Source organism: Xiphias gladius, chromosome 1, assembly GCF_016859285.1.
Source record: "Xiphias gladius isolate SHS-SW01 ecotype Sanya breed wild chromosome 1, ASM1685928v1, whole genome shotgun sequence".
NCBI lineage: Eukaryota > Metazoa > Chordata > Actinopteri > Istiophoriformes > Xiphiidae > Xiphias > Xiphias gladius.
Window position 1 is genome coordinate 12,587,612 of NC_053400.1, and position 51,934 is coordinate 12,639,545.

The 51,934-nt window shown below is 39.3% G+C and overlaps 1 protein-coding gene across 1 annotated transcript; it reads right to left on the reverse strand.

Annotated features, from left to right (window-relative positions):
* Positions 1-9,306: 9,306 nt before the first annotated feature.
* On the reverse strand, positions 9,307-37,133 carry LOC120795415 (RNA polymerase II elongation factor ELL-like). Its single transcript, XM_040137335.1, has 12 exons — positions 36,909-37,133; positions 36,243-36,290; positions 23,780-23,907; positions 21,008-21,171; positions 19,042-19,286; positions 17,123-17,247; positions 16,432-16,546; positions 15,564-16,047; positions 14,880-14,931; positions 14,229-14,400; positions 14,052-14,096; positions 9,307-12,489 (listed from the first exon to the last, which is right to left on the reverse strand). The coding sequence occupies exons 1-12, from the start codon at positions 37,044-37,046 to the stop codon at positions 12,379-12,381; spliced, it is 1,827 nt and encodes a 608-aa protein (XP_039993269.1). The 5' UTR covers positions 37,047-37,133; the 3' UTR covers positions 9,307-12,378.
* Positions 37,134-51,934: the final 14,801 nt, after the last annotated feature.

Below are 51,934 nucleotides of genomic sequence, written 5' to 3' on the forward strand. Positions count from 1 at the left end.
AGTTTAATACTTAGTTGTTGTTCAGTATAGAACAGACTGTAATCATCTGAATCGCTGTAAGGCTTATTAACAGTTTTAACCACATGTTTTTCATACCTACCAAACCTCATCATGTGATTCCATCCATTAACAATCCCCCAGGCTGAGAGGACAAACAAATCGGTCAATTAGGAAACACTCACAGAGTCATTATGCACAATGCGCTCACAATCACTGCTCAAGAGTGTGAGAGCTACTCTCTGCTGTCTTTGCATCCATTCAGCGCGAAACTGCTAAATATGCAGATGCACAGAAAACAATATTCAACATTTTAATATTAAGAAACTCTGACATTTCCAGGCTATTCTAGTCTACTTGCAAGGGAGTGGCAAAGCAATACTTGGTCCCCATCCTTTGTGATGTCCTTGTATGCATGTTGCAGGATCTGCTGTGATTTATTGCCATGGATTAATTTCCCTGGTTCCAGTTTAGGATAGATAGTTATGTGGTGTTCAAGTTACGGCCAGGAGGGAAGGGAACGTGCTGACCCAAAACACATTGTTATTTGTCAGCCTAGTCTTCCAGCTTCATTCATCACGAGCTCCTGAAGGGAAGTCGTGTCACTGCACAACTCAGTGCTCTCAATTCACACTCAATTGTGTTTTTAAGCTTGAAAAAAAAAAAAAAAAGAGAGCCATATAAGTATCTGTTAATTAAAGTAGATGGAAGAAAAGCAAATAAGCATTTAATAAAGTTGTGTTCAATGGCTGTTTGTTAGGGAGAGGTGTGTATTTTAAGATGTGATCATATTACACTAATACTGTTGTTCCTAATGGTAAAATGACCACAATATATCCACATATCTATATTTCCAACCATCTGCTGACGAGCTACAGTTGTGTACATGCTTTTGTACTCAAACCCATGAATGACACACCTATTTACAGTTTTTCTTAACAGTAGCAGATAGAGACAGTATGTTGACAAAGGATCACACTTTTTTTTTTTTTTTTTACTTGAGGGGATGTACTCTTTTTTCAGGTTACAGTAACTGAAATGGGACATGAGATATGCCTTTTCAAACTGAAGCCACATTTAATTATGTTAGCCAGTTAATCTGTCTATGTGGTTACTGTATTTGCTGTATAGCAATTTGGTCTGGACTTGCACAACTGCACCAAAGTTTTGTGGTAATGAAATTCAGTCACAAGTGGACAAGTACTCCCAGACTCAAATGCCCTGATGTTGGTTGATTAGGCATGTGATGGAAGGTTTCTTTCTACTTGTGTATAGTGGTGTGTATCTGCTGGGAGTTTTCTTTTAAAGGTCTCTTTATCAAAGCTGCCAAACAAACAGATAGTTAACAATTTCATAGGAGATTTTCAGGCCAACATTATCCTGCTTGAAAACCCATGTTCTGATCAACTGCACTGGCACAGTGGGGGTCCTAAGATAGAGGTATTCTGCCTAGAAAGCATTGGTCACCCAGCAAAACAAGCCAACTTTTACAGCAACACAAAACACCATAGTCCAACAAAGGACTGCCTCCGCCAATCAAATGCATACAACATGAAAAGGGTCATTTTTAACCTCACAACCGTTGAGCGAGATGGAGACAGGCTTTCCAAAAATTGTAAAATCCTGTCTCATTCATATTTATATTAAAAAAGTACACAAGTATTATTTAAGTTCTGTTTTTCCCATGCAAGCCTCTCTTGGTTTTTAGATTTGGAAACTTGTATGTTAGGAGATGAGAATATAGACACCAAAATTGTTCAATTGACCCTGCTAAAATATTAAATGTTGATGAGCCATACTAAGACTTTGCCAGCTGGTCACTAACTTTGTCCAGCTGCTGTTTGGTGCTGGTCAGGTAGCTTACAGTTGGTTTTTATAGCATGTTCTTTGAAAAGAGCTTGTTGCATCTATATGATGTAGATGAGAGCGGTGAGAGTGAACCAAAACAGGAAAGTTGCGGGCTCTTAAACCAAAACAATGAGCTTAAACATGCTAAAAAACTCTGTAATGCTGAGGGGACCTGCAGAGTCAGGTGAAAATTCTCTTCGGGTTTCACAAAGAGAGACACCTTATACATATATAGAGTTCATTGGTCTAGTCACATGGCCTTAACAATACAGTAAACTTGATGATGTTCACTGTGATGGATTGACCAGTTCAAAGTAAGTTTCGAGTCTCTCCACACTCATTTTTATACAGTATCATCAATCATTTCAAGATATTTTAGTCTATTTTACACTTTAGATATGAATCTCAGCATTGACAAGACTGTCAAAAGGTTTGGAAAGTAACAGGGAACCAGCGGAAATATCATGGACCAGTGTCAGTGGTTCATGATAGAGAAAAATAGACTGATCTTCCTTTTATCCCATGAAGGAAGTGAATATGATAATATATTCAATTATGCAAAATGACAATGGAAATAGAGCCTTCTCTGATGCATGTAAACAGCTTGAATGAACTAATTTCAGAATCAATGAAAAGCTAATCAGTAGACTACAGCAGAGAAAGGTTCTACCATTAGTCTGAAAAGGAACATTTTTCTATTTTCTCAAAGCGGAGAGTTGACGCAGTGGAGAAGGCTCTTTCAGGCGCTGATTCCTGGCCAGCAGGGGCTTAATTTTCCTTGTATGTTTTGTAAGAGGCTGCAGACTTCATCACTCTAGACTATTTCTAGTACTATTTTTTTCCATTTTCACTTATTCTGGTACTACCATGCCATAAAGCTCAGAACCAAAAATTAAACCTGATGACCATAACATTTTTTCTCTCTCAAACTGTCATAAATTCAGTGTTTTCTAACGTGTCTCTGAGCTTTAAAGTTGCTGGTAGGCAAATTTTGTTTCCTATGGACAGGGCCAGGCAGGCATACTGGCCACTAGCTCATTTCATATTTACCGTACAGTCATGAGACTGGTATCACCCTTTTCATCTACCTCTCAGTAAGATAACGAATAAGCATATTTCCCAAGTTATGCCTTTGATGTGCCAGTAAATCTCCTTTTTTATTATACGTTTTCACTGATGAACTTGAAGCAGCAGACTTTCCTCCCTGTTTGCTTTCATTTTGTGTGTGTGTGTGTGTGTGTGTGTGTGTGTGTGTGTGTGTGTGTGTGTGTGTGTGTGTGTGTGTGTGTGCATGGTTGTGCGGGCGTGTGTAGTTCAGCAGTCTATGCCTGGTTTGGTTAAGCAATCTATAAAGTATATGAATTCCTGTTCTGAAAGTGAGCACCAACATTTGTGGAACATAGATTTGCATACAAATAGACTTATACGAATGGACAACGTAAAATTCACTGCAAATTTACATCAGACCTGTCCTGGAACAGATTCCGGGGAAATATCTATGCATAGATCTATAGATATAATTATGTTGTTACTGCTTAAATCTGAAATATTCCACACCTTGAATGCATGGCAAACAACATGACAGTTATTATCAAAACAGTGCAGTACCCATGCAGTTTGAGGGTGCTTCAGTGAGACGGCAGATTTGAAAGTGTCACATTTAAAGCAAAAAACCCCAAGCTGCCTACAGCTGAAGCAGCCGGGTAAGCAGGTCAGGGTCAAACGAGGCGAGGCAGCTGCTGTGTTTATCTCAAGTTTTTGGTGCTGCTTAGCTTCAGGGGTTAGCCGGGAAGTCTCCATGTACATTTGAAAATCCATCACCATATGGTTAATATTGGCTTTCTATGCCTTGCTGTGAAGATCACATTTATCCATTACAGAGTTGCAGATATTCCTTCCTAAATCATATAAAGAAATGGGAAAATTGAAAAAGGCACTGATTATAATCAAATCAGTCTGCATTAGTGAGAGGAAACGAAATCACTTCTGATAATTAATGTGGATAATCCACACTGAATACATTTTTTGAGCTGTGCACATTTCTCCTTGACATAATGATGCTATATTTAACCCACTGACTCCTACTAAACCCCACCATAATGTATGTATCCTCAGCCAAATATTGCAGCACTGCCAGTAATTGTCAAAATGATCTGCACTTGAGCTCATTGTCCATCTGTCTTTCGTGTTTTTTGATTTTCAACATTTACAGCTGTCTGTGGAATGTGAAACTGATGAATTTGAAATATCAGGTTCAATAACCATCTGATTACATCTCGGTCAAGCAGGCAGACAGGCTATTAGCTAATTGGTGCTGAGGACTATACTGGATGTCATCACAGAGTAAATCTCGATTAAAAAGATGACCACATGTATCTTCACCCTTGGTCGCCTTACACTGAATGGGTGATTTGCTCGAGTCATACATTCATAAGGCCACTCAAGCAAAACTAAAGGGACCAAGGGCAGAATGTGGAATATTCAGTGAGAGGTCATGAGTAGTGACAAGGGTGTGTAGTATGAAAAACAAGTTATACAAATAGAAAAATACTCAACACTGCAGACATACAATGTGTAATGATGTGATTCATAATATAATGTCATACTACATGCTATCAGAGCCCCTGTGACATGAACAAAAATAATTCAGATTGAAATGTTATTCTTTTTTTTCCTTCTTTTTTTCCTTTTTTTCCTTTTTTTTCTTTTTTTTCCTTTTTTTTGTTCTATTAGAAAGACAGACACAGGAAATATTTTATGGAAATAAACATTGGTAATCTATTACAGAAAAATTAAATGAACCAACAGAGAAATTATGTTAATGATTTCTTGTGAAATATAGGTTCAACATCTGTATTCAGGAGCGGTTATGGGATCAGGCTATAAAGGCCAAACATGCCGGTTAGTTGGTTGCTTAGCAATGTCTTGCAAGAGGAGTCACTTTGCTATGTGTGTGTGTGTGTGTATGTGTGTGTGTGTGTGTGTGTGTGTGTGTGTGTGTGTGTGTGTGTCTGTGTGTGCAGGTAAGGGTGGGGAGGGGGGTGGTTCTGGGTCGCTGGGACACACTGTTCTTTGCCCTCTTGGTGTCATGGGCCCATACCTACAATAGGGCCTAATAATAGATTAAGAATAATTAGAATTAATATATATAATTATATGTATATAAGTAATAATTATAGTACTGCCCACACAACCTTTGGCACATTTCACCTTGTGAAATGGTAACAGTAAACTGCATCAAAACCACCTAAAGCAACATATTAACAAAACATTTTAAAATGTTTCAGAATACATAATGTTTTTAAAATATATTTAGTGATTTTAAAATATCTTTTAAACTTCATCAATTGAGTATTATTTTTTTTACCTCTTGGTGGCAACTCAAAAAGCTGTAAACACAACATTACCATATAGAGTTGATGGCAAACATGTTAGCAAACAGTTTCCACCGGAGATATGATATGGAGCAACATTAAGAATTAATTGGAGTTGTGCTTCTGTCCAACCTGATGACTGTAGGTCCAATATTCCCTCTTGTAGCTCTGTTTTGGCCTCCACCAGCTCTTGAAGGAAATATCTGGCTCTTTAGCTGCTACATATTCTGCTAACCACCTAGTGTCTTACTGTGTCTGTCTGCCGTTTGGTACTGGAAGGTAGCAATTTTTAGAGTTTTGTTTGTTGAAAACAGTTACTGTGACTGAAAGAGATACCGATGAGAGTGGTGAGAGTGAACCAAAAAAATGACTGTGCAGCTTCAAATTTCTACTGTGTAAACAATTAATAAATGTAATGGTTCAACTGGAAATGGATATGTGTATTTTGTCATACACTCAGTACCTGAAGTGAGACTAAAACAAATTCTGGTGAAGGTGAAATATAGATGTAGACCAACTCTTACCGATAAATAGTCAAACATATAAGTAAACTAAAGTGATGACAGGTTATACATTTCACTAGTTTTCAATCATTCAGTATCCATGGCAACATTTATTAAAATGTCATATAAGTAGGGTTACAAAAAATAATCACTAGTATTTTGTAGCTCTTCAATTACTGTTTCAAAGGCTTTTATAAAGGTATTTAACTTTAGTGTGTTTAAAATATGCACAGCAGAAACTGAAGAAATCAAGGCCTTCAGCTGATATGTATTTTTTTGACGATAAACTAAAAAGACAGAAATCACACAGGCTAGGAAGGAATTTTTCCCAAGTCTAAAAAGTTCAGTGTCTCAGGCTATGGGTCAGTTTTTATCTGGCTCTCGGGAGCTACACAGACTTCTTGGAAACACAGCAGGTCAAACAGTCTTTACATTTTCTGGTGCTCATATATTTGTTCTTGTGTAATTCAGTGGAGCTTGTTAAAGGGAGAGGCAGAGCTGTATGGTTTCATACACTGTGTGCACACAGCTGTAGCGCACCATCCACCAAATGGCATTTTGCTTTGGTAACACTCCGTTTGCTATGTATTCAGAACTTCCATAAAGAGCCACTGCATTACTGGCAGCGGCAACGACAATGGTAGAGGTTAATATAAAAAAAAGTGCCTGCAAAGAGATCAATCTGTCTGAATAACTGAGCAGTGAACTGCCAAAACCCGCTAATGCCCTTTAGAGTGAAGATGGGATTGACCTCTGGTTGAAAAAGTATTGACTTTGTCTCTGTCCTTGTTGATGTAAACTCATACTGAAATAATACAAGCAGGAGAGAAAGAAAGAGGCTACATTAATACTGTGTTCACGCAGAGTTCAGTCTGATTAAATGTTGACCATGACAGTACCATAACATACGGTAAATCCCGCTCCACCTGCCAACCCCCTGGTATCATGGTTACAGGTTTTTAGGTCGCAGGAAATTTGAAAATATTTGATAAGTTAAGGGATATCAAGTGATTACATTTCTTACAGAGGCCTAGTGAGGCTAAAAAGATGAATGCCCTACAAGACAAGAGAGAAGCTTTATAGCAGGTTCAGCTACTAGTTTCTTTCTTTCTGCAGTCCCTGGGCAGGTAAAATACTAAACATTTCTCAGTAGCAGAGTATGGAGGTGACTCTAACCATACAAAATATGCCAGTTTCTGCTTTCTGCAATGCCCCCCCACCAAAAAAATGGCTCAAAATTACCAGCATTTACTGTCTCTTACAAAATAAGATTGAAAATGAAGGGAGAATATGTAAATGTATCAACCCATCCAATAATGTGTTATCTATAATATATAATATACAGTATAATACCATGTCAGGCACATGTAAAATGGTGTAAAATATAAATTATTAATGACTTAACAATTAGGATAGTAGGAACATTTCCTATGGTTTTTCTTTTTTACTTTTTTGGTGCTAATGTATTTGGTCTTGTTTAATTCGTTGGAGCATGGTAAGGGGACAGGCAGGTCTCATACAGTTTGTGCACTGCTGTAGTGCGCCTCAGCCACTACAGCAGTGGTGCGCCATGACCTTTTGCTTCTGCCATGTTCTCATTCGTATGTATTACGCTCTTCACGCAGCTGGAGTTGCTTTGGAGGCCCTGTACTGAGCTCTTTATGAAATACATTCATCTTGTGGGTCTCTGTGTGGGTTTATGTACTATTTTGTACTCAGTATTCTTCCACGACATAGTCCGAAAGTTTTAGGGTGCACACCGATGGAGAAAAACTTTAGTTACTTTAAAAAATGATCATACTAGCAATATTTAGTCAAATGTGGGCTGTTATCAGGTTCATCATGACCACTCAATTGCATATTTTATCTTGGTCTGAAAACTGTTAATCACTCTGCACATATTGGTTCATTTGTATTAAGCTGCTCTTTAAAAAAATGTATTTTTATTATATTTGCTAAAGGGCTCATTAAATGGTATTTTACAAGAAAATATTTTTTTCTGAATCATAACCATTTAGTTTGTCTTGTGATGGTCTCAGGGTTGGCCATATCTTCTCTTCTCTGATTGGGCTTTTTCCTTTTGTTCCTGGAAGTCAGAGGGTGGCGCTCAGTCCTTGTCAGAGACGCAGCACACCTGAGTACGCTGGGCTCAGGAGTCCATAAATCAGACCTGCAAGATCCTCTCACTCTCATCTCTTTGCCTGCCATTATTCTCTGGTGCCATTATTCTTTGTTTTCTGGTTTATCTTTCACACCGCTGCACACAGACATCACACGCACAACAGACCTGCTCATATACTTTTGTATTTCATATATTTAATTTATACATTTTCCATCATTTAGGAGCTACGTGTTTTCCCCCTAATTTGTCATACACTTTAGAGCCAGGTTTTGACCCTTTTTTCTGGTGAGTTTTCTAAGGCTGAGTCAGAAACATACAGTATTTGTAACCTGCCTATAGACTTTTACTAGTACTTTTTCGTGTCACTTCTATCTTATTTTAGTCTTCAGTGTTAAAGGTCTTTGGCTTACCTTTGGAAGATAGTGAATTAATCTTGACCGATCAGCCAAAATTTGAAAACGTGGAAGCTCCAGTATTACCCTGTCAAATGTTGTGGGCTGTGAGTATAAACTAACATAAAATGGAAAGTACAATAAGTACAAGTGCATCAAAATTGAGTAAACATACTTCCGCTGGGCTAGTATGCATGATAAAAAATTCAGTATCTTAATTTGCTGATTCCAGTTTCATCCCAGTTAGTGCACAAGATCTTGGGCCAATTATCATTAGTTCACTTGGTTCAATTTCAGTCTATACACATGAAAATGTATGCTAAAAAAAATCTGTTTTTCATCTTTCTAAATAACATGCATGATTAAGATGTTAGGAACCTTAATGTGGTAAACTTTAGCAAGTTTACCACATTGAAACCTGCTGGTTCCTCATCTAGTTGGGATGGTTCGGTGTCAAACTGTGACTGGCCACAAGAGGGCAGCATTTCAATGCAAAATGGGACAAACATATCTGTATCCTGTTGACAGTCGTAAACATCTGTATGAGCTCAACAAACATTTCGGAAAAAGTAAGTCTTTGCTTTTTTTTAGACAAAGATTGTAAAAAACAGAAAATGCAGCCATGTGCTCGCTTCATAAAAGCATGCGCGTCTGGATGGAAACAGGTTCTTTATTTCAAGTGTCAGAGTCTTATAGACGAATGACTGCACTTTTGTCCTTCTCCATTGGAACACATGGCCTCACAGGTATGTGTGTGACTGAGGAAAAAGAGCAGGCCTAATGATATGTATGGTCCACCTGGAGCTTTAAAGTGAGACACAGTGATTTGGAATAAAATAAGAAAAAAATTCCAGATACCAAAAAAAAATAGCAAAGAGTTAGTTGTTGACAACAACCATATGAAGCCTTCGCAGTAACATTATTTTCATTTGTGTGAATCGTTCAGTTGATTTGAAGAGGTCTGCACGGCTGAACAATGTTGTGATTAAAGAACACACAAATGATGATGATCAATGAATGATACAGATTACCTGTATATAAAAGTCGAAGAGCAAATCTCAAAGCAAAAATAACTTTGATGTTTTTATTCTTTTGAACTTTGCACAACAGGAGAAGAGAAAGTATACATTTGTAAAATGCAGTTCATAATGCTCTGACTTCCTTTCAGCAGGTACGCAGTACATAAAAACACATACTGTGCAGTTCACACTGGTGCCTTGTGAACGCTCAGCACCAGTCCAAAAAACAAAACACCTTATGAACCTTCTATTGTAGCTGAGGCTGGCACAGATAAATAGAATTAATTTAGTGACTTTGTAAGAAATATTCTGTCTTCAAGACCAGTGAGTCTTTCATCATAGTCAAATACCCACAGATAATTATGGTCTTCAATCAACCAATTGACACATCATATCATTTTCCCCCTGAAACATTTTCATAATTACCACCCCCTACTTGAAAGTGATTGACAATTGTTATTTTAAGAATTTGATTTTTTTGAAATGTATACAGCAGAAATCACTGAAGAGAGTCTTCCAATCAACCATATACTCAGAGCTTGGTCAGATGGGATGCAAACAGGAATATCAGTGATATTACAAACCACAGTTATATTCCTAATGATAAATACCTGACCATAGGCCTCAGTGATGATTTAAAAAAAGTACCAGAGGGATTGCAAATGCATCTTCTGAGTAAGACTTGCCATCATAGCGAATCAAAGTGTGCACTAAGCAATTTTTTAAATACATTATGAAATATTTTGCCTCCAGAAAGTAATATTCAAACGTGTGAGAAAGCCACCGTTGGCATCCATTTGAACAGTGAAATGGCCGAGACAGGTTTAATAGCTAACAGTAATATAAGGCAGATATCAGATGAGTGTGTTGATATTGGCAGTTTGAAGGTTTTTGTCCTATAAAAGGGTAATCTTAAGGCTTCTACGTACGTCATTGACTTTGTGATAACATTCAGTACAAAACCACGATGAACAATTACAATCTGAATGGATATTTCACGAGCCTGCCCCCCCCCCCACACACACCTTTAAAAAAACAAAAAAAAACAAAACTGGGTTTAGTGCAAAAAACCTGCATGGGTACTGATTGTTAAGGATTAGGATATAAAAACCTCCGTCCTAGTATTTAAAATACTCAAGTACCAAAACTGGTTATGATGTAGCAAATGGACATTTTTTACTAATATGGCTCCTTATTTCCATGAGGACCAACAATGTAGGGATGATACTGAAATCGTTCACTGTACGCTATCAAAGCCCACAATTTAGTGTGTCGTCTCCCATTTTTGTCGTGCTGTCTGAATTCTCAAATGGCTCAAGTAATCCAACCATGCAGTACAATATGAACAAATACGTAATGTACCTCCATGCTTTGCACCTTACTCTCGTAGTGTGTGATAAGAGTTTTTTTTCTTTATAGTGTATAAGCGAACCATTGTCAGACAAGTTTTAAGTATTGGGTGAAGTGGCCACCAACCCTCTCATCTGAAGCTTTTCTTTGCCATTTCAACATTAATATTTAAAAGACTTTGGGGCAGCTTCAACCCAGTGACTCTCCACAACTGTGTCAGGTCAGACAGAGACAAAACATACAACATATTATGATAGCCGAGCCTTTCATCCACTCACAACCTCTCCCAACTTACTCCCCCCCAAGCCGCTTGGATACAAACACTTTGATCTAACAAGGTCTGAGGAGACCAACAACACAGGACAGAGGAAGCTGGCTTAAAATAAATACATCAGTAGTTTTAAGCAAAAGAGAGAAACACGTTTCTCTCTAGTGGGTTGAAATACTTCAAAACGAGACTGGCCGCCTGATTAACCATGTTAGTAAATGTTTTGCGGAGGAAAATCATCTTTCCTCACCAAGCTATTGCAAAGCCATTAAGGCCAAGCATTTTGGTCCCTTTACCAATCATTCAAAAGAAAGAGGTGTGGTGAATCAATACTTTAGGTAGACACGAGTGCTCCTGGGAGACAGCATATACGTCATTGTGCTGTGCTGCATCGGGTTCTATTAACATATCCATCCATTTTAATATTTTCCAATTCTTTATCATAATAGTCATCTGCTTTCAAAATGTTATAAAGTGTTTTAAGAATTTGAATTTACTGTGCAATACACCACATGCTCCATTCACAAGACAAGCTAACCAGAAGAATCCAAGTGAACAGTAGAAACCCCTTAATGGCTATAATGCAAAAATATCTTCATTTTAATGCACCACTTTGTATATTATTGAGTCCTAACAACCTTACCTTCTCCCAGAGGATGAGATTATTTCACCTATTTCCAATACAAAATCAACTTCTTTTAAGACTTTGTTAAAAAAAAAAATCAGGTGTCAGTGTCTTGATGCTGATGCAGTGATTGCTTTAAACATGCCTGAAACATTACGGGGAACTACAATGGAAGCAAGTGGAGTTATCTTGTCCCATCTGCATAAAGAGATGTAAAGGCTGAATCTGAGATGAAATGACTTAAACTATGACTTTTTTGCAATGGGCTGCTTCAATCATGTATCACGCATGAGGCAACTTTGATATGGATATTTTTTAGACGACACTCTCTTTGACTGCATATTGAAATCTATAAATTTTTAAAAAAGGAAAGTGAAAACTTGCCTGGAGCAATGATTGACTTAATGTGTCAAAACCAAAGTGAGTGAGTCAAAGTCATATTTGCTACCTTTTACATATTTCCAACAAAGTGGCTTACACTGACACTGGTTTTAACAGGGCTGGCAAAAACTATTAGGGAAACTGTCTGTCATGGCATCGGGACATGCACAGACGCGCAAATCTCATAATCCCCAGACTATCATTGCTTCTCCCTTGAACTTTTCCCATGAACATAACATTAGAAAGAAATAATAGCTTCAATACAAATAGACTTACAAATACCAGAGTGAAATCAGTTCTTGACTTATAATCATTAGTGCTCACAGCGTCATCCATAGTCCCAGCGGAAGCAGTCTGTGTTGACGCCTGCAGTTTCATCCGAAACCTTCTATATCACTCTCAGGTAACAACGCCTTGTTTGACACCTGTGCTGTTTCTGCAAAGAATGGAGCTTCCATATAAAAAATCTGATGTCAACGTGTGAGGGGAGGAGCCTCTGCTATGAAGAAGCCTGAGAGACATCATAGTCTATGATGAGCTGTTTGATGAAGGACAGTTTCTCATGGAGATACTCGCAGCGTTTCTTTTCCTCCCGGTAGCCTGGGAACTTCTGTGGAGAGGGGTGAAAGCGTTTTAATGAAAAGGTTTTCACATTCGTTTTCACATTCCCACATTCTCCCCCAGCAAACAAGCAGTTAGTCTTCTGCCAAGTGACCAGATGATGTGAAATATCTGAACTGATGATGCAGAGGTCGGAAACCACATGGAGCCCAGTGCTGAACCATTGCACGGACCCTTTTAAATCTAATGACACTGAACGTAAAACCTGAAGCCCAGCAACTTCTGGTTCAAAGCTGATTTTATAGACATATCTCTGCAACTTCCAGCTGTTTAGCACTGGGGAATGAAAACTATCACACTATGATAGTACAACTATTTTCACTCCACAGGTTTGACACATTGAAAAAATTAATACATTACACTACTAGAGACAAACAAGTGAACAAAGAAAATAAAATGGTGCACTGACCACTCACAGTTTGAAACATTTAACGTTTGGTAAAAGAAAAAATGGCATACATCAAATGTTTTTTTTCCCCAGAGCAATTTGTCTGGAATTTCGAGCACTCATTAAAGAGAGGAGCTGTGGTTACACAGTGCTGAGGCTCAAAAGATGATTGGAGCCACATATGCTTTGGCTTATAATTAGGGTGCTGATGCTAGTACCTTTCCCTGTAAAACATCCTATATTTCAACATTTGTCTTACTTACTACAATAGTAAAATCAATTCATATTTTTTGCATGTGAATGTTACAGATTTAGTTACAGTATTTATTGAAAGGAAATAATGACCTTTTCCCCATAGCTGGTTTTCCGTCCAAAGGTTGTGCAAAATTTAACCGAATTCCGAGAAAATCAGCAAAAGGAAATGTGAATTAATGTGCTTTTCCATCTACTACCATTAAGCGAAAATTAGGAGTCGATTCATCAAGATAAACAGTTGGTGGTGCTAATTCTCCACTCGGATGCCCTTAAAATGTTGCCGAAAAAGAGGGTGCAACAAAATGAAGAGCGGCAGGCAATCTTTAAACTGTGGAAAACAATGTAGAAAACATGATGGAAATATGGATTTTATGTTTGTTTCATCTATTAATGTGAGGAATGTTACAGTCTCCTCATCACTCCACACAGATCTGCTGCTATTTTTAATCTCTTCAGTGGGCGTTTAAGTCAACACGCTTCATGCACGTCACAATTTATTTGCCAAGTCTGTTTCCATTGCACTTTGTCATAATTTGCCTTTAGCAATTCATCAACTTTTCCACCTCAGCCAGGCATAAAAAAAACTTTCTTGTGATAGATGGAGTTTTCTACAAATTTTGACGTTTCACCTCAGTTACTTTCATGCGCAAATTGAAATGCGCATGGAAACAGGTGGATGGAGACTCCTTATCTGTTTAATTTATATGTTGTAGGCATGGTCAATATAAACATTTAGGTGTAAGTTTTTCAAATCCCATAATCAGTCAAGGAAGGTTCTTAATTAAACTTGAGGTCTCCTACTGCATAAAAAAGATTGCCATCTGATTAGTTTAAGAAGATCAAAAGTAAAATCCAATACAAGAAAAAACAGCTTTAACCATTTAAATGGCAACAAGAATTTGACTTACCTTCCGATACTTGTTGTACTTTTCTAGTATTTGGTCTTCCATTATCTACATGGCATAAAAAACAAAAAATGATTAAATTGTAAATATTAATTCTGCTGCGGAAAATACCTGTGTGTTTGTGTTTGTGTGTGTGTGTGCATGTCAAAAACAGCTCAGATGAGTTGTAGTTGTGTGTACCTTATAGTCTTGTGTGCCAGGGGACAGGCTCTTGATCTTGGATCCTAGCTGAACAAACATGTGAGTTATGGTGGCGATCCGTGAGTGGAGGTCTTTGTACTCGTCATACTCTGCGCAGAAATCTTCCTGGTACCTCTGACGTTGCTCCAAACTCCTTATGGTGCCGTAGGTGCTACAAGGAGACACACGCGTACAAACACTCATACAGTTAGTGATGAAGTACATGTGATGTTATGCTGATGTTATGCTGGTTAACATCACAGACGGTATTCACCGTGGCCAATCTAACTGATCATATACAACAGATTAAGGCATGCAAAGGACACACTCCTCCATCTGAATTTTATGGGGCATATCCTCAAATCCTAATTTTCTTTTCTTTCTGTGAGGTACCTCTTTTTGACACAAGATGACAGCATATGGCCGCATTATTATGCTGCTGTGACACAGGTGTACCCCCATTCATTGCCATTGGAGACAATTCTTCATCAAATCTTTCAGTAGAACAAGTTGTATGGATGTAAACAATACCAATAAATATGGAAAACAAGTAATGTCTGTCTACTATCCTGTACCAGGGCCAATCACTGCAAGTTCTGACAACTGAATAGCGATCACAATAAAATGAATTGAAATCATGTTTATACTCACAGCACATAATCCGGCTTCTCCTCAGAGGCCACAGCATTTGTGATGTCAGGATCTGGGAAAAAAAAAAAATTTTTTTTAGAAGATAAAGAAATCGAGTTGAGTCAAAACACGCATCTACATGACACTTTGTCACTGACTGAATGTTAAGCAATTTGTTTTTGTTTTGAAAAAGCCACAGTGTGAGTGTGTGTGTGTGTGTGTGCGCGCGCGCGCGCGTTTATAGGTATCAGGAGACATCTCAGCTTAGAGACCCAAAGCACTGCTTGAGCTGTTGTTGAGTCAGTCGGCCACATAACACACTGAGGACTCAAGAGAGTGAGCTTAAGGGAGCAAACACAGACATGCTCAAAAGATAATACTGTATATGTGCACCAGTGAGCTGAGACCAAAGGCGGCTCATAGAGACCTCACACACCATTACCAGCGGTCAAGTATGTGTGGGTAACGTATTATTATGCAGGCAAGTGCAGAGAAAAAACAACAGTTCAGACACATGACAACAAAATGGTGTGTCGGAGATGTCACCTTTGCAATGTGTCTTCAAACAAAGCCTGTACTATGAAATTAGGTTTAAAAAAAATGATCAAGACTCTCCCCCTGCATCACTGTGTTGGTTTCAGCTCTGCGATCAAACAGTATAAGAGGAATGGAGGCTAGTGAGAGTAAAAGAAAAAGGGGCCTTACTGTCAAATTTGTCCGGGTGCTTCAGGTCAGGATTTGTCTCCAACCAATCGCTGCCCTGGCTGTCTTTTAACCTCTCCCGCTCCTTGTCTTTGTGCTTTTTAGATTTCTTCTTTCTGTGCTGGCTGGTTGTGAGCTGCTGGTGAGTGCAGTTAGAGCCACCCTGCGGTGGCTGATGGCGGCTTACTTTGGGCTCTTGCTCCTTGCTCTCTGGCACAGTTGCGTCAGAGGTGCTGGACAGTTTGTGCATGAGAGGAAGGCCACTGTGGCCTCCTGGTGAGCCATTCTGGTTACCAGTATGGTTAGTTGTTCTTTGAAACTCAGTCTTTGTGTGGAAGCTGGGGTTGAGGGTCGGAGCTGCATTGTCATGTCCTCCTCTATTGTTAAAGAGTCCGTTTACAGTGGGCTGCTGTTGTGACCTCTGCTCTATAAGTTTTTGTCTCTTAACGGCTAGCCTTTCCAGTGAGTCAAAAGGCACGGGGCGTTTCTGGAAAAGAGAGAAGAAAAAGAGAGAAATCAACCTTTATCGCTCAAATCACAAATGACTATTTCCTTACGAACAACCTGCAACTTGTCGATCTGGTCTCAAACTCTGACCGTCAAACTACATACACGATTAACACCATTCACAAGCTCACATCACCTCTGCAAAGTAAAAGCCAGCACTCATCAAAAACCAGTAAGCCAAAGACAAAGTCAAAGACTAAGAGGCAACAATTCAAACGCTACATGTGTAATATATTTGGTAAATATATACTAATTTACATTTCCATATGGAGAAACAAGTACAGAAAAGAAGCGCCATTTTAAAAACACATTAGTCACTTCCACACATTTTATAAGGTTAATGAAAAACAATATGGCCACTTACCACTGCAGGATTTTTCCCTGTGCTGTGATGTAGTGTCGTATCCTCTGAGGTCTTTAGTATCGACACATTTGCATGAAGATTTCTTGATTGGGTGCTAATCTGCGGCTGCATCTTCCTGTTAAACAGAGAGAAAAACATGGTAATTTGACAATTAGACAAAAAGATATCAACTATGTGGAGTTTGGAAACATTCAATTTTAACTGGCGTCACTGCAGTTATGTGGATTTACAGGAAAACTAATAAAGCTGAGCATGAAAATGAAACAGAGCTTCTTTGTGCAGCAGGTACAGACAAGCTCTGTTTCTGAGTGTTGATTAGCTCACGCAGAGAGATGTGTGGGAATGAGAGAAGAAGATGTGGAGAACAGTAGGAGAGACAACAGATAAAGATGGAAGCCACTTTCTGCCCAGAGCTGTGAGAAACAATCGCTCTGCTAAAAATGAAGAGTCGTCATGTCCAATTGCTGTTACCTATTTCTTTTTAGAGTTATGCTACAGGTTTGTTTTGTCAGTCATGATAACGATTGTGTCACCACCACTAAGGAATAGTTAGTGTTGATTCCCGACATACTGAAAAGTGAAGAGACACTTGCATAAACACACCAAGTCACAAAGAAACAGGCTTTCTAATGACAGAGGGGAGTGTAACAGCAGAGATGGCATCCCTATTTTGCCCATGCCTCCGGCCCACCTGGCCAGCAGCCTGCTGATCAGCTGCCTCTCCTCCTCGCTGTAGCCTGGCCAGTCCCTCTGCACGTGCTTGTAGAAGTCATCCTTTAGCAGGTAGCTGCTGTCTTTGGGATTCACTTTTGCCACCTGAAATGCAGGACGCCACATGATGTTACTTTAAACTCCCATGGAAGTCTTTCACTTCTGATTTAATTCACACCTGAGCACACAGCTTAACCGCGTGACAAAATACTTAGAATCTAATGCTTGGATTTTATGTTAGATTATGTGAAATCGGACATGTCAGCATCTACCAGAATAAAAACTCCAGTCACACACACAAACTAAGGAACAGACAACATTTATTTTCCTAACAGGGAATGCATTGTGCAACACCACCACCGTTATCACCGCATGTGTTTCCTGCTGTACTGCAGCCTAAAACATTTTCTCATATTTGACAAAAAGTACATTTCATATGACCATTATCTGTAGTGTGTCTTTGATATTGCTAGATACCATTATGTGAAACTATTCCTCAACATACAATGCATATCACAGACTTTTGGTCCCTCAGGTCAGTCTGACGAGTATTAATTTAACTGATGACTTATATAGAACATTCACATATATTATGCCGATAATTTATCTACTTTTCTTACTAACTGATATAGTTTTTATTTTGTTACTCTAGCAAATCAAAACTGCAACCTTTTTTTTTTGTCCATGTGGATTATCACTTGCCAAATATTCATGAGCCAGTATAAATTAACTCAAAATATCCAAAATGGCAACACACCATTAATCAAATCAATTTAAAAAACAAAAAAGAAAAATTTAATAACATATTAAATCCCTTTCTTGATTTAAAATTAAACCTCCATGAAAAATAAAACCCACACTATTCTAGCTTTTATTTTGTTAACCTTTACAATTGGACTTCTAGCGAACTTGTGTTATCAGGATAAATTGACCACTGCAGTTGTAGAAATTATAGTTGTCTTTTTGTAATGAAGAAACAACATTATTTGTGGTAAGTGGGTCAAATAGTAAAACCATCACTAACTGTAGTCCAGGATGTGAAAGTGGCACATCCACATTCCTGAACAGTAAAACTCTTTTTCTCTGATTATCTTCCCAACTTCTCAGGCTCTCTTTCTCACTGTGACTTTACCCTCCTCTCTAATCTCGTCAGACCGCCTTTCTCGGAGGACATCTATCTTTCTGGGGCCTCCTGACAGAGCGCCCCACCCCGCTGCAAACGCAATCTCTGCAGAGACAATTACAGCGCCAACCAAATTACACACACGCACAGGCACAAAAGCCACATGCGTGCACACACATCAACTAGCACACATGCACACGCACACAGGCACACGCACACAAACACACACACATATGCACACCAATGATGAAAGTACAAACACGCAAACATCATTTAGGAATTACTCAAAAATGTATACAGGAAAGTCACGTAAGTAAACGTTTCTAAATTAGATCACAAGTTCAATTAAAGCAGCTGGCTGTGGGTTTCTTTCAGCACAAGATTATATGTTTGCTCGATGGAATGTACTGTAGATCTCTACTTTTCAGATCCTGGGTCACATACGCTTCAAAATTGTCATATTCCACCCTGCCACAACGCCAAAGTGTAGCATTGTTACTGCTATATTAGGAATGATTGCAGTTCTTTAAGTCTCCTCTGAGAAAAATGAACGCAGTGTTTTCCTGTATATTTTAATGGTATTAAATGCATTTCAGACATGCAACACACGCCACAATGTGTTTTTTTTTTAAAGACGTGTACAAGTGTGTTTAGGATTGTACAGGTCATATAAATATAAAAAACATATGTGTGCAGTCCATTTGTGCGTGATGTGATGTGTGTTATAGACACTATGTGTATGCATGGACACATACATGCACATTATTTCTGCATACCTCCTCCAGTATAGGGCTCAGCTCGGCCTTGTCCTTGGGGCCAGCTCTTTCTCTTTCGAGCCACAGCAGCAGCTCTGGTTTCCTGTAGGGTTTGAGAGCCAGCAGGTGGATAATGCGTTCCCTCAGGGGCTTCTGGGTCGTCGTGGCCATACAGCCATTCCTCCGGCTGTTGGCAGACTGCTTATAGAAGCTGCTGTCCGACGCAGGAGGAGGAGCTGGCCTCTTGTGCAGCTTGACACATTTACCTGAATGCAGAACAAGAACAGGATTTATAGTGATCTAAGTGATCAGACATACGGTGTAATTCTTGTTGGAGATATAGTTGTACTGTAAACAGCCACTTGATCATTGCTTACAACCCTGCTGCAAACAGATGATGCATGTTAGAGCAGTGAAAGCTACCCTTTCTGTGCTAATCCCATTACGGGTTAATCTGTGCTTTGAAGGTCAGAGAGGGGCCAAGGTACAGGTAAAGAAGGCTTTCCTTTTGAGCACAAAAGTATGTCCTGCCAAGACATAATAACTCTATGCATTATCATTACCTCATTACCAGCCAGTAATCGTGACAAAAAATACTCTGAATTATGTAATAATTATGGTGTGGGATTTATGGAGTGTCAGATGCATGATCTATAGATTTTGGCATGCCTGATAATATGCACTCTGTTCATGGACACCTCCTGAGGCTGAAAGGGGAATGTAGTGTGCAGTTATTAAATGTTTCCCTCTGGCCATAAATGTTGCCAAGTCATCTTCACCTTAAGACCTGATGTTGCACAATCCAAAAAGTCTAAATTTGGTCTAAACCACCCAGAGTTTCAGCTTTCCTGGAGCTCCAGCACTGACATGGGGGTCTAGAATCATGCCAAGAAACAATATTGCATAACCACAGCAAAGGTTGGGAGGAGAGAAAAAAAGAGAAAAGAAGAGAGGAGATAGCCCGCCAGTTCATGTTGTCATATGTTTCATATGCTGTAAAGTATCCTTGGTGATTAAGATCATAAAAACACACACACACACACACACACACACACACACACACACACACACACACACACACACACACACACACACACACACACACACACACACACACACACACACACACACACACACACACACACACACACACACAAACAACTCTGGCAAATGTGGCAAGAAATGTATTTATAAAGTAACAACTTATCATATATCTGTGAATTTATGCTTTTCAGTTTCATGGCAAACATCAGGTTAACTTGTTGTAATTATCAGAGGTTTGAGTTATTCCTGGACCAACAGTGAGCCATTTCTGTACAAGCATTTGGCATCACCTTGCAGCAAATTAAGCTGTTTGCTACAAAAATGAAACTATTTACTGCCCTATGCAGTTAACAATTAATTTCAGCAGCTACGTTTTGGAGCTATGCCCCCATCACTTCTTAAAAAAATATTCCCTTCAGTAGCATAAATGGTAAGAACCTGGATTTGAATCTCCTCCTGGCCTTCCACCGCTGAAATGAAAGTTCAAAGACAGATGTTGCTTGGCAAACACTCTTTTCAAAGCCAGATGTATGAAGAGAGACAAAATGGGGCTTAATAACACACTGACAACCAAAAGTTAAAAAACTATAAGAAAATAATTAATATTTATATATTTCGACAAGACTAAGGTGTTGTACTTGTTTGTTTACCCAAAAATGTGGCCTTCCCGTCTGGTTTCATTCCACATCACAACAGGAAAATATCTGGTTTATAGCTTTGAACAATGAATAGAACGATATTTTTCAAGCAAGGCAAATCCTCTTATTACTTTAATTGGTGCCATTATATTTCTATTTTTATTTTTATATGCAATCAGTGTATGCCACTGTACTAATCCCTCTCTAAGATTAAAGCTGTTTGGCCCTTCCCCATGAAAATCTGCAGATGTATCATCCTCTGATCCTCTGTTTTTGCACCACAGAGGCCTCCAGTCTATTCTTACTTGGATGTGTGGCTCCCGGTTTGATCTCAATGGCAGAACGGCTCCAGCTGTCCTTCTCCACCTGAGACATTCTCTCACGGGTCATCTGGTAGGATTCGTCGGTGGCACACACGGTGATCTTGTCCTGGATTATGCCCTGACCTTCCAGCTGCTCACGGCCGTCACTGCAAGACAAAAACACAGAGCCATTGAACTGCAGGATTCTCTCCTGGCTCTACAGTAAACACTGTAAAAACCCAGTCCCATAAGTTATCTTAGAGCAGCATACCAAAATGGACTCCATGCAGCGTAAAGTGGCTTTGTGGCAGAAGCTGGCTAAGACAGGTCTATGGTTACTGTATGTTATGTCACAGGCTAGATATAGCCCCTCAGTCTGCTACATGTGAGAAAGCCAGATATCCTGGTTCAAAGCAGGATAGAGCCTGTGGAAAACCACCAGGATTAACGTGGCTCCTGCCAGCACACTTGCAAAACAAGAATCATCTTGGACAAAAGTAAAAAGTTTAATACACGAACATGGGCTGCATTAGTGCTTTAAATAAATCAAGGATTTACTGTGCTGCCAAATGCAGTTTTTTTTTTTTTTTTTTTTTTTTAAATAGAGGAGTCCTTTTCCCTGATCCAATTTTTATTTTTCACAACACAATTATATACTTGACAATTTATCATATCTCCTCTTTATCTTCTAAATATCAAAACAAATGTGAGGGCAGAGAGAGCAAAACCTTGCCCTCACACTGTTATGCTGTTGCTCTTGGCTCCAGCAGTTGACTGGAACCAGACTGACTCTCAGTTCAGACCACAGCTAGTCGTCTGGCAGCAGGAGGCAGCAATAGAGCGTAACCCTCACTTTCCAAGCATATCCAGTCCATAAACAAGGCATCACGGGTCTCAGTAATGAGAGGGTCAGCCCAGAAATATACAGGAAATTACATTTGCCCCATCCTGAGCAGAACTGTTTCTCACGATGGACTCAGAGGCGTGGGCACAGAGAGAGCCGATGAATCATGAAAAAAAATGCGGTGCAAGTCTGCTGACCTCTGAAGATGACAAAAAGCTATCGTCTGGGGTCCCGTGCCACAGCCGGTAGCTCACCTCAAACAGTTGAACCTTCAATTTTTGTGACAGACATCGGGAAACTTTGCATTGAATCCATTTTCGGGGTGAATATTTGCCATAATTCTTTGCTGACTTAAAGGGAAAAAATTATTTATAGGTACTTTTTCCATGGAGCTCGAGTCAGGATCTAGAATCAGGAAAATATCACTTTGCTGAGTTTGGTGAAAAATTTTAAGAAGAAATAAATTGAATAGTACTTTATGTGCTCTTTCATGCATGACATACATTATACCGAAGTTCCTTTTTTTGTAATTCTTCATTTAGAGGATAGATGAGAACATTTCAACAAAGACCAAGCCTTGCAGTCACAGAGAGCACTAGAAGTCTGCAACAAACGAACAGCATGACTTAAAACCCTTCCCTTCTCATTCGACTGCTTTCACCCTTGTGAGTCTCTGTGTGTCTGTCCTGGGGACACCTGCTGTAGCAGGAATTAGCACATAGGCAGTTTTGAGTACTTTGGCAGGTGTCTGTCTGTCTGTTGACAGATTTTGTCACCATGCTAGCGTCGCTACCGTGCAATATGCAGTCACAAAATGTTACAGATGTGTAGTTAAGATGAAAATGAGGGCTGAGTTCATCCTATAACATTTGCAATAACTATTTTACATTCGTAAAGAGGGATGTACAGTAACAAAGATGTGCATTAACAGGTTGGGAGACGATACAGTAAGTTATTTAAATTTTAAAACAAAAAAATTGGTTAGGAAAAAAACTCACAACAGCAATGGATCTATTCATTTGTTAACTCCATAAAGTCTGGCCATGACTGTTGTACATAGAAAACCCATTTTGACCATAGCTTAGTAAATCTGTTCATTTGTAGGCAAAATGAAAAAGTATTTTTTTTCCATTATGTACACTTCATTAACTATATCTGTCCATTCCTCTTTTCCATTCCACATAAATATTCGTTGAACTGCCCTGGATGAAAGTCAAATTTTCCTAAAATAAAAGCTTAAACTGGAAAGGTATTTTTGTAATTTATGTGCCTTCCAATGTTTTGTCTCTGACCAGAAATTTCTTATTGCTGGACATTCCCAAAATAAATGCCAGTGATTGGCATCTCGGCTCCCACACAGTCTCCAGCACTTGGAATCCTCTCCTGTCAAGTGTGCTTTCAGGTTAAAAAAAAAAAAAAAAATTATATTATATATATAGACACTTCCATCCTAAGTCTCTCCATGTATGCAAGTTGGTGCACTTCCATTGAAAGTCACAACAGCTGTACCATTCCTCCTTTGAAATCTCAAAATTATCTTCATTTCACATTTATTTTTACCATACCTGTTTGTCATGAAGCCCTTCTATGGTCTGGATATAATACCTCTGTCCAACTCTGACAAATAAACCCCTAAAAGTTCTTTCAGCACTGGATCATCGTTATCTGGTGGGTAATTTTTAACAACTTGGTCCATATAATAGCACAACTGTAGATACCTATAAAAGTCTTGCTTTTCCAGAGCATATTTTTCTTTCAAAGTTTGGAAGTCTTTTAATTATATACAATGTGTTATTGAGTGAAATGTTGTTATTCCTTTGGCTATCCCAATTGATTAGGCTTAAAATCAGGGTCGTAGGCACACCAACTAATTATTCTTAGCTTATTTTGTAGTTAAATAAATAGCATGTTTCAACTGTCTAACTCCATACCTTGAGACATATTGATGGATGCAATCAAAACTGGCTTGAGGTTGGTCTTTGCTGTCGCTGGATAAGTAGAACGAGAAGACGCGAAGTGCAGACAGCGACTCTGGTGTGGGAGCTGGGATCTTGATGTACTGTGAAGAAAAACAATAAGAAAGTCAGATTTTATTCAAAACAGATAGGCCAACAAACATATCGGCAGATGACTGGCAAATAATTGCATAAGCAACAACACTTAAGTTAACTGCATCCACATACTAGTGTAAAGTCAATCATATGCCAGATTTTCTGTTTTTAATCATGCTTTTGTGTGTCTAAAGACATTAACCCAAGTATTCAACACTACTTGTGTGCACATAATCACACGGATTAGAAGAATAGTTATATTGTTTCACTGGCCCGGTACCAGCCAGTTGCTTTAACTTGTCACTATTTTCCTAAGAGTTCATGCATCTTTTGTTATCTTTCAAGCTGTCAACTTTTGGTAGGGAAAAGCGATTATCTACTCAGCAGAATTTCAGAGACAAACTGATGCCAAATGCTTTGTAGCCAAGAACACAGGGCCGTCCAAAGGCAAGGTTTTTGCAATCATCATAAATCAGTCAAGTTTCTTTTTTCTCAACTTTCAGCCCACCCGACTCTGACAAATGTAGTTACTAGGTCTGGAAGGAGTCGTTTACCTTAAAAAGGCTTGATAGTAGCTCCTGTTCATTACTTCCAATAACACAGAGGTGTTTCATGGAACAAACAGCACGCTGACAATTTTGAAATTTCTAGCGAGGCTACCAATACACATAAAGCTTGTAAAAAAAAAAAAAAAAAGCAAACCAAAAAAGATAGGGCCATTTAGCTGAGAATGGCACAAAATTCACCCTCTGGCTTCACCCTTTTTGAATCATGAACATGTTCTGTGAATTTTCTAGCAATCCGATTCAGAGATTTCTTTACAAGTGGAAAGTTTGGTCAGATGGTGGCGCACAACACAAAAGGTCAGGTGCTCAACAGAAACATTAAAGTGGCTATAATCAACTTTTTTATAATAAAAATGTATCAATTTGAAAGAAGATAGAAAAGTTATAAGAGTTATATTGTTTAACTGTTACCAACAAGTTTGTAATATTAACTTAAAAGGTGCTTGATTACTGTAGGTTTTATGTCCTTTCTCTGAGGACCCTGAATATCGACACCTAATTTCATGAAAATCGACATACCTTGCTACTGCCCAGTGTATTGGACAGCCAGACAAACCGACTGCCCAACCAATATTTGACCATGCTTGACAACTCCCTGTTTTGCGAGGTGAAAAACCATTTAAATGTAAAAATACGGGAACACCAAAGACACAGGAAATACACCTGTGTAGTTCCACCTCATCTGTTTCCAAATTGAGGAAACAGGCTCTTTCCTCTTTCCTTTTCCATACTTACAAGTGTTTGCGTTTCCCCCTGTAGGAGGAAGCTAATACCCCCTCAAAGATCTACATATGATAAATTACATTGCATATCCTTCATTTAAACATTATGATGTTAAAAAAAAAAAAAAAATCGCTTGTCTGTTCTTCAAAGCCCAGCAGGTTCTCATTCATGTTCCACAAAGACCGTCCTGAAACCAGATGACTTGAACACGAGTCTTCCGCCAGAGTACAGAAAGAAAGTACATGCATGATCTGATGATTGTCACTGGGGAAAATCTAGGAGATAATGAGAACTTATGAACACACAGTACAGTTGTTTGACTAGAAAGCCCTGTGACTATGATAGTCATTACCCTCAGCCCTTAGAAGGTGTGAAGACCTACCAAAAATGTCCTCACTTTCCCAAAATGTCTTCACTCCAGTGGTCTAAACCTCTAACTGTGCCTCGCAATGTATAGCCATACAAGTACACACACACAGAGCCTAACCCAAACCCTAACAAATTCATGCCTAACCCTAACCTTAAAAAAGACCCCAAAATGTCCCAAAGAGGTAACATAAAGGTGTACACACACACACACACACACACACACACACACACACACACACACACACACACACACACACACACACACACACACACACACACACACACACACACACACACACACACACACACAGAGGGTCTTGAGCAAGACTTTGTGCTGCTCTGTAACTTTAAATAAATATCCCTGGGTAAACAGTGTTTTTAAGAGTCCGCTCCACTGAGGCCTCCATGAGATCTCCTGGCAGATTCAGTGGAGCGCAGCTGAGCCAGGGCTGCACCCTCCAGGGCAGACAAATGCACACACGAACACACACAGAGACATATAATAACAGATCAGGAAAAACGAGGATCAGAAAAAGTCAGGATCTACACTGATTTGACCACTGAAGAATATGTAATTGCACGTTTATGAAAGCAGAACTCTGCAATACTTCACTGGTACTTTCATTTAGTTTTATGAGGAATTTGCAGCACTGCGCTCCAGCGGCACTAAAGGAATGTGTGGGGGTACATGAAAGAGAGTAAGAGAGAAATGGATACAGAGATATATTCTAGCTTGTCAGGAAGTACAGTAAATACAGTAAATAAGGTAAATCTCAGAGTGAAGGTCCCAGAGCAGACCCACCCTGTTATCACAAGTATTCTTCACCGCTCATAACAGTTGCAGGGGGGTCAGCAGTTCAGCAGCAATCCCATTCTTCATGCTGCATGCCATCTTTTCGGGGCAGGAAGCAAATTTAGGTGTTAAGTTTTCATGGGGGTTTTCCTCTGCTTTCTCTGGTTTCCTCTTTTTTCATACACACTTGGCCAACCATGTCCATTGCCTGTTCAAATTTGTCCACCTGTGTGCGTGCATGTGACACTGGCATCCACAGACATAAAACACTGAACAGTGAAAATGTATATCAAAGAATATAATTTTTCAAGTGTTCCACAAAGCAACACAGACATTGGCTCTATTCTCTTATCGGCCTGCTGCACATGTCTTTACACGCAGGCTTTCACCACAGGAATTCATACAAACTATACACAGCTGAGCTCTGATACCACTGAAAGATACAGACCAGCTTGCATGTACATGTAGCTGCACAGGTGGATCTCCTCAGTTTCCAACATAACTTAGGTTTTATTAGTCCTCTTCTGGATTATATATAGCTGCCTGTGGGTAGCCCCTCAGTGATACATGCTTAGCCCGTAGGTTAATACTGGATGTCTCACTGTTTGTGAGACACAGAGGTCAGAAAACACGTAACCACACTGGACGGTATCGCAGAAAGGATTCTTTCTCACCACAAGACATTTTTGTTAACAATTCACAAGAAGATGATGTACTCTCTTTTTAACGACCACTTAGTCATATCCATTAACTAAATATTAAATAGTTTAAAGCCTTGTTATTTCAACAACCACTATGGTGATACAAATAAAGATGCTGATATAAATACTGTTGTCATTGTAAACACTAACTCCTTGCTCATCTTTGTCATTCAAGTAATCTCCCTGTTCTGAATGAAAAACTTTTAATTAGTTACGAAACCAGAAAAACAGCTGGTAGTCAGAGCTCCATAAAACAAGAGGTCATGTTTCAGTTCTCTGCAAACTATGGTTTGAGATAATCGATTGCCTAAAAGTGCTAAAGCTGTCAGCCAGTAAGTGGAGCCAACAGAAAATTAATTATAAATAATTGTCATATTCAATTAATCCTTTAAAGTTGCTTAGATCACTACATGTAATGGGAAAGGTGCCTTTTTGGGGGACACACCTTGAGAGAATTAGCACCAGAATTTTTGCATGCTAACAAGCTAAACTAAGATGGTGAACATTGTGAATATTACACCTGCTAAACATCTGCCCCCCCCGCGCTGATGGTCCAATTTTCTTTTTAATTAAAAAAATGTATGTCATCTTTATCTACAATGATAATAATCATTATTTGCAGTTGTGAACCCAATAAAGAAAAGAACACAAAATCCCATGAATAAGAAAAGGGTTTAGGCCAGGGTTTGGTGTCCATTTGACTATTGAGTCAAGAAAGCAGAATTTCCTAAATGAAAGGTTGACTGTCTCCCTGGCAAATGTTGCTTACATGGATTTCTTGAAACAGCCCAAACAGATGGTTAAGAGCCTTATTGCGGTTTTGAATTCCACTTCCAGCGAAAAGTAACTTTTACAAGAAGTGTGATTATCATTTCCTGGGATGTACAGTATTAGGAGAGCAGAAAGGTAGGGTATGGCTAAGTAATCTGGACCAATGTCATTTCATAGGAACATGGTATGGGAGCCAATCTGTACAATGTAAGAACTCAACAAAGTCATAAAACTATACTGGTGTTGTTTAAACAAAACTTAAGATTCCCAAAGAGTGAACACTAATTGAAAGCATAAGGTTTTGGGTTTTTTTGGGCTTTTTTTGCACCATTAGTTTTTGTCGGTGCTGGAGAGCCTGAGAGTTAACCCACCCATATTTGGGGATGCGTGTAAGAGCTGCAGATATAATGCAAATCTAGTTGGAATGTCTTAAATACGCAAGAACTTAAATGTCTTAAATACGCAAGAACTTAAATGTTATTCTTATTGAGGCTACGTCCACTTTTGATACAAACCCCCTTAGTCAGAGAGGAGATCATCAGAGGACATTTCCTCAAAACTTCCTGTAGAGTAGCAACGATTAACAATTTATGGACTTAGTGTTCATTGGATTGTGCTGTGTGCCGTAACAGGATTCCAGCTGTTACAAATGCGCAGTTGTGCAGAGCACCCAGGAGCGTTCGCTGGCATTCGTCCACTGATGGCGGTTCGTATGACCTGCACAGGCAGACTACTGGACCCCCGCTGTGCAAATTACAACAAGCACTCTCGTTCACAGCTGCTGGGGCATGCACCAAGGCCTACTGCAGTCTCCTGAGAGGCACACCCGGCAACTCAAACCCAAAGAGGTGCTCTTACGAAGGAATTGGCAGTAAAAGATTTCAGCTGACCATGAATAATGAAATAATTATCGTCTTCCTTTCAGGTCAAATTTTTAGGGAATCCATTGGTTGATTCTGATCTATGCGATTGTTGCTGCAGTTTTCTTTCTGCTTCATTCAACAAACAGTTACCAAGGTGTTTATGTGTGAAAACACTTATCAGAAAGGGTCTATTCTTTAGAAATTAATATAATAGAAAATGCCCTACATTTGGGAGTGCTTTATGTCCTCAGAAATGCTCAGTGACCCCCAGAGGCCAAAAGGCAAAGAGGCAAACCTAGAGAATCCTGAATCTAACAAGTGTTTCAACATATAATTCATTCTTTTAACCCAAACCATGGCCCCCCGGTGCCTAGTAACTTCACACATTCACTTCCAGATGATTCTTATCCTTGAGCCTACCTCTGTCTCAATCTCCACATTCCCAATTCTAGCTCTAGTTAATACAGCTAGGACAGTATTTCCTTTTTTCCAATAATTCCTCCTCTGTTTTAGTAAAAAGCAAATATCTAGCCTTTCCCGACTCTCCACCCCGTCTCCATTCATCTCTCTCAAAGGCGTTACTCTTGGCGTAGGCCTGTATGTCCATCTGTTTTCTTCTTCATCCAACTTTACAACACTTTTTGTTTCAACGTGATTTTAGCTGTTTACCTGTATCTGTTTATCTGACAGACTCCCTTCAAGTTTTATAATTTAAGTAATTTACTTCAGATTTGGAGCAAAGGAAAATTATCTGAAGGCCTATTCTATATGTAGATGTTGGCAGTGCACAAAGGAAAATTACATAATTGTAAACATGGACGAGAATTGATTTTTTTCAGACATTTGCTGGTTTAAATGCTGGTGTGACTGGCTCATTATAAGAATCCTGGAGGTGTAATTTGTCCCACACTAACACGTGCAACAAAGCTTAAAGGAGAAATATGTCAATCAATCGAACAGAGTCCAAAAAAGGGGCCTGATCAGCCTAGTTATGTGAAAACGACTGCTTTCAACAGTATCCACAGTCTACAGAAACAAAAGGCGGAAAAAAAAACAAAAACAAAAAAACATACTGCCACACAGTAATAAATGGGCTGCAATTTTCTTGTACAGTGTTCCCTTGAATGTTACTTCCTGAATTCCTATTTCTCTTTACTGACTGATCCAAAGTGAGCAGCACTTTCCCTACATATCACACAAGCAATAAATCAGCACACATCCATTCCCTCAGGCCTCCCAACATTTTTGTTCATGATCTTGCTACATTAATCTTGTTAGAAATTAGGCTGAATAAATGTGAAGACATTTCACCCCGACAGCATATGAAAGGGAACACAGCAGCAGCTGTTTAAGGTTCAGTGAGATGTTAATTGCAGTTCCCTGGGCTTCTTGGCTTTTTGAGCTGAATGCCCCCTCTTTAAGAAAACCACAAATATTAATATGTGCAGTGATAGCTCCGATTGTGTGTTTACACCAAATTCTGCAACTGTATGCTTGCGTGTGTGTACACGTGTTTGGTGTTGTAAAGGCGCTGTATTGTGTTTTCTTTAACTCTTACCTGCTTACCAGTGTTTGACCCAGGGAACAGGTTCATAACAGTAAAGCAGTAGAACCTCTTTCTTTTCCAGTCTTCTTTACAATCATACATATCTTGTTTCAACCTACCCAATAAATACAGTATCATCCACTACTTTGGTATGCCAGTGTAAATAATAGAAAAACCTCTCTGTATAATGCAAAACAGCTCAACAGGGCCACACACTACATCCTCAAAAAAGATCATACAATAGATTCAACGACTCTCTAAAACAATTGTAATAAAAACTGTACATTATGACCTCCATGAATGGAGGATTTATTGCAGGACTATCATATTAGACGACATTACTTTTAGCTGGGTGCACCTAATAATCTGCCTCCTGAATGTATATATGTAATTATCAGCTTCATACACAGGCTGCAAAGTGCTCATGTGGAATTTATTGTTTGTTTTTGGTGCGGTTCTCAATTTGGAATACCAATGCATATATTTTTGTGTTTTTGCAGCTTCAGCGTAGAGGACTGTGAAGTTTATCGCAACTTTAAGAATATCTGCTGCCTTACTTTTGACACACAGCTCCGCTTGCTCACTGGAGCTGCTCCAAATGCGTTCCTCTGTGCCCATCTGTGACAGTAGCCTTCAGGCTGTTACTCATGGTGTGTAACCAGTCGGGTAGTGCTGCGGGTGGGGCATTGCTCAAGTCACATAATGGTGACTACAGACAGGGTGAGGCGGCTGAATCAGAGCACATTTTTAAATTTATTTATTTTATTGGCGATTGGATAAAAAAAAAAATTTTTTTTAATGATTCCGATAATCATAAAAATGCTGAATATCAGATCCGATAATCGGCCAGGCCAATAATCGGTCGACCCCTAGTCTATAGTCAAAAGAGTACACCACCGACATGCATCAGATTTCAAATTTCCAGCTCGGAAATACTTGCCAAGTAAAACAGAAACCACCACTGTAAAATTTTAGCTGTTAAAGTTTTGACACAATAAAAGTAAAAAAACTGTCAATATGTGTGGCGACACTATCTTAATGAGCCACAGTTCACTCTCACATGTCATAAATGTCTCCACATGTTTAAGCTGCAGGACGGGAAAGGCTCATTTTCCTGACTTTATCAAACTATAAAGTCGATTGAACAAAAGCTGTGAGAGACTGCTGTCGGTGCACAGGGCTTATGTTTCCTGCTAGCTTTTGGTTGAATGTGGGGTCTGGGTGTAGATCTCATGCAGCCTATTGTTTCCACATCCTCTGCAGCCTGAGTAATGGCCTTCTGAAAACAGGCCATCTTTTGTTCTGGCCTCCTCGGCTCCAGAGTGTGATGCCATGGCACTGCTTCCCCTTTGTGGTTGATAGGAGGAGAGGGAGGAGGTGCAGGAGGAGGTGGAGGAGGGAGTGAAACCTGTCGCCACCACCGCTGTCTGTTATCAGCAGGGGGTAAGTCACTCTGGGTCGGGTGCTAATGCAATCTCTGTGTATGTGTGTGGGTGTCTGTGTTAATCCAGCGTGAGCAAAGAGGGGCTCAGCTCCAGCTCCTCTCACCAGGGTGTAATCAGCATTACTGCCACTCATAAGACTGAGGAGGGAGAAAGGCCAAAGTCAGCCCAACATCTCCGCCAGTGGCTTAGACAGACACACACACACACACACACACACACACACACTATGACAGACACAAACACACACACATGCTCAGACAGACCGCCAGCCAGCCAGCCAGCCACCACCCTCATCCTCACCACACTTCAGTAAACACTACTTCTCGTCATCTCATCACAAACAAAAGAGCCCAATCGTTCCCAGGGCCACAAGTTGACACATGCCATTTAAGACCAGTCCCATCCACAATGGACGACAGCGATACAAAACACAATGTTGTCTGTGTCTCTGGCCCAGTGGTCAAAAGAAGGTAGGAGGGCAGCAGTGAAAGAGAAGAATATACAAAGACCGAAACTGGAGATTTTGCATGATTAATACAGAATTGTGTTTATGATCCCACAGTCAGTTAACTGTCAATCAGTTAACGCTAGGAGCTACGCAGTGTCTTCGCTCTAGCTGAATTCCACATGCTGGAAGTGAATGATTAATGTTGCTGTCTTGAGTTGGAGACAGTGCATGTAATCAAGCCCCAGCCTGTAATCACCTTCCATTCCTTTTCAATTGCAAGTTCACAGAGGGACAGAGCTGCTGCTAGAGCTGTAAGCTCCAGTATTGGATGAGAGGAGGTTGGGTATGAAGGAGGAGGAAGAGGGAGGAGGATAGGAAGGGCTGCTGTGCCACAAGCATCCCCTGAGGTTTCCCCCTGCAATGCCAAGAAGGATACATCTCTGGCAGGTGCCTGAGGGCCAAACTGTCAACTTCAACAAATTGTGGGTCATTGTGCCTAACAAAAGCCCATACTCCAACAGAACGCTATGTTTCCAGACATCCAGGGCCATACCATGATACACGTGTGTGTTTGTGTGTGTGTGTGTGTCTGTACTCTTTAATGCCTCATTAGCTTATGGTGTGGATTTTCACATGAGGGAATTAGACGGGACACGTTCCTCAGCGAGCCAAGATGTGCTCCGTATCTCCAAGCTGCTTAATTGGACAGAGAACGCATTTTTCTTGAGCTGCTGCTGGATCTCAGAGGGCCACTTGTCTTCATCTTGCACTCACACGTTGGCTAAATAAATATGTAATCCCGTCGGCACACAAGATTTTCATTCTTGGCTTTTTAGAAGAAGTAGTGAGCAGTAGCACCAGTATTTAAAACATCATAATCTCACAACAATTTCCTCTTTGTGGGCACACACTGATTAACTTGATCTGAGATAAAATACACATTTATAACAAGTGACATACACAACATATACAGTACACTGAATAGATTACTGGAATGCAGTGAAAGCCCTTTTGCAATGTGAAACTATGCATGTGCTTATATTAATTGCCCAACTTTTTTTCATGTGTTTTTAAGTACTAATTTGATTCTTCAATATGATATATGCACAAATTAAGAATACATTTTTACAGTGCTTGATATCGTAGTCATTTAGATAATCTGCCAGGTTTTATAGTTATGTCTTCAGCTTCTACTTTAATTGAAGTAACATCAGTGTTTCCGATGTAAAAAAAAAAAAACAACTGAAAAAGTCAGATAAAGGTCTAGACTTCAAACTGTGGTCATGGTTCAATGTTTATGATGGAAGACTTCTGAAGTGCTCTCTACTTTAGTCTTCACTCCATTAGATCCACAGCAGGGGATTTTATATCATGTTGGGCACAAACAAACCCTCGGGGCAGGCCACAACACATCTGGACTGACTGTAATGCGTCGAGCTGATCCTTTTTGGGGGATCCAAGCAGGGTGACAACACACAGCCTGCATTCCCCCACTCATTGTTATTCAAATCAAAGGAGACAACCAACAATCAGAGGGGACTCTGGGGATCTCAGTATAGACAGCACAGACGGGGGGGAAAAAAACTGCACTCAAACACACAGATACTTACAGAAAAGCAAGTGCCAAAAATTCCCTCAGTCCCTTGCTCTTTTATGCACACAGACAAACCAAGCAAACAAACACACACCACACAGAGAGGATCCTCACGGGATCCACTCTGGTCCTGCCAGGCTAAAGACTGGTACACAATAGGCAGAGAGGGCAGGACAGGAAAGAGGAGGTGGGACATGAATAAATCATGCCTTTAGGCCACACAAGACACAGCATAAACACACACACAGACACACAGACACACACACACACACACACACACTCACGTAACACAACAAGATCCACACCCACATTTAACACATAAAAATACGTGCATTGTATGAGGTACATAACTCACACACACCACTTTAGCATACAAAGTGTGGTCTCTCTTTCATTACACACACACACACACACACACACACACACACACACACACACACACAAAGAAAAAGTGGGATTCCAACCTGGGAATAGGATGGGAAAATTAGCAGGCCAGAGTTCATATAATCTGTCTAGCCATTACTACAGCTAAAGTGTGCCAATGCCACACACACTTACACATTCAAAAACAAAAACACACATTCATGAATGTCTGAGTCAGGCAGACAGGGAAAGCTGAAGTCATGATGTCTCACACTGTAATCAGGAGCATTATGGCTTCTGTAATTACCTCTAAACATTCATTTGGCTAATAACTTTAGCTCTCTGTGCCATATATAGGGGAGTGGTGTGAAATTCTCTGCAATCCCTCAGCCACCATAGTGACAGTAGAGGTCCAAAGATAAACTGCAATGGTGTCAAACCTCCGACGCACGTCCAGGCCTCACTCGGGTCCCCAAACATGTCTCAATAGAGTATTCAATAAAGCACTCTGCTACATTAAATCTGACCATTATGAGTCCTTGCTGAGAAAAACTACCATACAATCAGTGCGATACAAAATCAGTTTAATTTCCTTTCTTTTGGTTTTAACAGCTGGCATTTCCCTCTTGCCTTTGGTACAGGACAAAGTCATCAAACTGCCTCTTAAGGTAACCAGATTCATGCCTGTCTATTTAAGAAAGCTGTATTTTGCAGCTACAGTAGTTTCTCCAATCAAGTGGCCTGAACCCAATCATCAAGTGAAGTTTTATGGTTAACTACTTCTCAGCACAAACTCAGTCCCACAGCTTAGTGTGTGAGCTGTGAAGCCTTGGATTGGATTTGCAGCTTTTCTTCTAATTTAATGCCGCAACATATTCCTGTCATCGCCCTGTGCCTTGTTGGAGTTGCAGTTGGGATCTAAAGCGCCAGAAAAAGACAGCAGCTGACCAACTGCCCCCTGACCTCCAGTGCCTGACCCCAAGCACTGAGAACTGCTTTGAGGGCAGGCAAGCCTGCCCGACAGTTTGGGCAAGAGCCAGTTTGAAAACTTTACGCAAACATACTGGAAAATTTAGAAAGTCACACCCTCCAGATTATAATTTTTGATAATAGTAAAGATTTCGGGAACATTTTCAGAGTGCCACACTCTTTCAGTTAAAACTAACTTTTCCAAAATACCTCAGTACCTCAAATTCAGAAAAACTGGGAGCAACACACTCTCCACCACTATACACACTTAAAGAATTAATCCAGTCTGTTAACCACATAAGCCCCTACAAGACTCACCGCCGCTCATCTTCCCGACAGGAAGAGGGGGTTGCAATTCTGTCTAACCAGTCCATGCAATTAGAATTGACTGGAAAGTAAAGTATTCCCCAGGGACACAGCTGCTCCTGACTTTAGTCTTAACACATGTACAGTAGTTCAGGCTGTGTGCTGCCGATTATGGTTCAATAATAGAGTGTAATAGTATTAGATTCAGTAAATGCACAGCCACACAGATATTTTGTTAAAATGCATTTTCCCAAATGAGAACAAGGTGCACACGGCTAAACTGTGTCACTTAAGGCTCCTCATTTGACTTATGATGAATCCTCTCCACGCTGTTGACTCCGGCTCCGCCAGTGAGTGTGCGCACATCCTCCCACCCTCCCTCCCGTCCGTCCTTTTCCCAGCGCCGCTCACTGACCTAACAAAGCCTCTCCACAGTCACCAGCCTGACCCAGTAACCTGCATGCCTACTATCTGCTGGAGACGACAAGCTATAAGCTCTCATCTGAACGCTCTGAAGGCAGCCGTATGGCCGGACATGTGAGTCAACAGCAACATGTAATGAACAAAAGCTTCTCCGCAGTTGTTGAATTTAAGAAACTATTTGGCATAGACTGTTCATTTTAAGAGATGTCAGACTGATGCGTTGCCTTCTTACACGTCTCGTGCTGTTTCATTCATTTGAACAAATGAGCTGAGGCCTTGTGGTACGCAGATAAATAATTATTACTTGGTTTGCAAACACTGCTTTAAATAGTGATTAAGTAATCTGCCACTTTATCTGCTTGTTCTTTATGGTTAGATTGGATTTATAACAAGATTACGCTTAATGTGCACAATAAATGAACATAAATAATAATAATAGTAATAAAAATAATAACAAACTTACCCCTTGGTTTCCTTTGAAACAAATTGATGGTTCACTTGGTAAAGACCCCTACAGTGTGAGAAAGAAAGAAAGAAAGAAAGAAAGAAAGAAAAAGAAGTCATTTGTGGTGGCATAGTTACACATATCCAAAAAGCTCTGTAATCTAAATTATTCTATTAAACACAATCAGGCTGTAATCTGTTTGAATGTAAATCTGAGTTGTACTACCGGTAATGCCGGTGCTGTTAATGGTCTCCACTGGAGCTAATTATGAGACAAACTAGCCTACTCGTCAATTAGCTAAGTAGGCAGACTGCAGACTATCTGCTTTACTGTGAGGCAGCCGGAAGATTTCCCAGCAAACAGCTGACGGGCTCGTCTTTCCCGACAATCGCAGGGTTCAGTCCGTGTGTGCTCTGCAGCGATGTAGCCGGCTGATTCAAGGTGTAACGCAGTTAGACGAGAACTGTAAACTTTTTTTTGCGTTTCCCTCATGTATTTAGTCCTACTACTAGAAGAGGTTGTTTGAAAGAAAAACGGAAAAAGGTCAAACAAACAACCGAACTGTAATTCAACTAAATGCAACAGCGAGAGAGAAGGAAAGCGGAGGCGACAACTTTAACAAGTGGAAGTATGAATTCATCTCGCGCACACACATACACACAAACACACAGGAGGAAAAGGTACCTTGAGGTTTTGATAAGCCTCCAGCGCTCTGATAGCCGTGTCCGTGAGCTTGACATGGTACAGCGTCCTGCTGGGGCTGCCTCGGTTATTTTTTCCACAGGAGAGCCCATAGCGGTGCTCCTGCCCGAGCGAAGCCATCGCTGGCTTTTCTCTCTGCCCCGCAATTAAAGCTGCTTTCCTCTCTCCGCTCCACACGGTCCCTGACGCGTCACTTGTGTGGGCGGGGCCACGGCCCGTGAACCGAAGGCTGTACGTGCGCACCAGGCTGTGCACTGTGTTTATACATGGGTTTCACTCTTATTAGTACGACAGACTATATAATATCCCGAGAAGTACTTCAAACGTTTTGTAACAGGGTACAGTCCAAGTTTCTTGTTATACTCAGCAATACAGCAGCATACACACTGCTACTAATGTTCACAACTACACAGCCTCCAAAAACAATATAGAACAAAGCACGTCCCATTATAGCCTTAAATCTATTTATGACTCGATAAGAACTTCTTTAACTGTTTTTTTAAAAAGCAATCTTCTTTGCGGATTTTCTTGTAAATGATGGTAAATTATTCCACTGAATCGCAGCCTTGTACAGAAAAGTTTTCCTTAAAGCATTAGTTCTGGCTTGAGGAGGAGCCACCTTATCCATATTCACTTGTCTAGTTTTGTGATAGCGTCTATTCCTAGCAACATTATGTCTGCTTTAGAAAATATATTCCCCAGAAGAAAGTTAACAGACTGAACACCGGCCTCTCCTCCATCATCAACATGGACAGACCAGCATGCATTTCCTCTGCCTGCTCTATGAATACAGTTTAGGACCAGATAAGCCACTCGATTCTGACCTATCTGAATCTTGTGCAAATCTTTTTTCCTGCACTGAACCATATCACAACACAGTAGTTCAGATATGTCAGAACTAAGTATTGTGCAGCCTGCTTTAATGTGCTTGGAGTTGAAAATAAGCATCACTTTCAAATAACAGATATTGCTCTGCGTATTTTAGATTTAATTTTGTCGGTATGACTAGACAAGAACATTTTGTCCTAGGTAGTGATACCCAACAGTTTAGATGAAATTTATACTTTTTTTATGTATGTGTTTTTGCCCAATAGATAATACATTTTGACTTTGACAAATTTTGAAAGATTACAATAGTGATTTGTTCTGAATTACCCAGTTTTAAACCAAATTAAGTTCTCTCTTGAGGATTATGTGTAAATCAGTAAAATTATTTGATGCCAAAAAAAATGTTGAGTCATCCCTAAATAAGGCCATACTACTCTTCACTGAGGTAGGTCATTAGTAAATATTGAATATAACAGTGGCCCCAAACAACTTCCCTGTGGTATTCCAAAGTCATGCTTTCTCAAAGCAGAAAAACCTGTTGTTAAAGTAAACATTTTGCATTCGTTTAGATAAGTAGCTTCTGACCCAACTGACCTCTGATGGTTTGAAGCAAGAATATGCAATAAGCTTTTTTAGAAGTAAATCATAGTCAATTACACCAAATGCTGCACTAAAATCTAATAAGACAGCTCCCATCAGTCATTTGTGTTAAGGCTGTACAAGTAGAATGCATGTTGGAATTCACAGTAAAAGCCTTTCACAAGAAAATCATTTTAGATCTGATCAAAAATTACTTTTTCATTGCGTTTACCAAGAACAGGTAGAACACTGATGGGCCTGCTATCAGATCCTGTAAATGTGTCCTTCTTGTTATTAGGTAGTAGGAAAACCTTGTTGACAGACTCTCTCTTTCAGACTTAAATTCTTGGGTTGTCCCAAGACAAATCATCTGTGCGACTATTATATAGGATTTAGAGCTGCCTTCTTTCATGTTGAAGTTGCAATTAAACTAATTTTTTAATAAACAATGTCTCACTCCTGATGACAGATCCAGTGATGATTATCACCCAACTGTGCAGCTCTCCGCAGCTCTACAGACAGACAGACAGTTTTAGCATCATTCAGCTCTTTTTTTTATTTTTGTTTTTTTGTTTTACAGCCCGCAGCTATTTTGGTTCATCTCATCAATTTCATTAACAAAAGAGCTCTAAAAGCCCACTGTGCGCTACCTACCCACCACCAAAAGGCAGACAGATGAGGTTAGTGACTAGCTGGTGAACATAGTGAAGCATTTAGCAGCTAAAGAGACAGAGATTTTTCTTAGTGGAGACCAAAACAAAGCTAGAAGGTGAGTGTATATTGGACTTAAATTTGCCAGGTGGAGAGAGATATGACTCCAAATGAATGTTAATGTTGTAATTGTTTGCCCGATATGTAAAAAGCCAACTGTTTGCTAACACCTTTGCTATATAGCCTAATCCTATCAGGTGTTAATACATCAATGTTGTGTTAACAGCTTGTTCCACTGCCCCCAATTGACCAAAAATAAATCAGTAGCGCTTTACATAAAATAACAAACTTGCTTGGGGATGTAATGGATAATCTAACCTCAACCACCTTCTTAGTAAATGTCATTTACACAACAGAGTTTGTAATTTTTCAGCTATTTCAGCCTGCAATATGAACTCCTACACATCATGTAGCATCTGACACATGTCTAAGTCAAATGACAAAGGCATTTGCTGAAATCCATGCCTTCCTCATGTCGTTCCAGTCTGCTGTGCCAAAAGGTCTAAAGCAAAGATGGAGGATGAGTGAGGATGTGTGGGGAGCCCACCATTTATTTAAATCTCCTAGTGCAAAACTGCAATAACACAAATGTGATGCAAGTCAATAATAAATATCGTGAGAAATGTGTCATCACATTGTGCTGGTTCTTTTTTTACCTGACTTTACTGGCAGTCAACTAGGTCAGGCACAACTAAACAAGCTGATCAACGTTTCCTAAGAAAGGGCGGCATAAGTTAAATGTGCCAATTATAATAAATATGTCAGCGTAAGTGTTTAATGATACACCAATACATAACTGAGGAATTATTTATTAATTAAGCAAGACTAGGCGAGGATAAGCTTTGACAGCCTGAGAATGTGGCCTGGTAGTTTAAAGGTATTTTAAAGCATAACAGTAATACTGTGTCAATGAAAATGTTACTCTCCACTAGTACGATGGCGTTTGTATTTTCACATAAGGTAAGTTAATTGATAAAAAATGTAAAGTCCTGGTTGAAATTATAGGCACACCTGATTTTTATGAATTTAGAAAATCTTCAGAAAATAAATGCAAATTAACCAATTGTGTATAATCATAATATTTAATAAAAGCTCAACAACAACAAAATGCTCTCATATAGGGAAATAAAAAATATAAACATAAAATGTGCGCTGGAGACAATTATTAGTTTCTTTTTCACAAGGGCGAAGACAAGTGAACTGTCTGAGAGCATCAGAAATGCCATTATCAAAAAACATAACAATTCCAAAGGCTTCAAGGCCATTGCCAAAGATCTTGAAATCTCTGTTTCAACAGTTTGTAATGTTATCAAAAGTTTCACAGTCATAAAACTGTTAAGTTGCTTCCAGGATGTGGAGCTAAGAAGAAACTCAACAAGTCTGCGAGGGGTCGATGCAGACTGTGTAAAAAACACCACGCAAGACATCTGAAGATGTTCAGGCTGACCTGGAGCAATCAGGAGTGGTGGTTTCAGCCTGTACCATACGCCTCACACTAAACCAAGTAGGGCTCCAAGGGCGAAGGCCAAAGAGGAAACCACTATTGAAAGAAAGGCACAAAAAGGCAAGAATAATGTTTGCAAAAACTTTACAGATAAGCCAAAGTCTTTCTGGGATAGTGTTCAATGGACAGATGAAACCACAGTAGAGCTCTTTGGGAATGCAGTGCATCATTTTGTTTATGGATAACGAAATGAAGCCCATAAGGAAAATAACACCCTACCCACGGTAAAAAATGGTGGAGGTTCTATCATGCTGTGGGGCTGCTTTGCTAACTTTAGTACTGGAGGCACTGAATGTGTCAAAGGAATTTTGAAATCAGAAGATTGCCAGGGCATTTTAGAGCGAAATGTTTTATCCAGTGTCAGAAAACTAGGTTTGAGGCGAAGGTCTTGGATCTTTCAGCAGAACTACGACCCAAAGCAGACATCCAACAGCACAAAAGAATGGTTGAAAAGGGAAAGACGAACTGTTTTAAACTGGCCAGCAATGAGTCCTGACCTGAATCCCATTGAAAACGTTGGGAGAGAGCTGAAATCTGCCAATGCAAAAAGGACTCCTGCGAACGTAAAAGAGCTTGAACGCATTGCAATGGAAGAGCGGCAGAAACTACCAGCAGACAGGTGCAAGAAGCTTCTAGATGGCTACAAGAAACGTTTAGAGGCTGTCCCTGTTGCCAAAGGTTCTGCAACCAAATATTAGTGAAAGGTTGCCCAAATTGTGTCTGGGGTACATTTTGTGTTTGTATTATTTTACTATTATGCAAATTTTGTTTTTTTGTTTTTATTTTCTTTGGTCCACTAACCTTGGAAATTTTAAATATTGGACATATTCAAATATTTTGATTATACAAAATTGGTTAATTAGCATTAATTTCTGAAAATACTGAAATGTAAAATTCAAAAGGTGCAAATAATTTCAACCAGGACTGTAGGGCAGGCCTTTTTACCTCTTTATATTCAATTGCAAAGCACTCTGTTTCAATACGCTGTAGATAGTCCACAGTCAGTTAATTTATTTACCACCAACAGCAAAAAGAGATTGTGCAGTTATGGTAGCAACATTATAGCTAGATATTTAGGCTATTCCAAGACATCCATCCAATTCTTAAGAATAATGCTAGCTTTTTTTTAGATACCAACGAGTGTAGTAAAACAAAATAATGATTTTTACATAGAATGAATTAAAAGGAGAATATGTACATTATTTGTCACAGTTTAAGCCAAATTTGATATTGTCTCTGCTCACAGAGACATCTCTCGGCAAGAGTTTTATTGGATGCTAGAGAAGTACCTCGATGGTTTTATGCTGTGGCTCTCCTGCATGTGCTTCACTAATAAATTGAACAGGGTGAATATTCAAACAAGTAGAAATAAATTGTATGCAAATATATATTATTTTATTTTTTTTAATCAAATTCTTACTTGTCTGGTGAACCACCTGAGGGGGGAAAAAAAAGAAATAAAAAAAACCCAAGTAACAATCACCTTGTGGGTCCGTTTGCAAATAATCCTTGACAGGAAAGATGCTTATCCTGAGGAGTTAATGGGCTTAGTTATCGTCATTTTTGACAGTCTCCAACTTGCCTGTGTCTTTTTGGTTGAGGCCCAACAGTGAATGAACAGGAGCAGCTAAAACTGATGCTGAACCCACTGTTGAGTGGACCTGCTCTCTGCTAAGGAAACTGATATGTTCAAATTTATGGGTCTCACAGCCCAGCAAATGTGACCAAGCTGAAACGACAGCAGATCTAAGCAACTTAAGTGTTTGCATAACTGTGACCAAGCACACAAGTGATGGTGGAGCGTGGCAAAGCAGATGAGTCTGACAAGTAAGCCTATTTAGCTAAATTGCTAAGCTACTCCCTGAATGAAAGTACATAACAGAAGGGTGAGGGGTTACTGGAGTTCAACAGAGAATAGGTGGTGCTGAGTCTTCACATCATGCCTCACCTCCATGAATCTGAGACTTGGAAAAAAAAAAGTTTCTTCTGATCATCATGAAATTCTCTGCAATCCAATTAACCTTGCATTTTAACAATATATGCTGTATATCTGTAAATTAAGCTCCTGAGAGGACTACATACTGCATAATAATATTTAATACAGCAGTCCTTCCCCCCTCCCACTGATGCATGTAGGTCTGAAGTTGCTCCTCCAACAGCCAGGCAGTGGAAGATTAACACATTTCACCCCCTCCTTCTTTTTTTACCTGGCTTGTCTGTCTCATCCACTCATTGTCTGTGGTTTGCCATCTGCTGTATGGGAGACCGCTAATGCACACAGACCCCCCTGGGAGAGACATTTCACACCTAAGTGACTCCCAGGACACCTGCAACTGGCAAGAAGCAGAGCTTGCTCGCATACAGTTAGGTGCATAAGTATTTGGACAGTGACACAATTTTCATAATTTTGCCTCTTTACACCACCACAATGGATTTGAAACAAAGTCAGCAAGATGTAATTGAACTCTACAATTTCAGCATTAATTCACAAATTACCACCATTTTTGTACATAGTCCCTCACTGTCATAGGCTAAAAGCAATTGGACAATTGACAACTGATCAGTTTCATGGCCAGGTATGGCGTGTTCCCTTGTTATTTCATGACAAATTAAGCAGATAAAAGGTCTTGAGTTGATTCCAAGTGTTGAATTTGCATTTGTTAGCTGTTCATGGAAACTCTCGGTCCAAAAAATATGCGGTCCAATGCAGTCTATTTATGCAAATGATGGAGGCCATCATTAGGCTGAAAAAACAAAACAAACCCATCAGAAAGATGCTAGAAACTTTAGGAGTGGCCATATTAACAATTTGGTACACTCTTAAAAGAAGGAATGCAACGGCAAGCTCAGCAAAACCAAAAGGCCTGGAAGACCATGGAAGACAACTAAAGTGGATGAAGAAGTGGATGACAGAATTCTTTCCTTGGTGAAGAAAAACCCCTTCACAACATCTCGCCAGTTCAAGAACACTCTCGAAGAGGTAGGCATAGCATTGTCAAAGTCTACAATCAAGAGACGCCTTCATGAATGTAAAGACAGAGGGTTTACCACAAGATGCAAACCACTGGTAACACTGAAGAACAGAAAGGTCAAATTATACTTTGCTAGAAAACATCTAAAAAAAACCTGTCCAGTTATGGACCAAGATTTTTTCGACAGATGAAACAAAGATTTAATAGGTTCCAGACTTCAGGCAGTCATTGACTGCAAAGGATTTTCATCTGTGTTTTAAAATTAATCCTGATATTTATAATTATGTTGGTCTGTCCACTTACCTTTGGGCCTCTGAAAATGAAGGATTGTGTATAAAAATGGCTGTAATTTCTAAAAAAAAAACGGTTAATGCGATATTTTGGTTAAACCCCTTAAATTAAATCTGAAAGTTTACACTTCAATCACATCTTGATGGCTTTGTTTCAAATCCATTGTGGTGTACAGATGCAAAATTACAAAAATTGTCTTAAAGTCCAAATACTTGTGCACCTAACTGTATTGTCCTTCATGTTTTCCTTCTTTAGTGCAGAGCTGCATTTAAAAACTGTCATCTGCCTGTTACATCACCACAAAAGGTGAAGTAATACAGATTACATCACTGCCTCACAGAGAGAACACAATCGTTTATGAAAAATTATATGTGTCTACATATGGCTCTAATGTGAGCCTGGAGAGTAGGAGAAAGAAGAACAGATGTTTAAAAAAAGAGGAGACTTACAGCAAAATCTTATCTGCACTAGGCTACATACTCTTCTAAATATTCAAAAAACATGATGAAATACCTTTGTGAAAAAAAGTGCAATACAGTTCAGTTAGTTAGAAGATGCAGAAGATGCAGAGCCATGCTTAATGCAATAAAAAAAACAGCGTGCTTTCAAAATCAATTCAGCAAAACCAGAAATATCATCTTTTTTATTCCATGAATTCTTCTTCTTTCTTCAGCCTTTGATGTGTAAAATCGTGGAACATCACAGCGAGTCCTCTAACCTAAACAACCATATAGGTTGTTTGTCCCGACCTTGGATATGACCCATAGGAGGCATACTGGGACCTTTGACGTCATGATAACTATAAATAAAAGTTGTTAAGGTTGTGGAACAGTCACAGTTTGGTTAGGTTTAGCCACAAAAACTACCTGGTTAGATTCAGGAAAAAATTATGATTTGGGTTAAAATAAAACTTCTCTAAGGTTACAAGACCTTCATCATCATTGTTACACTGCTAAACACAGAGTTAAGGTTAAGGTCATGGTTAAAAGAAACAACATGTCGGACAGGAAACCGCAATTTGGTCGCTCTTCAAACTATGTCTCCCGTCTTCCTCCTTTGTTAAAGGCCGGCTAACCATAGAACATAACTGTGGGACATACTAAAGTCCTTGGACAGACCTATGGGATAGTTTTTTACAGGACAGTCTCGAACATCACCAAATTTTGCACAAACTACATGTTAGATGCCCCAAGTTTAATAGACTAGCTGTTGTTATCTACAATTGTGACTGGCATGGATTTACCTTCTTATATGTTCAAACCTGCAGCGGTGATAACAGAAATTACTGCAAGTATTTGAAGATGTTTTATATGCAGTAAAAAAAACATTTAATGTGAAAGCAGATATATAATTTAATGGCCTGATAAAGTCAGAAGGCACTGACATTGTCACCCAGACAGGTGTGACCAGACAAACCTGATCAGCATTTCTCACTAACTGACTGTGGAGAGCGTCTCCAGCCACAGTAATTGTGTTGTTCCCATCGCTCTCCAGAAATTCATACAAATTCATATAAGTATAATGTGTAATTAAAAAACATCAAAGACTTCAGCTTTAATGACTTCTATATGGATATGCTTCATCAATTTATATGCAATTAAGAGGAAGTAACTTTTTTCTGCTTACGGTGTACATATATATTTTAAAATAAGCCAACTTCACACACACGTGCAAGTAAACACATATGGCATATATTTATCTATATTCAGGGATACACACAAAGACACAAGCATTCAGGCACTGCACATTTCACTGTAAAATCCAGTAAAAAGTTTCACAAAGACAGTGCAAAGGACTCAAAGACTGAGGCTTAGAGAGAAAATGTGATATTCACATTCATATTACACACACACACACACACACACACACACACACACACACACACACACACACACACACACACACACACACACACACACACAGTTATATTAGCTAGCAGGGATGGTGTACTTGGCAGAGTGAGAAAGCACTTATGAATTTGGGAAGGGTATCGGGTTAGACACACTAGCGCCTTCTGTGTGAGACTAACACTTTGCGTGGTGTCAAACACAACAGCGTGTTTATAGATTTCTTCCACAGGCTGCTGAAAATTTTGATTTTCTCTTTGAAAGAATTTGAACAAATGCATGTTTTTTTAAGTTGTGTAACACAAGGACCAACATTATAAAGTTCACAAAAGCGAGAAACATTAAATGAAGTATAGCAAAAAGCTTAGCCACTTTTGTTTTCCCTAACTGTTTAATAAGATGTACTGTGAGAGCACTAGATGCTGGCTGAGCTGTAATAGAGATCAGCTAATTGATATTTCGCAGAGGCACATCTCATGTTTGCAATTGAACATCATCTCTGAAGTACACAAAATATCATCATGTTCTCTGATTTTTAAAAAAGCAGATAAATGTGCCCTGCTGGCTCACTTGGCTGCTTTTTGCATATCTGACTTTCATGATTATCAACATGAACTGCTAAAATGTTGTCTCACCAAATAAGCTGAGAAATGTTATCGAATGTGTCAAGACATGCAACCCACCCATACGTGTACAGTTTGTGCAGCACCACATTTCATTCAGCATTTTGTAAAGAGGGACAAGATAAGATATTAAGCAAATGCCTCTATACTATATTTAAAATAAAAAGTTCTATTCTAGTTTTCTGCCATTATTACACTTTAGTACAAGTCTGAGTTTTTGTTTGCAAAACATTTATACACACCAGTAATGTGTTAATGTGTAAAATGTTAATTTTATACACAGGAGTCAGTGTTGTATTCTAATAATCAGAAGATCATTGATCATTGATTTTTTTTTATTTACAAAAGCCTTACAAGTCTACAACACGCTGTATCACTTAAATGGGGTAAAAAAAACAAACCAAAAAAACATGTAAATGAGAGAATATACAGTATATTACTAATATTGTGGGTTTTTTTTAATATCTTAGAGAGGTTTGTCATGTTTTCACAAACCTGTCAGCAATGGCAGCTATGAGCCGTGAGGGTAGCTTACATTGGTACTTGACCCTTTGTGTCCCCAAACTGTAAAAATGCCAACTTCAATTTTTTTGCATAAACGGTTGCAAGTTGTTATATCTCAGAAACTTAAATCATCAGCATTTGAAGTAAAGACTGAAGAAAATATCAAGCTCCTCTCATGTTTAAACAAAAATGAGTCCTGATAACTTTTAATCTTAATCTGTGATTTATTTCAAACAGAGACTGTTGTGTTGCTTTTTAATTGGAGAATACAGGAAAAAAAAAATTTCACTCTGTGTACTTTACATTGTAAATTCTCATAATGAGTTATATTAAATAAACTTTTATTATTAACTCAGCATAATTAGATCAGTTTGTAGATCATTTAATTATCACTGTCAGAACTAATAATCAACAGTTCAGTTAACAAAATGTCCAATGGATCGTTTACTGAACACATTGAATTAAATTATTTGGAAACATTGTTAGCTTAATAGCATACACTTTCCAGCATTCATTGCATTAAGGTTACAACTCTCCAGAAATCCTTCTTTTTTCTGATATAAAGAAAATAACATGATAGCTGTTACATGATATGTCTCAGAGGAGTCAGATGTACTCTCTCTTCTGTCCTAAAACAAAACACGATGACACTATTGTGAAAGGTACAGGAGTTATAGGGGTTATATTGGGGCGGAATGTTCTTTATATTATCATGACTGTTACCAGATGTGCAAAGACTGTCATGAGGGATAAAACTTGACACAATAAATAATACAGTTATAAAAGATTAGAATTCCATCTTATTGAGAATTTAAATTGGATACAGCACATAGACTTGACTTAACTTATGGATGCAAATTTGTGGCACTTGTTTATATGAGTAATACCTGAGAGTAAAAATCAGTTAGGAATCTGATATTGTTGCATCAAGTTGCACTCAGGGGAGGAATTTCAAGGCTGTGTGTTACTTGCATGGCAGGTTGGCAGTAGATAGGTCGAAGACCTCTCCATCTCTCACTAAAAACTGCAGTTAGCAGTCAGGGTGGTTTGATGTGTTATAGCCCACAGAACAAACACAATAAAACACCGATAAGTAACATCTGCTTTCTTTAAGAATTTGATTAACCCTTATCTTTTGCTCTGTTAAGCATAAAAAAATTTGTATCATGTTTTCTTCAGCTTGGGCTCTGCAAAAGAGACTCAAACAGATTCAAGGCTACTATGGTAACCTGGGTCATAATGAAAAACTGCTGAAGCTGTCACACCACAATGCCAGATAAGAGTTAATCAAAACAATCTACCTGATGATTTCACAGGCTGCAAAGTACAGCGACTTAGCTCAAACTAACTACCTCCTCCCTGCAAAAATTCTAAAATAACAGAAAAACATCTGGACCTGGTAATACTCTACTGTGCCCACAGAGAAGCAGGCTTATTCAGCAAAGTCTGTGGATTATGTTCACATCTGAGATTCGCACATTTGTTTTCTCTGTCTTCAAGGTAAGGTGGTTGCAAACTTTCCCACAAAGAAACACAATCAGACAGGAATCAGCTATTCATTCCCTTTCTGGGTGTGTGTTTGTGTGTGTGTGTGTGTGTGTGTACATGTGTACACACGCAGCATGTATACACTCGTTGCTAAGCACACCCAGGTGTTTGGTGTTTTATTGAGATCACAAGCCCTTTAAAGCCACCACTTTTACAGTGACTGTACAGGTGTGACTGATCATTCCACGCATGAAACGAGAGAGCAACCACACAAGGCTGCTCTGTGTCGTTCGGACCAGGCAGACATCCTCATAACATCAGTGTTCTGCAGAGTCTTGAGTGTGTTGACTATTTAGAATGAAAAATGAATGCCTGGTCCTTTCTGTTGTTGACATTTGACAATGTTTACATTTGAACAGTGGTAACGGAAAAGATACTATAGCTAGGACACCTATTCTAATGCTCTCTTCCAATCTCTCATCCATACATCCCATTTTTTAATTCCGTTTTCAGTGTTTGCAATCAATCCACCACCAACCACATTCTGCTTACAGCAAAATCTCAGTAGTGGTGGGATGGTTAGTGTCTGTGTTTTTACAGTATAATTGGCATAATTGGACAATTTTTGATTAAAATATCAGTCTGGTCTGGCATAACCAGCTCACTGGCACTACACACAATAGACAACAATAATGGCGCCTGTCACTGAAACAGGATTGGGTAATAGGGTGCAGAAGCCAAGCGATCCAATAAAAGTCAGACACCAGACTACTGACGCATTTATATCAAGGGACCAGGAAGGGCTGTGTCTTTGAAACCATGTTTTGGCGGAGCAGGGTAATGCAGTGACCAGACTCCCATGCACTGATGAATCTAATGCCAATAAAATCCAAATTCGGATGTGGCTGTAGCCCTAAAAATGCAACTGTAATATCCTTTTTGGATTTTATTGTCTCAAATGACAAATGAACTGGTTCAATGTCGGATCAGGCAAGATGTGAGCCACAGTTAAGTCTAATTTAAACACGTGATTGAGAAAAGTGACTATCTGATTTTGAATTGTACGCACACAAAGTGCGTAGACAAAGTGTCTACAGCCACTTTAGCAGCTCTCTGAAGATGACCTTAGGCACAGCAGTGCTTTGAGCTAAATGCTAATGTCAGCTTGCTAATTTGCTCCCAATGACAACACTAACAGGCTGATGTTTAGCTGGTATAATTACGATCCTAGTTTAGAATGTAAGCAATGCATGTTACCAACAGCTAATATTTAGTAATTAGCACACAACACATGGTACATCAGAGGTTGGTGGAAATTAGCTTTATAGTGTGAGACAAATTCAAAGTTTGACTTTTATGATGTTACTGAAAATTTAAAATATCACAAAAAATATAAAAATTCATCCTGATGTGGACATGGATGTCTGTACCAAATTTCATGACAATCCATCCAATAGTTGCTGAGATATTTTACTCTGAACCAAAGTGGTGAACTAACCGACAGAACGACATCGCCATCCATGGAGCCATGGCACTGGTGTGGCCAAACATGCCACAGATGTCAGAGTAAAAGGGCTGCAAGAATGTGGAAGTACTGAAAATTGATTTAAAGCTTCGCAACAGTAATGAAAGGAATGCTACATCACTGTCATCAGTAATTTTCATTGTGTTGATTAATGCAGAGATTAGTATGTCCACTTATTAGTCACGGTTCACCACATGCTCAGCAACTAATATTTCAACACTCTTGACTCCATACCAGGGCTGTCAATATGTAGAACTTGTGAGCAAAACCTTCTGGCTAGCTGACATATTTCTGTGCTTTTTTTAAGAACAAAAAAAACAAAAAAAAACTGATCAGACTGTCCATTTTTGTGAGTGTATGTAGCCATGCGATTCTGTTCCCTTTGAAGTGTGATTGAAGTCGTCATCCAGTCAAGAGCTGTATTATGTATTACGTCCAGGTAATCACACTTGAAAATGGAAGGACTAGAAACTTAATAAAGAGTTGCTCAGTGTCTTATCTCAGAATTTAATGCTGCTCATTTTGTGCCTGTTGTTCAGCTGCAGATTGGAGCTGCCTCATCCTGGGCATTATGGGGGGGTCAGCCAGCTTTAGTTTTCTAGGCAGCTCTTAAGGGTCTTGATGACTTTCTCAGACCAGAGACGTCATCTTATTTAGGACAGGTGCCTTCACACTGCCACAGCTGTGTGGCAGTTAGGTTCCCAAAAAGGAAAGACAGATACATTAAATGAAAAAAAAGCACAAGACAGAACAAGAAAGGGCTACATGTAGTAAATATCTCAGCCTATCTCATGTTTTTGAAAATATATTGCAAATATATCTTTTTGGTCATTTTGGTTACCACCACTTTTTAAACAACGTATTAAACACTAGTATGCATGTGAAAGTTTGGGTCCTGCTACTGATGAACCAGTCAAAGTGCCACCAAGCACACAGGGCATCATGCAGCACAACTTCACTATTACTGCGGATGACTGACACCTCTTTTCCACCAGGACGGTGCCGGTGCCGATGCTGGTGCTGGTGCGGGGCACTTAAGAACTGGCTCCTTTTGAGATCTGGCTGGCATTTTGACAGGTTTGAAAACCAAACGTTACGTAGTCCACACTTCATACCAATTGGTGGCGGTAATGCACCAATTCGTTGTTTGCCAACTGCCAATAAACCTCATAAAAGAAGAAGAAGAATGTTACGTAGCGGACGTTGGGGTAATTTCTGTTGGAAAGAAATGATGGCAGAACGCAACTGCTTTTCTGCTTTTTATAAATTTACTTTTAAAGTCATTCCATCTTCTATTTGAAGGTTTCAGAAAGCATCTTCCTGCTGCTGCTTCCACACATTTTCTCAAAATGGTGGAGAACAGTGACTCCCATAGCCACTGACGTCAGTGGTTCCAACTGTTGGACCAGCAATTTTGTAGCGCCATACCAGACTTTTTTTTGGGTGGAAATGTGTGGAACAGTTTCTAGATTAGGCAACTGGACCAACACCCCGTCGGTGGAAAAGGGCAATGAGAGCTAAAAATTTGATAGAGTTTGGTGGATTTTTGAACCAGGATGGAACATGCATTATCCTGCCCACACACAACCTCTTCTTCCGTGGTAAGTCTGCGACAAATGAGCAGATGCAGTTAAGGTCAGCTTGTTTTGTATCTGAGTTACAATTTCATAATGCCATCAGTTCAGCTTTATAAAGAACAGCACATAAAAATAAAATCTTGAAAAAACATATCTTGATACACTAGTAGACTTTTTGTCCACATTAACACAGGAACTTTGAGCATCATAAAAGCAGACGTAATGTTCACTAATGGTTTAATATGTATATTGATATTTCTTTTCACGCACTATTACAATAAAATTATGGATTTCAAGAAGATCCAGAAACCTAAAACACTAGTGCATTCATTTGAACGTGTCCAGGAGTACATTTAAGCATGTGTTATTTAAATTACATGGGCTAAACTAAAGCTGCTATAAGCAATATTGCATTATTGTTCACAATAATGTGTAAGGGGTTGATCTTCGTGACAAACACACAATTATCTCCCAACTGTGCAGTTTTACTTAGTTCTATGGTGTGTTTTAGTGTCTTTCAGCTCATTGTTTTGGTTTTATAGCCCAAACCTTTACTGTT

What these genes read in the sequence shown, in the direction of transcription:
- LOC120795415 (XM_040137335.1), bottom strand. Translation starts at nt 37,046, where the DNA reads ATGGCTTCGCTCGGGCAGGAGCACCGCTATGGGCTCTCCTGTGGAAAA. An exon ending in ATCCATCAATATGTCTCAAG is followed by an intron (nt 21,172 to 23,779) that starts GTATGGAGTTAG and finishes TTTGTCTTGCAG; the next exon opens with TGACGGCCGTGAGCAGCTGG. An exon ending in GAGAAGCCGGATTATGTGCT is followed by an intron (nt 14,401 to 14,879) that starts GTGAGTATAAAC and finishes GTCTCCTTGTAG; the next exon opens with CACCTACGGCACCATAAGGA.